Below are 72,089 nucleotides of genomic sequence, written 5' to 3'. Positions count from 1 at the left end.
TATGCTCTCAATGCATGGAAAGTGCTATTTTTGAAACTGGCAATCAACTGTCAGCGCACCTCTAAATTGCAGAGCTATGGAGCTCAAAAATGTAGAGTTGCAGAGCTCAAACTTATGGAGTTGTAGACTTGCATACCTGCGAAGCTCAAAAATGCAGAGCTATGGACCTACATACTTGCGAAGCTGTGCACCTCAATAGCTCAAATCACCGAAAAATCAAAGTTGTTAATTTTGAAAATGATTTCTGGGTTTTACTCAAATGGGGTTTTAGATCACTTTTTGTATACATTCTTTGCCTATTTTTGATGATTTATACCCTCTTTATAGCCAATCACTTTCATAAACTTGAACTTCCTCTACTTCTTCGATCTAAAATCCAAAGGCACCTATGTTGAATCTTGCCTTTAATAGCTACATAAGATGAGGAATCTGTTCCACTTCATGTGTCCAACCCTTGTATCTTCAACCTTTGTCTTCTCTCCAACTGCCCTATCCTTCTCGGCAAGAAACCAAGTGATCCAGGTGATCAAGTGTTTGAAACTTTTTCATATTTTTTTGCAAATTTTTCTAGGCATTTTTAAATGGCTTTTTCAGAGGTCTTCTGCTCAAAATTTCAAGTTGAAACTCTCATAGGTCCCTAAAATTGGGCAGCTAAAGGCTCCCTATTTTAGGGATTGAAATTAGATCTTCAATTCTTCTTTCCAACGGTGTAAACAGTTTTGAATTTTGAGCTCTAAGTCAAAAGTTATGACCCTGACAAGTTGAGGATACCTTTTTTACCTTTTATTTTATTTATTTGAGTGCTCGCACTAGGGGGCATGAATGACATCTTTCATGAGGGGTGCGACACACCTCCGCAAGGGGTGTGCACGATGCATGGTGCACCTCCATGAGGGGTGCGCACGACGTGTAGTGCACCTCCATGAGGGGCGTGCACGACGCATGAAACCTCCATGGAGCACGCAGCATGCCTCCATGAGGGGCGCGCACAGTGTGTGACACCTCCATGGAGGGCGTGCATGTGCCTCCATGTGTAGCAAAAATTTTATTATTATTATTATTATATATATATATATATATTTGACTCTAACTTCTAACCAAATTTTCTTCTCCCAACTCTCTAAATGTGAGTCCAGGAGTCGAAAAAAGTAGGGCGTCCTCATTCCTAGCGAAGAATGGGGCATGTGTTGTGGACACCACAATAGCTCCATTTGGCAACCATTGGTGATATAGGCCTAAAATATCTAGAGAACAAATATGTGGCACCTACTAGAACTTTAACTCTAGATTAGATTGTGGAAAAGAAGAACCATAACATAATGATGATTGACATTGCTTCCACTCTCAACAATGCTGAATTCAATGAAATCAAAGACTGTGCTACTAATGAAATGTGGAACAAGTTGAAAGATATCTATGGACATGATGACAATGTGAGGAGAGCTAAAGGTAGAAAGTCTCAGAGGCCAGTTTGATCAAATGAAGATTAAAGAAGATGAGAACATTGCATAGTATAGTAAAAGAATCAAAGCTAGTATGAGTGCAATTAGAGCCTTAGGAAGGAAAATTGATGATGTAACAATGGTCAGCAAGGTACTCAAAACTTTTTTTCCTATTTATGCAATTAGAGTGTTAGCTATTCAAGAAATGAGATGTGATCCTAATAATGATATAACTTTGGATGCACTAGTAGGAAGGTTGAAAAGCCTTTGAGTTAGATAACTTTGATAATTATATTCCTAACTCTAGTAACATAGAGTTTGGATTTCAAACCAAACTATTGTTAGAAATATAAGAGGAGTAACTAAAAGGGGAGGGGTGAATCAGTTACTAAAAAATAAATCTCAAATCCATTAGATGTTAATACAAATCAAAACTCTAATTAAACTGTATTATGTTGTAACTCGAAAAACACACATGCACTCGTTAAACACTTAAATAACTTGACAACTATTTAATGTGAAAATCTTAAGATATTATTTATGATTAATCTTACTTAATTTATTTGCAAACATATAAAGGAAGTAGCATGAAAACAAGTGACACCAAGATTTAATGTGAAAACCCAATTCAGAAAAAAACCAGCAATTGCAACTAGTTATTGATTTTCACTCTTTTGAAGGGAGCTCTATTAGGAGCCAACCCTATTAAAGGTTACAAAACACACTGTTAGGTACAAACCTATTAAAGGATTTGATACCCTATTGGGAGTGGCCTTGTTAGAGGTCTTTAGACACTTCAATCTAGAAATGCCACCCTATTAGAGGATTTACAAATAGTTATTAAGCCAACTCTATTAAGAGATTTAGATCACTTCTACAATAGTTAGAAAGTAACAATGAGATGATGATGATCTAATTTCTAATGCAATTGAATTTCTGATTACATATCTCAATTTTGGCTTGTATACTTGATCCTTCTTGATCAGATGTATCTTTACAACTCAACAAGGATATTCTACTTATCCTTTTAATTCGCTTCCTCCAAGCATCTTCAAATCTTTTGTTATGGTCCACACATTCAATCCTCAACTTGACCTTATATTTATATCTTACACATTGTCAAGTTAGCTTGAATATAACTTAGAATACTTAATATTCACCTCTTTAGTTGGCTAGAACCAACAACTAAATCAATTGAGCTTAATATGCCAAAACAAGAAAATCTTTTGTTAGCTAACCCTGCTTGGTAGACACTAACTCAGAAATGATTTTTCTATGTTAACCGAGTGAACTTGGTTAACACTACATATTCACAAAGTTCCTTTTGTAATTGAGTAAGCTTAGTTAACATTGGTTCAATCCAACATTTTCTTCATTAACTGAGTGAGCTCAATTAACACTCAACTTCTACAAACTTTCATTTGATACCAAAGTGAACTTGGTAGAAACTGACTTCTGAGCTTGAAAAACTCTAGAATGCTTAGCAGACACAAGAAATTGTCTTCAATGCGCAAGTGAGCTCAGTATACATTGACTAGCAATGATATGACATTATGTGTAACTTCAAAGATAATAAACAATTAATAAATTATTTTCAACAACTATCACTCAAAAAGAAAGCTACAAATTCTAAAAGCAAGAATTCTAATAGTAAAGATAAAGATGGTTATGATGAAAATCTTAAAATCAGTGAAGTATTGTTTGCAAGAAAATTTCCCAAAGGCAAAGGAAAGTACAAAGGTAAAATTCTTTTGATCTATTTTTCTTGTGAAGAAGTTGGTCACATTGCTACAAGGTGTCCAACCAAAGAAGACAAAGAAGAAAAGAAGCATGACAAGTACAAAGGCAAAAAAGATTTCAAAAGCTATAAAGACTACAAGGATAAAGGTAAAAAATCTTGTTACATGGCTAAAGATTCTGATAGTAGCGATGAAGATGAAATGGTTTACATTATTGTTAAGGATGAATCAGATGATGAGAATGATGAAATGGCCCTCATTTCTCATGTTAGTAAAAATGATACATAGATCATTGATAGTGGTTGTTCTCACACATGATTTGTGATTAATCTAAATTTGAGCACTTGGAACAGTATGATGGTGGAAGTGTTAGATTTAGAACTAATGAACCTTGTTATGTGAAAGGAAAAAAGGTTGTATTTCACTAACCAATGAACTCATATGTGAAAATGCTTATTAGGTTGAAGGAATAAAACATAATCTAATTAGTGTGGCACAATTGAATAAGATTGGATTCAAGGTAGAATTCATGAATAGGAAAGCCGAGCTACTGGATGGAAAAGGAAATATAGTTGGGATTGACAATAAAAAAAGAGGTAATCTTCATGTGAATTTTGATAACCTGGACAACATAAGAAAGAATAAAATGGTTAGAGGCATTCCAAGCCTAAAGAAACCTAATATGATCATGTGCAAAAATTTTCAAATTGGAAAGATGAGAAAGACAAGTTTCAAAAGAAAGAATTATCATTTTGAAGAAGTCCTAGAGCTAGTTAATACAAACCTTTATGGACCTATTGTCATATAAAGCTATAGTGGAGATAAGTACTTTATTTTGTTTTTTAATGATTATTCTAGGATGATGACAATTATGTATTTAAAGGATAAATTAGAAGCTTTTCAAAAGTTCAAATAGTATCTGACTAGCGGAGAGAAAGAAATAGGAAAGAAACTAAAAAGTTTAAGGTTAGATAGAGGAGGTGAATTCATCTCAAATGAATTCAATGAATTCTACAATGAAAGATGAACCAAAAGACAAGTATCTACACCTCATACATGTCAGCAAAATGGCATAGTAGAGAGAAGGAATAGAAAATTTATGGATTGTGCAAGGACACTAATGATAGAAAAGAATGTTGCTATCAAATATTGGAAGGAAACAATCAGTACTATAGTTTGTACCTTGAACTGAGTTCAGTTGAAGGACTTAGATCAAACACCTTATGGATAGTATGGCTATAAACCTAATGTTTGTTATTTCAAAGTATTTGGAAGCAAATGTTATATCTTGAAGGAGTAAATAAAAAGAAGATTTGATGTGAAAAATGATCAAGGCATATTCCTAAGGTACTCCAATAAGAGCGAAGCATACAAATGTTTGAATCTATCTACTAACAAAGTTATAGAAAGTGCATATGTGATTGATGAATTTGTAGAAGAGTATGAAGAAAAAAGCAAAAAAGAACCTAAAAACTCCATAAACTTTACCTGAAGTTCAAACAAATAGGTAGTAAAATCCCCAGTTCAACCCAAGTTATAGCCAATGCAACTTGAGTCATAGTCTAAAGGACTCGAGTCTCAATCAGAAGGACCCAAATTTCAGCCAGTGCAAATTGAGTTATCTAAAGGACCTAAGTCACAGATAGTGAGACTTGAGCATGATTCAAAAGATCATGGTGAACCAAGTGAAATTAGAAAGAAGAAGCCTAGACTTGTTGGATATGTCAGAAGGCATCATGCACCTGAGAAAATCATTGGAGATCAGTTAGCAGGCATAATGACAAGGAAAAAATTAAAAGGTACATGTTTTCTTATTGAGTTTGAACCTAGAACTATTAAAGATGCATTAGAAAATGAAAGTTGGATTGAGGAAATGAATGAAGAGATTGATCAAATTGAAATGAACAAAACTTGGACTCTTTCTCCTAGACTCAAGGACAAGAATGTAATTGACAAAAAATGGTTATTCAAAATAAAGTTGAATGAGAATGGAGAAGTTACAAGAAAAAAAGCAAGGTTAGTATGTAAGGGTTATGCTCAAGAAGAAGGTCTTGATTATGGAGAGACTTTGTCTCATGTTGCTAGACTAGAAGGTATCAAAACACTGCTTGCATATGTCACACACAAAGGATTCAAATTATATTAGATGGATGTGAAATCAATATTCTTGAATGGAATCTTAGAAGAGAAAGTCTACATTGAGCAACCAAAAAGTTTCATTGATCCTAGAAAAAGGGACATGGTTTGCAGACTACACAAAGCCTTGTATGGTCTCAAACAAGCTCCAAGAGCATGGTATGAAAGATTACATAATTATCTCATAAATATTGGTTTTCAAAGGACTAATGATAATAGAAGCCTATACATCAAAGAAAGACTAGATAAGAAGATAGTGTTGGTAGAAATATTTGTGGATGATATATTATTTATTGAAAATGATGACTTGTGTAAAATAATTTTGTGAAAATGAGTAAAGAATTTGAAATGTAAATGTTTGGAGAGATTAAATTTTTTTTGGCTTGCAAATTTAATAGATTAAGGATGGTATCTACATTACTCAATCAATATACATCAAGGAGATATTGAAGAAATTTGAAATCAAGGATTCTAGACTAGTTGGAACACCTATGTCTACTAGACATAAGCTTTTCAAAATTGATGATAACAAGGAGGTAAACCAAACTACATACAGATCAATGATTGGAAAACTTTAGTATGTAGTGCACACAAAACATGATATTGCATTCACAGTTGGTATGGTGTCCAAATTCTCTACTAATCCTAAAGAAAATCATATGATGGCAATAAAAAGAATCATGAAATGATGCATCAACCAAAAACTTTGAGATCAGACAAGTTGATGAAGTATTGATAGAGTAGATTGCATATGAATCAGTACATCAAGTACATGGAAAATACATTGATTGTTTTCTTTGGCATGAGATGTCAAAGAGGGAAATTTTTCATATAAGAGAAATTTTTGTATCAAGAGGGACAATTTGTCATATCAGAAATCAAAATTTTTGAGTCAAATGTTAAGAGGAGAGTTTGTTGTCAGAGATAGAAATTATAGTCATAGAAATCAAAGAAAATAGAGAGATTGATTTCAAAGGGAGTTCACATTGATAGAGGGAGTTCTCATGGATGAGAACTAGGATGAAACTAAGGATATTATCCTTAATTTTATTTTTCTCTAAAAAATTCTTTGTATAATGACAGGAGATTGTTGAAAACAATTATTCCTTTTCCCATTTGCCATTTATGTCTTTGATGTTAATCAAAATTCAAGTCTTTTACTGAGCAATCAGTATCAATCGAGCTCACTCGAGCATTGAAGGAAGTTTCTTGTGTATGTCGAGCATTCCAAAGAAGACAACACATAACCAGTGTTAATCAAGTTCACTTGATTACCAAAGGAATTTGGCATGGAAATTGTGTTAATCAAGGTCACTCGGTTACTAGAGGAATTATGAAAGAAAGTCATTTTAGAGTTAGTGTTGACCAAGTTGGGTCGGCTAACAAAGGGTTTTCCTACATCAATCAATATATTAGATCTGACAGTTTTGTTAGTTAGTTCTAGCCAACTCATGGGATGAATATTATTTGTTTGAAAGTGTATTTAAACAAGGTAAATCATATAAATATAAGGTCAAGTTGAGGATTGAATTGAAAAGAAGCATGGGAGTGAAAAGATAAATCAAGAATGTGAATTAGAAGGATATCAGAGTATCCAAGTTGATCGAGTTGCAAAGGACATTCTGATCAAGGAGGATCAAGTATTCAAGCTAGAATAGAGATCCAAAATTAGTAAAGATATTTACATCAAAAATCAGGTCAAGTCATTGTTACTCTCTAATAATTGTAGTAGTGAATCAAATCTCTTAATGCAATTAGCCTAATAGCTATTTGCTAAATCCTTTAACAAGGTGGCATTTCTAGATTGAAGTATCTAAAGAAACAAGGCCACTCCTGATAGGGTGAACTAAATCCTTTAATAGGGTCACAACTAAAAATGTGTTTTGTAACCTTTAATAGGGTTGGCTCCTAACAAGGCTCATTTCAAAAGAGTGAACAATAGTAACTAGTTGCAATTGCTAGGTTTCTCAAATTGGGTTTCCACATTAAATCTTGGCATCTCTTGTGTTCATGTTATTTGCTTTATGATTCCACAACTAGGTTAATTAAGGTTAAACACACTAAACATTTTAGAAAGTGATTATTTTAGTTTTTACCAAGTGAGAGTAATTCTTAGTGTAAAATGAGTGTTCTTGGGTTAACCGAGTCACAATAGTATTTCAGCTTCAGTATAATTTTGGTTTTGAATTATATTGACATCTTAGGGATCTTGGATTTGTTTTTGTGGTAACTAATTCATCCCTCCCCTCTTAGTTACTCCTCTTATATTTCCAACATGTATTAATTTAATACGTTACTAAGATAACAAATAATATAACTAGCGATCGCACCAAAGGTGCAATGGGTATGTCAAAGTGTACCAATTTTTTACAGAGTAAATATGGAAGCAATTGAAATTAACATTGATGATTCCCTATTGAATGGTTGGTCCTTCTATTATTCATAGATTAATGCTCTTCCATATACATGATGAGAAGAAAAACAAATGATTTACTCTATCAATTGATGGAAGAAAGTTTTCCTTATTTCTAAAATTGTGGATGTTGGAAAATGTCCAGAAAGCTAACCCATTCTTAGGAAGAACTCGCACAGGGTGCAGTTTTGTCAAGTTGTAAACAACATGCAACATCTTTAGAAGAATTTGATGTTTAATAGGTTTAAAAATAACAATTTGGAATATTTAAAAAAAAGAGTAATGCACAAGATGCAAGAAAATGGTTGCACAATCTCAAAAAATGGGAAGTGTGGGTTTAAATTCCAACCAACAACTGCAATAGATTTGTACGAGGGAAAGACATGCAATAAAATCATATAAAAATAAAACCATAGCCTCATTGTTTAAATAATTATTTTGGGTATATATATATATGGAAATGGGTCTTTTTAAGCATCCCACATAGTAGCATGAAGTGTTAAGAGAGGAAAAGAAAATTGTAATGTTCATTGTCCTTAAGAGAGTGACAAATAATGATAATAAATAATAGATTCATTGCCTCAAGAATAGTTGTTGAGAAATAAATAAATAATGCCAAAGGAAATGAAACAAAGAAAAAGATAGATTGTATAATTGAAGAACAAAGAAAAGGATATTTTTCTTAAACTGTATGAACACATGAGTATATCTTGAGAGATTTGATTGTCTTGACATTTGAATTGGAGTTAAGTAATGTCAAACTAAGAATTTTAATAACATGAAAAAAACATGATTCTATTGGCCAAATATGGATATTGAATAAGGGATGTGTTTGAATATTTCTGCTTATTTCCACAGATATCATTGTTTTTAGATTCATCTTTATTTAGAATGTTATAGGGTAGCAAGTTCACAAATTTTTTAATCTATTAAAAATCAAGGAAAGATTTGACTTGCACAAGTTTACTTATTAAATGGACATAAAATTATGATCTATAATTAAATCCATACAATGCGAAATATTTGAAAGAAAATGTTAATTGTCATTAATTTGAGCATATTCTATTTGATGGTAGTGCCTACTTGTTAATTTATGTAAATCACTTGGACTTACATATTGGAAAAGTTTATTTTAGGACATACAACTATTTGAACAGTATCGGTGTTGTCAAAGTTCATGTAGGAGATCTAGATAAATGTGAGCATATGATTCATTGGTTGTGGATAATTGAAGAAACATATCATTTCTTAAATCATAGGTAATGAACTTGAGATGAGCATACTATTCACTAGCTATGGACAACTGAAGCAACATATTTTTGCTCAAATCATAGGTAAAAAACTGAAAACAAGGCAACCAACACAATATTTCTCACATTATAATTTCCTTTAGCCATTCTAAAATGTGATGAAATCAATATTTTACTATCTCTAGGCAAGAACTAGTTGTCTTAGATTAGGGGCATGGCTAGCAGAATCTTCTGGTTGGCTTGTTTCAAGCTAAGGAGCTGAAATGTTTTTTGCTACCATGTGTGAATGGTAATTTAGATTGAGAATAAAATAATTAGAAAAGAAAGTTTAATATGGAAGTAAACGTTATGTAGGAATATACTAGAGATTATTTACAATAAAGACTGTATATGAAATGAATATGCAAGCACCAAGTGTAAAAGCATAAGACAAGATTTAATTGAAGCCAATTCAGGTGCCATGTTCAAGTAGATAAAGTATATTAATATATTCATACATGGTGTGATTGAAATTCTATAACACATGTTTCATCTCATGCATCCTAAGTGCTTTAATGTTGTGCTGCTGATGAAGAAAATTTATAACTACATTGCAACCTCCACTCCTTTTGCCACTTATTTATAAATCACAAGTTTCCTTGTTTTTTTGTATGATTTTCTCTTATATTGACCTATATCTATATGGTTGGTTATAAGAAAATACATAAGAGTTAGGGAAGTAAACAAGTCAATGGAACCCCAAAACTAAAAAAAATACAAATACCATTCAAGCAACATTAGAAGGCACATCCACATGATGCACTTGTTTTCTATGAATAGTCAGAAGATTTGCACAATTCAATGAACCTTGCATGAAAATATTCAACAACAAAATTTGCATTGAGCAATTGAAAATATGTAAAACCGTAGTCAGTTGATGCTAGAAAGAGCACATTCAAAACCAAAAACATGATAGGAGGATGGAAACAAATATGTCCAACAAGTTGACACATACCTATAAGTCCATTTTTTTAGCATTTCTTTTAAGTGAAAGAAGAATGGGACGTGGCTTAGCAAGTAAATTGACATACCAACAATAACTCAATTTGGAAAATATCCATGTGTTTTCTATTTTTTTCCTTCTTAACTAGTCTCATCCTATTTAATCCACATCTTAAGATCTCAATAAAGAATCCATGTAGAAACAAATACATTTTGTGTATTCTTGAGTGAACTAGACCTAAATTGTGTTGTAGCTTATTTTGAGAAAAAATAGTAAAAAAATGGAAAATGCACTTCACAATAATTTATTTCCATACGAGGATTATTGTAGGCAAAGACAAAGAAGGACCTCTTTTAGAGAGAGTACTAAGAGCCACCTCTATAGTTGCATGCTCAACCTACCTTGAAGTGTTGCAATCATTTGGCCTCTCAAAGACTTCTCCATTGAATTTGATAGTAGCTTTGAACTTAGTTTAATGGTTAGGTCCCTCTTTGATACAAGAATAGGATAATAGATTGAAGTAGTTCTTTTGAGAAAGCTCTTGAATATGATTTTTATACATTCCTTCCAAAAGATCATCAAAAGTAGAGCACATATGAATAATAAATTTAGGGGTAATTTAGATAGTGGATAAAAGCACTCCTAGTTATCCCCTTATACACCAGTAATCCCTAATCCACTAGGAATAACTTTTCCCTTATCCTATCCTACCTATTAAAGCTTGTTCATGAACTTGGAACTTCATTCTAGGCCTCCCTACTGAGTAAACTATTCTTGCAAGGGTTGGAGGCTCTTCATAAGGTGCAATAGACTTATTTGCAACCATTTACCACAATCAAAACATTTTTATTCTATACAATCCCCTCAAATTCACTCAAATCCTCTATTAGGCCAAGTAGCCCTTAATTAGCCCTCCTAATGGACTAAAATGGTATTTGTGCAAAATATTCCTTAAAGATTCTCCAAAAAAACTCTAGATGTTGATACCATTTTTCAAGGCCCTAAGGATTCTTGAGGTTTCATGTATTCAACTCCTACCTAATGTCCTAACCCTATTTTTAAGTGTTTGCTAGGGTTTAGTTGCCTTTTAGACTAGTCAACATTAAGAGCACTCTTACTCCTTTCCTAGAGATCTTGGAGACTTTCCCTTCCATATGTAGTGACTCTATTAAATTATTTACTAGGTCCTAACACCCATTCATCCCAAATAGCTTTTCCCTTGCAAGTATATCACTTTCCTTGGCTTAATTTCTAGTCAAGTACCTCAAGGTCTCACCTAGGGCTTCCAAGGAATTGGCTTGGCCCTTCATTTTTGACTCCATGATTTTTCCCAAATAACATATAGGATATATAATAGAATTCATTGAGGTTTCATGAGGTTTCAACCATGGGGAATGTAGGTAGACACCATTTTTCCCAAATTGCTCAGTACAAGCTAGCAAGCAATTTGGTTAGAAAATCATTTATTTGGAACCCAAAATGGATTGAAAAAAACTTATAGAAAAAATAAAAAGCTTAGTATAATTAAGATAGTAACTATACTACAACCAAAAACACTGATTCAAATCAAGTAACAATACTAAAACTTAAACTATCACTCCATCTTCCATTAAAATGTTGATCTCCTGTAAGGTGTCATACAATCACAAACTTCTAAACTATACAAAAATTCTTTAGAAGGCCTTAAATATGAATTCCAAATATAACTCAACCAAAATTCTCTCATTGGTAACCTTATGATAACTTCTAACCAATTTGGCATCTTTTGACAAGAAAACTTGCACTTTTGCAAAATTGACAATTTTTGCATTTTTACAACTTGCACTTAGTAGGACTCAAAAACATCTATGGGAGGTATTTAGGTAAAATATATACCATTCCCATATCTACCTACCCTTCTTCACATATTTAGCCCTCCAAAATAATATTTTGCACTTTCCTCTAAAAATGACAACAGATGCAACATTGCACTTAATTTGCTCTTCCCATGCATACATTAATGTTTCTTTTTTCAAAGTATTCATGTTGATAATTTTTAGCATAATACATGCACACCTTATAAGGTTAAACAATGTCTAGATCATTAGGATACATCTCTTTGTATTTCTCAATCCCCACACTCCTAATATGCACTTCTTATATAGTCAACAACCTACGGCTAACTGCATTTGAAACCCTATTTGCAATGCATTTTTTATGTTTTATGGTGAAGGTATATATGCTTGAATGTAATCCATTGAATTCATGTGTTTGTGGCTTAACTTTTATTGGGAATCAAGAAATCTTAAGGTGTAATTATCATAATACACCACAAATTCCTTAGGCAATAGATAATGCCTCCATTTCCTCAAGGCTTGGACCAAGGCATACAACTCAAGGTCATAAGAAGAATATTTCCTCTTGGCTTCATTCAAATTTTCACTATGAAAGGCAACTAGCTTACCCTCCTAGCTAAGTATTGCTCCAATGGCAAGGTTACTGGAATCACACTCAACAATGAATAACTTCTCTTAACTAGGTAGGACAAAAATGGGTTGGGTGATGACTATTTGATGTTTCAACTCCTCAAAGTTCCTAGTGGCTTCATCAGTCCATTTAAACTTGGCTCTAATCCCACCTTGTATAGTCTCTAGTAATGGTGCACAAATATGGCTAAAATGTTTAATTAACTTCCTATAAAACTATGCTAAGCCATGGAAGCTCCTTATCTCTAATGCAAACTTAGGTGTTGGCCAACTAAGTATAGCCTCCATGTTGCTATGATCCATCTTGAGTTTCCCCTATGAGATGAAAAAATCCAAGTAGATAACCTTTTCAAAACTAGACTTAAATGCCTTACATGTTCTTCCTTTGTACCACTAAAAAATAAGATATCATTAAGGTAAATTACAACAAACTTACCCTAGTAATTAGAAAACACTTCATTCATAAGCCTTATGAATGTGGAGGGGGCATTTGACAAACTAAAGGGCATCAATAGCCACTCATACAAACCTTCAATATTTTTAAAAGTTGTCTTTAACTCATCTCCCTTGTTAATCCTTATTTTATAATACCCACTCTTCAAGTCAATTTTGGTGAAGTACTTGGCATTCCCCAAATAGTTGAGCAAGTCTTCAATTAATGGGATTGAGAATCTATACCTAATGGTTATCTTGTTGATTTCTCTTGAATCTATACACATCCTCCAAGTACCCCTTTCTTTGGCACCAAGATGGTATTGCACATGGGCTTACACTTTTCCTTATCAGGCCATGGTCCAACAACTCCTACACTTTCTTGGCTATCTCCTCATGTTGACTAGGTGTCATTTTAAAAGATACCTTATTAAGAAATGCTTCTCCAAGGATGAATTCTATCTAATGGGTGATAAATCTCTTAGGTGGCAAGGTGTGCTTTCCATCACTTACAATGTCATCAAACTGATTCAATAGTTCTTGCACTTCCCTACCCTATGCCCTCACCTTCCTTCATGGTGTTAAGGAACTCCTTCTCCCCTACCATTAGTCCATTAAGTTCCATCATTGTGTTGCTCTCCCCTTCCAACAAAGATTGTATAGTGTAGGACTCTTCACCTTTTTAAAATTTGTATATATTCTTCCTTCCATCATATTGTGCCTCCTTGTCATATTTCCATGGTCTCCCTAAAAGGAGATGACATGCATCCATGGGAAATATATCATAGAGCACTATGTCATTATACCTTCCAATATTAAAAGTCTACACCATTTTACCTCTACATGCTGACCCTTATTTAGCCATGGAATTTTTTTAAGTTTCAACTTATCTACTACCTCTTCTACAAATATGTTATTAGTAGAAATAGATTCAATGATAACCTTACATACCTCATTTTGTACCTTGCATTTGATCCTAAATAGGGCTCTCCTTTGACTTTGCTCCTCCTTCATGGGCTCCTTGATGAGTGTCCTCCTAAACATTAGATTTTCTCCTTCTGAATCCAATGAGAGATCTACTACTTTCTTACCTCTACCATCCTCTTGAGAATAAACCACCTTCCTTTCTCCTAATGAAGCCTTCTTTGGAAACCTATAAGAGGGATGTCCCAATTGATTTCAGGTGTACCACTTCATGGTGGAAAAGTATGAAGGTCCCATACTTTGATTGTTACCTTTGCCCTTAAAATTATTACTATCTCTGCCTCTTTGGTTGAATCCTCCTCTTGGACTATTTGAATCACTTGCTTAATTTGGTTAACTATCCCCTTGGGGTCTAGTTGCTTGGCCTCTTCCACCACCAAAGTTCCCTCTTTAGTTACTTTGTTCTTTTCCTTTACCTCTACTCTTATTACTGAAGTCTTGCTTCTTCTTTTGCTTTTCCTCAACCTTAAGTGCTAACTAATAGCACTTTTGCACTATGTTAGGAGTCCATAATTGAATCTCCTCTTGAATATTCTACCTTAAGCCATTGACATACCTTTCCACCTTGATGCTTTCATCTCCTTGCACCTTGGATCTAAGGCATAACTTTTGGAATTCTTTAGTATAGCTTGCCACATCATTATCTCTTTGCCTAAGATTCTACCTCTTATTATGCATCTACACTTTAAAGTCTTCTATAAGGTAGGTTTGATGTATTTGGATCACCGTACTCTTCCAATTTGCATAGGGCTTCATACCCTATTTTACTCTTTCATCTTGAACAAACTTCCACCATGTGAGAGTTGCTCCTCTCATTCTTGCCTTTACACATTTACCTTTTGTGCTTCTATCAAATTCTCACTTTAAAATTAGTTCTCCATGCCTTCCAAACACTCCAATACATGGTATTTATCCAAATTTCCACAAAAACATTGTATTCCATCTAATGGATTTTGTTTCAATGCTTTGATGACCCTAAGAAAAGGTTCCTCTTCTATTTTAGGATTAGGTGTGAGTGTCTCCTCTTCATAACCTCTACATTAGACATTATTTCTTGTTCTTTCTATGTTCCTCCTACTTCAATCTTGAGAGCTTCTCTCTCAAGTGTATTCTCCAAGGTTGTTATCTTAGCCTTCAACTCTACATTCTCCTCATCCTGCTCTTGAACCTTCTTAGAAAACTATGTTATTGTCACCATGGTGGATCCTATAGGGGTTTCTCCAAAGCACTCCAAGTTATCCCCTTCTACACAAGTAATCCCTAATCCAATAGGAATGACTTTTACCTTATCCTATCCTACCTATTCAGGGTTTCTCATGAACTTGGTTGGAACTTCATTCTAGTTCTCCCTACTAAGTAACCTATTCTTGCAAGGGTTGAAGGCTCTTCCTAGGGTGTAATAGAATTATTTTCCACCTTTTCCCATAATCAAAATATTTGGCTTCTATACGATCCCCTTAAATTCACTCAAATTCAAATTTGGCCAAGTAGCCCTTAACTATCCCTCCTAATGGACTAAATTGGGATTTGTGCAAAATTTTCCTTAAAGAGACTCCAAAAAAACTCTAGAATGTCAATAGTAAGAACATTTTTACTCCTTTCCTAGGGATATTAGAGACTTTCCCTTCCACATGTACTAACTCCATTAAATTCTTTACTAAGTCATAACACCCATTCAACCCAAATAGCTCTACCCTTGCAAGTATATCACTTTCCTTTGCTCAATTTCTAGCTTAGTACCTCAAGGTCTCACCTAGGGCTTCCAAGGAATTGGCTTGGCCCTCCATTTTTTTCTCCATGATTTTTCCCACATAACATACATCATGTCTACTAGCATTCCTCAAGGTTTCATTAGGTTTCAACCATGGGGAATGCTATTAGACACCATTTTTCCCAGACTGCTCAGTACAAGCTAGCAAGTAGTCTATTTAGAAAATCATTTATTTGGAACCCAAAATAGATTGAAAAAAATTTCTAATCAAAATAAAAACTTAGTAGAAATAAGATAGTAACTATACTACAACCAAAAACACTGATTGAAATTGAGTAACAATACTAAAACTTAGATTGTCATTCCATCTGCCATTAAAATGTTGATCTCTTGTAAGGTGTCGTACAATCACAAAATTTTGAATCATAAAAAAATGCTTCAGAAGGCCTTACATGCCCATTTCAAAACTAAATCAACCAACCTTTTCTTGTTGGTAACCTCTTAGTAACTTCTAACCAATTTGGCAACTTTTGACAAGAAAAGTTGCACTTTTGTAAAATTGACAATTTTTGCATTTTTACAACTTGGATTTGGTAGGACTAGGTATTTAGGTCAAATCTAGACCATTCCCATATCTACCTACCCTTCTTCACCTATTTAGCCCTCTAAATTTTTTTTTTTCACTTTCCTCCTAAAATGACAACAAATGCAACATTGCACTTAATTTTCTCATCCCATGAATACGTTAATGTTTCTTGTTTCACATGCATGACTCATGACTCTTATTTCTATCTACTAGGTCCCTATGTCTTATCTAGACTACCAGACCCTTATTTACTTCTAAGTGACCTTACCCTATGTGCTTCTGCACCAATAACCCATATAGTTAAACCTAGAGAATTTGAACTCATATTGTTGTATGTGGAGAAAATTATAACTTTTTGACATAGAAAACACCAAAAACAAATGGTAACTATGTTTCTTACATATAAAAAATCTTAAATTAAAAATTTTAATACATATCTAAGCATATATTTTTCATCTCAACATATCATAAAATATCATAGACCCTATACAACCCTATCTTTGTTTGACATTTCATGGCCAAATTTATTTTCAGATTATAAAAGACACTTGTTCTTAAAAATTGAAGTTATTGCAATTTTTGAATTAATGACCTCTATAGGTATGGATTATTTTGAATTAAAAGCTTTAATAGGTATGGAATAGTGTTTTTGTACAATCAACATGAACTACACTTAATTCAATATCTTCAAATGCATATCTTAAAGGTAGAATTTCTAGTACATAATATTGTAGAAGAACATTAAGATAAATAATTGAGAACAAAACAATCATGAAAATGTTCCACCCAAACATATGTTTTATGTGCAACAAATAGAAACAAGTTACATTGTGAACAAACCCTAATATCAAAATAGGGTGGTCTAGTTCTCCCTAAAGATGCTATTTGGGTCCGCACTCCAAAGAAATCAAATAAATATTGGCATTAAATTCCCAACACAACAATTTGGTAACAATAATCTGCATATTGAAACAAAAACTTTTGGTTTTAACAAGAATAAACTTGTTGCTCAACATACAACACAAATAGTAGTTGACGAATAATTGTTTGTCAAACCCCACACACTGCTACTCTATGATAATGAATAATTTCACCTATTTAGAATCCTTCCTAAAGAGTTGGGCATTAATAATCAAATTGAGTTGAAGTTGAAAATTTAGCAATAGATGCAAGAAGACATGTTGACTTGAAGTTGAAAATTTAGAAATAGTCCCAAAGAAGATTTTGACACTTGTCAACTTTAGATGACATTTTTTTATAGCTCATAAAATAGTGTAATTCATCAAATACCATTGGTACTAACTTTTTTTAGAGAGAAGCAAGACACACACTATAAAGATTTTGTTGAGACATTCTTCAGCTAGTGATCTAACATTCAATAATTAAAAATTAGAAATTTCCCTAATAAATGAAGAAGAAATTGTGCATTCATTCATTTCTGGGGAAATAAACTTTAATTCATTATGCAACATATTCTTTTAATGTAAAACAATCAATTTCTTTCTTTTCTTTTCCTAAGAGGAGGCCATTAAAATTTTTAGTGTGCTAGTTGAATTCAACTCAACAAGATTTTTACCTAGTGATGTCTTCTATGTTATTAATGTTGGAGCAAATCTCTGCACAACAGAAGATGGCAAATAGTCACCAATAATGAGCACTATAAAAACATTTGGCAAAATTGCAATATTGCAGCAATTTACCAATATCAAAGTCTACCAAAAATGAATAGTGTTGCTAATGTCAAATAAATCAATGCAAACAACCTTCTATAGGAAGGCATTGAAGGTTTCAAAGTCATGAAAGTTCTAGAGTCCATAATTTTCTACCTAATCTTTATCGTACCCTACTCTCAAGACTTTATGCCTATGATTCTAAACAATTATTAGTCATTCATTCATGAATCCCATGAAATTAATTGCTAAAAATATTCATTTGTAACTTTGAAAAAAACTCTAAAACTCATGATCACTTGCCAAACAAGTTGTGTTAGCTAATTGGTTCTGTAAGAAATGATAAGATTGAGCAAAGAATGAAAAACAATCCAAGTAAGTTAAGTGTGAAACAATGTTACCATAAGATAAGCAAAATCCAAGAGCATACACCAAGATGGTTTAACAATGGAGACAAGGATTTATAAGGGGAAAGCAAAGAAAACCCCTTGTGAGTATTGTGAATGAAGGCAAATGCCTAGAGAAGAGAGAGATATAGTGTTGGAGCAAAATAGCTCAATACAATAACATCAAAGTGATAAGAGTGAAGAAGAAGGAAGGAGGAGCATCTCTTATATAGAGATGAGAAAAGGAGTTGCATTTGTAACTCCCATTTCTATGAATGCCACATTCATAATAGGTGTGTGCAAAGTGTCACAATCCTCTTAAGGAGGATAAACTAAATAAAGGAATAAAAAAGAGTAAAGGAATAAAAAAGAGTTGTCCTTACATGTGGAATAAAGGACAAACAATGACATGTCCTCCACATGTATAAAATAGGACAAACTACATTTAGGGATCCTTGGAATATCCCAATTAATACATCCAAGAAAAGATTAATCTTTCTAACACCCCCCCCTTAATCTTTACTTGGGGAGTTTACATCAACAGGTTGTAAACCCAAATTTTTACAATGGAGTTGAAATCTCTCTTTAGAAAGTGGTTTGGTTAAAATATCAGTCACTTGATCTTCTCCTTTACAATAAAGAAGAGTAATTTGCTTGTCTTCAACTTGTTCTCGAATGAAGTGATGTTGAAGTGAAATATGTTTGGTTCATGCATGATAAACTGGATTCTTTGCCAAGGCAATAGCACTTTGATTGTCACAATGTATAGGTGTAGGTGATTGTTGAGGTAGACCCAAATCATCAAGAAGTCTTCTAATCCATAAAGCTTCCTTAGCTGCATTGGTACAACCTTTGTATTCAGCTTCAGTTGAGCAAAGGGAAATAGAGTGTTCTTTTTTGCTTTTCCAAGAAATTGCACCTGAACCAACAAAGAAACAATAACCACAAGTGGATTTTCCATCATTGGGATCTCCACCTAGATCAGAATCAGTATAGCCATGTAAAATAAATTCAGAATTTGCATCATAAAATAATCCCATATTAATAGTTCCTTTAATGTACCTTAAGATTTGTTTAGCAACTTTAAAATGAGTTTGTTGAGGTTTAGACATAAATCAAGAAACTAAACCAACACTATAAGCAATATCAGGTCTAGTAAGAGTTAAATAATTTAAACTTCCTACCAACTATCTATACAAAGTTTCATCAACAAAAGGAGTATTCATATCAGCCAGTAATTTAGTTCCTAGTTCACATGGAATTGAAACATGGTTAGAGTCATTCATCCTAAATTTTTCTAAAAGATCATAAGCATACTTGCTTTGAGAAAGAAAGATACCCTTAGGATTTTGGCAAATTTGCATACCTAAGAAGTAATGTAAGATACCTAAATCAGTCATCTGAAATTTCTGTTTAAGTTGAAACTTGATATCAGAAATCAAGGCATCTGAAGTAGAAGTGAGAATTAGATCATCTACATAAACAATAACAATGATAATATTATCGTTAGTATATTTAATATACAAATTAGGATCATTCTTACTTCTAACAAAACCTTGAGAAATAAAGAAAGAATTAATTTTAGAATACCATTCTCTAGGTGATTGTTTAAGACCATAAATAGATTTGTTCAATTTGCAAACCAGATTTTCACTACCTTTCTTAACAAATCCAGGAGGTTGAGCCATATAGATTTCTTCGTGTAAATCACCATTTAAGAAGGCACTTTTAACATCCATTTGATGAATGGGCCAATTCATTTTAGATGCTAAAGCAAGAACTGATTTGATAGTAGGCATTTTAGCAATAGGAGCAAAAGTTTCATTATAGTCTAATCCTTCAATTTGTGAAAAACCTCTAGCAACTAGTCTAGCCTTAAATTTACTAATTTCATTATTAGTATTCAATTTTGTTTTGTATAACCATTTACATGAAACTATATTCTTGCCATGAGGTAACTTGACTAAGTCCCAAGTTTGATTAGCCATTAAAGAATCATATTCCTCTTGCATGGCTTTCTGCCAATGAGGTTGAGAGTTAGCGTGATCAAAAGAATTAGGATCGTTAGAATTCATAATAGTAGTCATCAAAGCATAATTACAATAATTAATCCTTCTATGTTTAATTCCACCAAATCTAGAAATGTAATCATCACCTTCATTGATTAAGTTTTGAGCCCATTTAGGTTTACGTTTAGTTGCAATAGAATTATCACTAGAGGAAGAATCATTAGCAATAAAAGCATCATTAGTAGCTACTTGAATATCATGAGTTGTAGGAGCAGAAATAATAGGTGGTACTTGAGTTGAAGGGTTAAGAGGAGGAGTAGGGTTAAGAGAAGGAGGTTGGTCCTCCACTAGCACAATTTTAGTGCCAATGAATTCTCCATCATGTGTAGTAGAACAATCATGGACTCCATTTTCTGCAATACAAACATCTCTAGCAACTTGAACTTTGTTAGTAGTGGAATCATAAACACAATAACCCTTACTATTTTCATCATAACCAACAAACATATAAGGAGATGACTTAGCATCTAATTTATGCCTTTTCTATTTAGGAGTATGAACATAAGCAATAGATCCAAAAATCTACAAATGATATAAATTAGGTTTCCTACCAGACCAAGCCTCTTCTGGAGTAATAACCTTGAGAGCTTTGGTAGGAGTCCTATTAAGAATATAAGTTGCACAAAACATGGCTTCAGCCCAAAATTTATAATGCAGATTCTTAGCATGCAACATGCTTCTAGCCATTTCAACAATGGTCCAATGCTTTCTTTCCCCCACACCATTTTTCTGTGGTGTATAAGGAATAGTAAGCTTGTGTTTAATTCCACATGATTTCAAATAAGAGTGAAAAGCATGATTCACATATTCCTTTCCATTATTAGTTCTGAGAATTTTAAGTTTAAAACCAGATTGTCTTTCAACATATAACTGAAATTCAATGAATATATTAAGAACTTGATCCTTGCTATGCAAAAAATAGATCCAAGTTCATCTAGAAAAATCATCAACAAAGGTAAGTGCATACCAAGAACCTTGGATGGAGTTATTCTCCATGGGGCCCAAAAGGTCACTATGGACAAGATGCAACTTATGAGTTGCCCACCATGGTTTTCCACTTGGAAAGGGCTCCCTATGCATCTTACCACTCATACAACCTATACAGGAAATCTTAGAAGGAATAATGTGAGGCAAGCCATCAACCATATTGTGCTTTTGCATGAAAGTAATATAATCTAAATTTAAATGGCCAAGTCTTTCATGCCATATATTGAAATCAATAGAAGTATGTAACGAATATCATGAACTAGCAAATTCATGGAATTTAAACAAATTGTCATTATCCATTTTAGCATGAGCAATCACTTTTTGAGTTTGAGGATCTATGACATAACATGTATCTTTATAGAATTCAACTTTATAGTCCTGACATAACTGTGAACCAGAAAGTAGATTAGTTTTCAAGTCAGGTACATATAATACATCATGCAATTTACCATTAGGAATATTAACATCACCTAATCCTTCAACTTTACAAGTCTGATTATTAGCTAACTGAATAGGAATGTTAGCAATATCAGGTTGTAAAGAATCAAAAATATCTTTATGAGAAGTTACATGTTGTGATGCACCACTGTCAACAATCCATTCTAAAGGTCTACAAAGATTAAAGCTACAAGTAAAAGCATGATGAGAATTAGAACCAGTAGAGTTACCTTTTTTATGATTTGATTTTTGATTATTGTTACTATTATTCATAGGTTTTTTATCATTTTTCTTTTTAAAATAGTTAGTGATAATATGACCATCTTTGCCATAGTAAGAACAATGAGGTTTGGAATTGGAATGATTCCTTTGATTATTAGTATTACGATTTTTATTAGGATGATTGTTATTATTGTTATATTTTGCATGAAATTTATTGTTGGAATTAGTTGAATTAGTATTATATTGTTTGTTGTTATTATTATTATTATTGGAACGAAAATTATTATTTGAATTTCTAGACACAAATGCATGTTTAGTTGATTTAAGGGTACCAAACTGAATTAGCTTAGCTTCTTGCTGTCTTAATAAAGTTTGAAAAATAACATAAGTTAACTGAGAAGTTAAAGTAGGAATAGCAAGCTGTGCATGAATATTAGTTATAAACTGTTGAAACTGTCTAGGAAGACACTTTTTAAGAATAAGATGAATTAAACGAATGTCCTCTAATTGAACACCTAAGGCAATAATTTGGCTTTTAAGAGAATCAAATTTTAACAGAAATTCATCCATACTCTTAAAATCTGCATACCTGAGATCTTCAAGTTGATCTTGCAACTGTATTTTGCAGTATTCATCTCCACTGTCATACTTGGTTTGCAAGATGGACCATGCATCATGAGCTTTAGAACAGTGAGCAATTAACACATATAAATCTGGAATAATGGAAATACCAATTAAACCTAAAGCTTCTTCATTTTTAGATTTCCAAGTATCTTTCTCATCTTGGGTAGCCGCTGAACCAGGTTCAATAGAGGGATCAGTGGCTACTTCGAAGATGTGTTTAAAACGAAAAATGAATGAGATATGAGTTTTCCAAGAATGATAATTAGAATAACTAAGTTTTATTTCTAGAATTAAGGTTGACATTGTTATGAATAAAAATGCCCCCCCTAATAGAAATATGACTTATACGTTTACTTGAAAATGTGGTAATGGAACTGAACAAACAATAATAATAATCCTGCAACAAAATGTTAGTACAAGGATAAACTTGGAAAAGAATCCTGTAGAAGCGTTATTAGGATGATAATAGCCTAAAAAAAACAACGAATCTAATTCTCTATATTTAGGATGCCTATATTAATGATATGCCAAATAAAAAACAATGATGGGATGCAACAAAATTGCATGCAAGAGGGAAATGAAATTCAAACGCTTCTAATGATAAAAATAGCACCTAAAACGTTTAAGATGCAACACTTGGAACAAAGTTAAAAAAGGAATCTTCAAAAAAAAAAATAATGAAAGTGACACGTATCAAAAAGCGTCACATGCATCAACTCAGGAATGCTAAAAATAAACAATATTCCTTAACAAAGCTAAGAAACTGAAACAACCTAAAAAAAACGTCTTACTTTGAAAAAAAATGTCTACTTTAGGCAAGACTTCTTCTCACCAGAGGATTTGAGAAAATACTAAGGATTTTTTGATTTGAACCAGCCTGAGGCACCTCCTAAGGAAGTTGATAATTCTCTTGGCTCAATCAGGATGGTAGCATGGCTCCATAGTGATCAGACAATATTGAGTTCATCTTCTGATTCTGTAGGAGTGAGGCTATGGGATCTGAGGATGAAAAAGGTTGTCCGTGTCTTGTAGACTAAATTGCCAATCCACAAGAGCGACTTTTGAAACACGATGCAAATGCTCCCGGGATCCCAGTCTCTGTCAACTAACATCAACCAGACCAGCGAACGAACCAGGCTTCGTCAAATCAGGCCCCCGCCTCTCTTTGGCCTCGCCCGGGACACGAACCCGGGACCTGCGATGCCCGCTAACGGAAACTCCTTCCCCTTAGTGAAGGTAGTGCTATAGTTTCTGCATTCAGAATCTGCATTCTCGTCCCCAACAGAAATACAAGAGATGCAATTAATTGGTTGGCAGCCTCATGTAATGAAGAACTTATATTTGGCTTAAATATGCGGAAGACAAAAAGAAAAATCTCATGCAAGTGATAACGAATTAGGGTTTCTAATTAGAATAACTTTGTTTTAAAACTTAAAGAATGAGATTTTTTAGAAACAATAATCAATCTATAGAAAAGATACTAAAAAAAACTTAATGAAGTGAGGGAAAGTATTGGAATATTTTTTTTTTTTTAAATCTCATAGATTTGCTTTCTAAAAGAGATAAATTTGAAGAATAAAGTTTTAAATTTTAAAGAAAATATATTGTATATTTCAAAAGCTAATGATTAAAATATAAGTTAAATTTAAAAAAAAAAACTATAAAGAGGTTGAATGAACCTTTTATATGAAGGATTAAAAAGTAACACTTAGGATATTTAAGAATACCCTACAATAATAATATTAGAGAAATAATTTTTAAAAAAAAGGAAATGCACAACTTTATAATAAATGAGTAATATGAAATAATATTTCTTGTTTTGGTGGCTTGCCTTCCAAAACAAGAAAAAAAATTGAAATTTTTATAGGAAAACCCTTTGGCGGCAAGCCTTCCAAAGAGGGTTAGTAAGCAATGATAAAAAAAAATGATACACTAAAAACCTGCACACAAAAGATGTTAGAATGAGCAGAAAATTGCAACACAAACTTCTTCTCTCAATGACGTCTCCAAATAAGGTGTGCTCCAATGAATGGCAACCTTCAACACAAAACTTAAAACAAGGATTAGATAGCCAAGCTCTGATACCATGTAAGAAATGATAAGATTGAGCAAGGAACGAAAACCAATCCAAGTAAGTTAAGTGTGAAACAATGTTACCATAAGATAAGCAAAATCCAAGAGCATACACCAAGATGGTTCAACAATGGAGACAAGGATTTATAAGGGGAAAGAAAAGAAAACCCCTTGTGAGTATTATGAATGAAGGCAAATGCCTAGAGAAGAGAGAGAGATAGTGTTGGAGCAAAATAGCTCAATACAATAACATCAAAGTGATAAGAGTGAAGAAGAAGGAAGGAGGAGCATCTCTTATATAGAGATGAGAAAAGGAGTTGCATTTGTAACTCCCATTTCTATGAATGCCACATTCATAAGAGGTGTGTGCAAAGTGTCACAATCCTCTTAAGGAGGATAAACTAAATAAAGGAATAAAAAAGAGTTGTCCTTACATGTGGAATAAAGGACAAAAAATGACATGTCCTCCACATGTATACAATAGGACAAACTACATTTAGGGATCCTTGGAATATCCCAATTAATACATCCAAGGAAAGAATAATCTTTCTAACAGGTTCTCCTCCAACACATTGTGTAATTTAGAAAAATACATGAAAACTATATTACCACATAGAAGCCACTAACACATGAGGATCCATTAAATAGTGCCATTTTACATTGAAGAAAGTTTCTAACATAAAATCCAATTTTTTTCAGCTAAACTCTCTATGATTTTTAATTACAGTTTCACCACATCAAGTGATTAATCACTATTTAAACTCACACCATTTAGTCACATATAGTGATTCAAAACTAATCATCTTAATAAAATCTATAATTTTCTAAAGTAAGTTGTAGACACAATATTTTAAGGGATTTCACCTATTGTACATTAAGCTCTTGATGGAAGAGGCAAATATAACACTTGGTAGTCTAATCAGTAGGAATTGAATTTTGATTGAAAGGTTATAACCATGCTAAGTTGGATGGTATGAAAGAAGGCATGGAGGGTACATAACACATTAGTGATACTATAAATAAAATAGTGAGAAGAATGCATTGGCTGCTTACAAAATTTAGAAGAATATTTATTTTTTAGGTGGTCTCATGATTTTTTATTGAAACCTTTTATTAATGTACTATTTCAGATTGATTAACATTATGTATGTTAATTATTGATGCAAAAGTTTCCTAAATTGCATACTCTCTCAAGAAAGAAAACTAATAAGAGAGTACATTAGAGAGAATAGTATCCAATGGCCTCCAACATAATAGTTGTCAATGTCAATAAAACACTAGGGCTTAACATGTTGGAAATATTTGTTGTCCACATAGACTATGTGGCCGGTGAGTTAAAAAGTCAAAAAATAGAAATGAGAATGTCATATGTTGAAATGTGAAAGAATGAAATCTTTATTTTGCTATCTTGTAAATCTGACCATGTAATTGGGGGATAATTGCACACAATAACAACAACTTCCTTGGTAATATTCAAAAGTTAAAATTCTATGCATTTTGCACTACTGAGATCATTAAACACCAAAAGAGCTCCACAACACTCTATTTATGTCAAGGAAAACATTAAAACTATCAAACCATTTTGAATTTGGCTTCCACATCAATGAAATTATTTCAAATCTAAACTCTTTTCCCTCATTTATAGTAGGAAATAATAAATACTAAGGGATAGGGGAACAAAAATGGTCTAACCAAATGTTGATTGAATTTCAAGAGTAAGCATGTGAATGAAAGAAACTAACTAAAGTTGTTAGTCCTAAAGAGGAAATCTAATAGATGACCATGAAAAACTCCAAGAAATGATGCACATGAGGTATAGAGGACATCACACAAGTTGACATGGAGAACATAAATGATGATAGCAATGGGAAATACAAGTAGAAGGAGATGAGAAACATAAAAAATGTTTTTCTTTAGATATTGTAAAGTATATTGCACTAAAAGATTTTTAATTCAAAAAAAAGAGTTCAATAAGTTACCAATGATACTGGATTGGTTCACTAACTGATATGGTGACCAAAAAGAGAACCACTTTCACATAGGGTATACTGGTAATTGCTCCAAGTTGCATGAATGAAAGGGTGCATAATGGCTCACAATCTCTTATAGAATGAATGAAATGTAGATGAAATTAAATGGATGTATCAAAGATACCCTTAATTAGTAAATTTAATCTAGCCATACCTGATAGTTCAAAAAAAGTAACAATATTCCAAGTAAATCCAAAGTCTAGGGTAGAAGCATGTGAGGGAAAAGTCTGAGAATGGGTGATTACTTGGCAAGCATAATAGCCATAGTTACCAAATTGATTTAGAAATTAGTAGGGGCAAGCAAGTGGGTGGAAAGAACCATTTTTACCTAGTAGAAGAATAGTAAAACCCTCCTACCATTACCAACAAAAAAACCCCTCTATTGGCCATCATGTTGCTTATTACCTTGTAAGGTGAAAAACAATGTTTGTAATGCATTTATAGAAACACCTCCATGTGACACCAACTGGGTAAATATTTGAGGTGAAAAAGAGATGGTCTACTAGAGGCATGAAAGCAAGTGCGAGTGGATGGAGATAATACTTCCCATTGTCTTGCACATCCACAGAGTTGCATAGGTCATGAATCAAAAAATGAGTTGGGATTGTTCAGAAAAGGTACACCTTTGGCATAATAATAGTAAAATCTACCATCTTAATAAAATAATGATGATAAATAATAAATACTAATTAGTTTCATAATACAATAACAAATCTTAACATTAGTAAACAATTAGAAATAATTGCATTATTGAAAATATTTTAATAATTATTTATTATATATATAAATGATATAATGATCTCCATATAAAATAATATTAATATTTATATCAATATAATTTACATTAATAAATTTTATAATACATACCAAATATTATATGTGAATAACATATGAAATCTAATAAACAAATCTGTTGGCATTAATACACAATGGAAGAGGTGTTTAGAAGAGACAACACCCTCCATGAAAATATAGAATGGAGGTCTTGATCGAGGGAGAGGCATAAGTTATCAGGTACTCAACACTAGTTCATATAGTCAATGGACAAGCAAAGCATAGTTCAGGCAAATTGGTAAACTAGGTTAGCTAAACCCAGACACTCAATAAAGATAAAAACATTAAGCCATATCTCATGCCAATTCATTAAATATATTCATATGAAGATAAAAATGTGGAGTAGAACCCATCAACACTTAATCATTAGACATTTTTTATACATTTCTATTTTGTTCTTTTTGGAGCCCTCTGCTTAGTACTACCTATAGAATCTAGAATAGCATGTAGTAGTTAGAGCTCCTACAATCAAAACATAGACTAAGGATATTTTGCTCACTCTTCACCATATCCTATCAATTAAGCACAGTAGATTTCATAGACTTAACTAGAAAATGGTATATGGAATCAAAGAAGCATATACCATTAACTGGTTGCATATGTGCAAGGAAATAAGGAAATAAGGAAGCTCAACTAATGAGTAATAAGCATCAGATAAGGAGAAGGTAGTTCATTAAACCAATAACAAATAGAGAAGCTTCAAATAACCAATAAGAAATGAATGAGCTCTAAATAATAAAGGACATGCATCAATTAGAAAAGACATTCTAATAATTAAATTAAAAAATTCTCACATAGACTATACTGATAGAAATAATGGCCATATTTCTTTTAGTACATACTCAGCTAGTATACACTTATTGTGAGCTTCAATAAGGAGATTATAGAGGTTTTAGTATTCATTACTCCAACTAGAGATGGAGACATTACATAAACCTCATCGTATTCTTTAATAATCTATCAGATGAAAAATTATTTTCAATTCATAGTCCATAGAAAAAATATAGATATGTAGATCATTTTCACATAAGTCAAGTTGATATGATAAACATGGTAGTTATCTAATTTTTGGGATAGCAATAATATCAAATCCATATTCACCATTACACCATTTACATTCATAAAACATAATCTAATAAGATAAATAAAGAAATTCAATATAATTTGGGATAAGAAGGTAATTGTTCCCTACTATCTCATATAGTCAAGGAATGAGACATTTAAGGGAAGATCTTGGAAGGAGAAGAACACCGTGTCCATCACACAATAGGCATAGCAATGCCCACAAAGAATTTTTAGTGGGAAAACCACCTAGTCCATCATACATTAGGTCCAACAATGCTTAGAGAGAATTTGGAGTAGGCAAAAACACCCAATCCATTATTCACTAGGCCTAGCATTGGAAAACCATCATCAAACAAGGTTTGTTTGTCACATCATTTACACTTATGAAAATTTGATTTATTAGAAAAAATGATGATCATTTAGGATTAAAATCATTTTAAGTAGAAATTTGGTAGAATCATAAAAAGAAAGCATTGCCTAAATTTGGTGATTGGGATTCAAATAACCCCAGTGCTGGGATTACATTAACATCAATATTTAATTAAGTAAGACATGGAAAAGAAAGAAGTAATATCTACTAATAATAATTTCTCACAAATAGATGGTGGTACTCCCAAAGATGAAGATTCATAGAAGCAACCAAGCAATTCACACAAGAAACATGCAGTATGTTTCACTTCTATCCTCAAATCATGTATTTTCTTTCATTACTAAGGTTTTCCATGTATCAAAACATGTTGTTACACTATTGCTTGCTCACTTTAGACATTTAACCTTTGAGACTATATAAATTTTTGTTTTGGTTGAGTTTTTAATATTTATAATTTAACATGTGTATTGTAGGTGAAATTGGTTTCAATTATTTCAAAAAAAATTATCTATAAAATGATTCATCAATGAACTAATGACTATTCATGTTTTTTTTTTTCTACATCAACTTCATTATGTTTTGTTAGTGCAGACTTTTGAGGTTGAACTAATGATACAGACTCTCCTGTAAATAGATCTATAATTTGTATAATATATGCATAAGAGCTTGCTTTGTTTTTTTTATAAAAAAATTGTAACTATCAAAACTTACTTTTTCTACTTGTATTCTATTTGGGAAGTTCATAACTTCATTGGTTGTTCAATGACATGGCTATATGATACCCATGTCAATATATGTCTTATCTTGAAATAAAATTTGATTGCACATTTGATGGCATATGTAGCAACCATTGATTATATTTAGTCAGAAGTTTAGACAAATATTCTATATGAACCCTTTTTGCTACATCCTATCCATCTATGATCAGATGAATGAATAAAAAATATATATCATTTCATTACCACTTTTGGTTATATTGAATTGACGCTTCTCTCCATGTCATCAATTTTGGCCTTCCTTACAATTTATGTTATTTTTTGTCTAGTTGGGTACTTAACCTACATAAGTGCATACACCAATTATTTCTTGATTTTCAATTTAGCTACTAAATGCCAAAAAAGTATAATTGATGCATTTTGATATCTAGATAGACAAAATGGTATCTGTTTGCCTCAAGCTTATCTATACCATTAGTTGTTATAAGCATGGATTTTGATTACTTTCTAATTTTGTTTCTTTTTTTTTTATAGTTGGCATGTTACTTAAATCTACCTGCTTTGGTCTTCTTCAAATATGAACAAGTAATTTGATGTTTATAACTGAATTTACATAGAAGAGTTTATTTGTAATCACATATTGTTAAAATCTATAAGAAGATGATGCATCTCACTAGAGTTTTTTCTTGTAATAAGGAAAAAATATTATTAGGGTTAGAGTAAATTTTCATCAAAAATTAGGAAAAAGAAACTTCAATTTTTTGGACCAAAAATTCCAATGATATTTATTTCAAAATTTTACAGAAAAAGGTAAAATATTGAGTTACTCTATGAAAATAAAATTGAGGCTTGAGGCTTTCTATATGAAAACATTGTGCCTAGGCCTAGCACCAACAAATTGTAGTTCTTCACAAATTTCAGCAACTATGGCCCACACTAATTTAAGTAGTTGAGAACTGGAAAAATCTCTATTAAACTTTTTTTGGGGGTTTATTCTTACTATTTGATTTTCCAAGTTATTTCTATTTTGAATCATGTGACTTAAGATCCATAGAAAACCTTACTTGGTCTTAAGTTAGATACATCGTGTGATATTGCTATCAAGATTTAATTGTGTAGCTTTTAAGTCAAGCTCATTGACCAATGTATCATGAGTAGTGATTCACACATGAATCCATATCTTATAAGGATAAATGGAACACTTAGCACTCATTAGATCTAGATGATGCTCATAGAGGTGAAGCACTGAGACTTCCCAGGAGACCACCCATCCCAGTCGTACTCCAACTTGAGCACACTTATCTATGGAGTTCTCTCAATGGTTAAAATAAATTTTCTTGCAACCCCATTTGCAAAACCTTCACCAAGTGTTGTGCCTCATGAACCATTCATTAGCAATCCCTTGAAGCTCATTAATTGATAAGTAGGAGGTATTTTCCATAGTAAGTCAAATTGTGATATTGCTATTAGGATTTAATTGTGTAGCTTTTGAATCAAACTCATTAACCCATGTATCATGAGTAGTGATTCACACATAAATCCATCTTGCATGGGAATAAATGGATCACTTAACACTCACTGGATCTAGGTGATGCTCAAATAGGTGAAGCATCAGGACTTCCTAGGAGGTCACCCATCCTAGTAGTACTTTAGCTTGAGTGCACTTAACTATGGAGTTTCTTCCATGGTTAAACCCACTATTCTCATAACCCCATTTGCAAAACCTTCACAAAGTTTTGATCCTCATGAACCATTTATTAGAAAGTCCCTTAAGCTCATCAATTGATAAGTAGAAGGTATTTTCCATAGCAAGTCAAATTGTACTAATGGGACATTTCCATAAATGGAAAAGATAGGCATGCAAGAGATTAACTAAAGTTATCTTGTGATCTATGGATTAAAAAAAAAAAAAATTTCTAAACTTTCTAAGATATAGTTATAAATCTCAATAATGTGAAAATTAGAACCAACATAAAATAATCATTCTAATTAGTAAGGATGTTTGATAAAATATTCACCTTGGCAACCATTGAGAAACTAAAACATTAAAAAAGATGTGGAAAATGTATATCTCACCTTGTAGTGTACCACAAGTAGTTAGTATGATCTCTTGTAGTGTTTATATGCTCCAACAAACCTACAGTCATTCTAAAATATTCATACTTAATAATGAAACTCTCAATTTTTTATTCCATCTTATAGTTAAATCTTAATGGGGGTTCATACACATCCCTACTATATATTATGTCAATGGGCTCTAATCAAGCTTTTTTGTTTATTGAAGGTTTGAATATACATTGGAGAAAAAAGGTCCTCAAGGTATATATCCTTCTCCAAACCTTGGATTGGTCTAAAGTAGTCAAAGTAGAACCCAAAACTTTATACTATAGTAGAAATTTTTTAATGTTATTGTTACAATAATTTACAAACTCACAAAGTACTTAGAAAATATTTTGAACTTGCAAGTCTTCTTGCAAGACAAGTTAGGTAAACTATACTTGTGAGGTGAGTCTTTTAATTATTTCATATATATAATTATTCTTAATATAGGATGAAATAGAATTTCCTTCTATAGCCTCAATTATTCACATTGCATACTTGGAACCTTCTAACAAGTATTCAATGACTCCAAATAGGGACTCACATGTATTGATAGTATGTTGTTCGCTCCTCACAGGGTCACATCCTTTCAGAAGGAATCTTTATATTAGTACATAATCTTGTGGGCATCATTCCCAAGGATTAAAAGTCTCCTAACTAGGACTCACATGTACTTTTATGCAATTAGCTCCTAATAGGGTCACATCATTTCACAAGGAATTTTTATATTAGTAGATCATCTTGTGGGCATCATTCTCACTAGGGTTTTCCATCTAATCAAGGGTTTTCCTAGCTAACAAATCTTTGTGTCACTTTGCATGTTTCTTATTCTGAGGATTTTTTAGAAACATGGTGTGGAATAAATTAAATGTATATACTACAAAGATGGGAGCCAACACAATGCCTAACAATATAATCTTTGAATTCTAATATTATACGCGCATGTAATTAAATAGAATTCAAAGCATATAATAGTTAAAAAATATAATAGAATAGGAAACCTTATACTTCTTTAGTGTTGAATGGTATTGTAGAACATATTAGTTTACTGAGAATTAACAAGAACTCATCATCAAGATATTTTATTCAACCAAATGCTCTCAAAAAAACCCTAACACAACCCCAATGGTTGATCTTCATTCTTGTGGTGACTTTATTGAGAACCATTAAATCCTTATTATTAAAAATTGCAATTTGGATCTTTGGTCAATTGTCTAGAAATGTTTTCTTCATACATGGAAATTATATATGGACATGGGATGAGTTTCCCATTGATAAAGTTCTTATACCACCCAAATTTATATTTGATAATTCATTCAATATACTTATGACCAAAGAGATAAAAATAATAGGCCAAATAGTTGATGGAACAATATATAAAGGAGCATACTATGGAGAATGATCAATACTCCTGCTACATGTGCAAAAATAAGGCCAACTACATATCTGGATAGTACATACTATATGTATTTATGGCCCTTCATACATCACACTTCTGTAACATTGTTGGATTCTTATAATGATCAAAATAGAGCACAAAAGTAAGGAGCATTCCTGAAATTGTCATGAAACTTTGAGGATCATAAATTCCACTGTAGTATTTCAAGGTGCCATTCCACCAAGCAAATTTCATGGGAAAACAAGTTTAACTAAAAGTTCCAACTTAATTGTTACTAACTATAAATTTTGCAGATTAAGAAACTTCACAACTATCTAAACTGGATTTGAAGCCTATTGTATGGCAACTAAAACCATAACATTAACTCCAAAAAAACTACTTCAATAAGAACACCCAAAAAATGCCATACGAATAAGTAGGCAAAGAGTAGATTTTTAAATTTGAAAATATAACATGACTAACAAAAGAAATGCAAATGGAAACACCCAAAAGGTTATTTAATATTGAGTGTCTAGATACAATCTAAAAGATCACTAGAGATGAGATAATCAGTGCCAAAATTCCCTACATCCTTGTGATTGTTCAACAACATGGGGTAATAAGGATCCACTAGCCCAAGCTGAAAATTTATATAAAGAACATATGGAGAGAGACACAATCTATGGGGGTGTTGAATCCACTACATTAAAGGTTGTGAGAAGATGTGACCTTGATGTAAAGAAATAAAACATCAATAGAAGACTGCACAATCTTGCAATATGAATCATAAGAGCCCAAAAATTGTCAAGTGTAATGGAAGAATAAAAAAAGTCACAATTCCATTCCATTTCCTTCTCATAATTGAGATCTATTTAGCATGAATCAAAGAGAACAAGAACTGCAATAAAAATGAGAGAAAGTGATGTAGTTTCAAGTAAATAAGAAAGCTTCCATAGTGGCTCAATGGTTAAATGCACTTTGTAATTATGATGAGAGATTTGGAACAACAATTACACACCCAAAGATATGCCAAATTATTTTTGACAATCCCTATTACAATAAAACAAATGCCATTTGTAAATGAAAATCAAAAGCAAATAAATGATCTCTTCTTTTCAATGAGAACTAACCAGTAAATAAATATGGTTTGAAGCAAGATAACATCTTTGGGCCTAAAATTTTAAGTCCAATTTATTTCATAATTCTCTTGCACAATTCCATTTTGCCAATTGATAAGGAATCATGTTCATAAAGAATTAGCCAAATTATAATGTGATAACTCCAAGCACAAGAATGCAAGCACCAAGATGAATAATTCTATACTATTCCAACTTCATTTAAACTGTATATAACTTTCCAAGGAAGTAACCATATTATGTTCAAGTATCTTGGTGGCTACTAAAAACAACAGAATAAAAAACCTAAGCTATTCATCTTCTATGATTGACAAACTATGAAGGCAAGCATTGTAGGAAGCATAAGCTAGTGGTTAATCCCCAAGTTGTAGCAAAAATAATTACAATTTCCCCCAACGTATTTGATCACCATATCTGACCTCTATACCCCAACTCCAAATTGATAAAATTATGCTAAAATATCTAGATTTCCTTTAAAAATACAAAATTGAGAATTTTCCTTTCAAGGGTTTGCAATTGAGGTATGAAAAGAGCTAATATGGGACCTTACCTCAACTTAACTCCCATTAAATCATTTTTAAGTGTAAAAAACCAAATTTTTTGAAAAACCCTCTCTCATTTGCATGTCCCTTATTATAGATTTATTTTTTCCTTCAAGAATTGAAAATTAATGCAATCATGACCAAAAAAACTATATCTGGCCATCCTATTTTCCAACTTATAAAATTCTCTTTAAATTTTAAATCTCTTGTTTCACACACTAGAATATTAAAAGTCATTTTTTTTTGAGAAAGACATACAATGGGACTTCATAAATCATGAATTCAAACTAAATTATGTTATCTTTCTATTGCATATAAATATTTTTATGAAAAGCATACCTATGAGGGCCAAATTTTCCTCGTCTGGGGTTTTTAATCCAACCTGTGCTCCTTGTTGATAATAAACAAAAGCATTTCTAAACTTCATTTCCAATCATTCCTTAATTGGCGGTTTATTGAAAATGTGTGTCCTTTTGTTTTGGCAATTATTCATTTTTAGTCATTCCATGATTTGGCAATTTATTGAAAATGTATGTGCTTTGGTTTTGGTGCTTATTGAGAATGTATGTCATTTTAATTATTGTTTTAATCCTTAAGTAAGATAATTAAAATAGTTTATTTGTTATTTAATATAATAAAATAATACTTAAATATTTGAATTTTAAGAAAATAAAATAAAATTAAATATATTAGAGAGTTTTTCTTTATTCTTATTACTAATGGATAATTACATTAAAATTCAATGAATATAATAGAATTTTTTTAAAGCATAATGTAATTGTTAATTTTTTTAAGCTAACTAATGTGGTAGTTCTATTAGAAATTACATTATATGTTTTTATTTGTTAATATTATGCATCTCATGAAACATTTAAAGTTATGATTGATTTGAATGAGAGTTTTATTTCATAGAGAAAATAACATAAAGATGCTAAGATAAAGTGGGAGAGAGGTGGAAAGATAAAGATAGATAAATCTCATATATGCAAAAAACTTTTTATTTTATTAGAAAATAGGAGAAGTACATATTTGTAGCTACAAACACACATCAAATACATAAAATTACTACCAAACTATCTAAAATAACCAAAATTACATAGTTGTACCCTACATAGTTATCCCCTATGCCCATAATATTTCCAGCGGAGGTGATCTAGGTAGTGGCTGACCAATATAATACCCTGGTCTTTCCACCCATTTATTTGAGGGCTTTAGCCCATGTATTAAAATTTTCCAAGCTATGTTGCCTCGGTTGCATTTAGGAAATATTTCACCAGATTGTGACCGATGGAGGAGCCATGAAGGTTGCCCGAGTTTTGGACCGCAATGCATACGTGAAGCTTCTCCCTGCCAGACTCCCTAAGATTATAAATTATGATCTCCTAAGATGGGCCCTAAATGAGAGATAAAGGAGGTGACACAAACAAGTATAACTATTATATTAATTATTTTAATTGTGAATATTATAATAAATAATTGAAAATCTAAATGAGTAACATAAATAAAAGGTAACTAAATTAATAAATAAATATTAATCTACCCATTTATTCATGTACCTTAGAGGAAAAATAAATAAAAAATAAATCACTTAATTGTAATATTGATCAAAGATTCCAAAATAATGAATAAAATATTCCTAGTCATTTAACAAATCATCTTGTATCTTGGAAGATGCAAAGTGAAACCATGATTAATATGAAAAAGATAAGGTGCAAGGGTCATGAATGAGTTATGAAAAATAAAATCGGTTCTAATCCATTAATAAATAAATCATAGAGAAAGTGGAGAAAGGAAGTACAAATGACTAATTATTAGTGACTAATTATCCAGTCATTTATTTGATAGTTTATTTAGTTGTTTGTCTTTAGGTGACTAATTTTTAGTTACTAATTATCCAATCACTTATTTATTCATTTGTATTTGGTTGATCTTGTGATTTTACTTGATGACCAAATTAATCACTAATTTAGTCACTTATAGTTACAAATTGCAAAGAAATAGTATAATGTGATCATTTTTAGTCACATGACTAAAAGTTTTAGTCACATAATCACATATTTGCCTAAATGTACCAATGTTATGAGGTTGTGATTGGTTAAGATTGAATAGTTGAGTGATTTGGAAATTTGTAAGATTAGAATGGCTTGATACAAAACTGTAGTTGATTTTGTGTGAAGGTTTGAATTATTTAGTGAACTTAGAATGACTTGTTATGAAATTGTGGTTAATTTTGATTGATTGGTTGATCATTTTGGTGATTTAAACTCCAGAATGGATTGTTATGGGTTTATAGCTAATTCTAACTAAAGGTTTGATTCATTTAGTGATCTATAAAACTAAGAATGGGTTATTATAAGATTATAGCATATTTTGATTAAATAGTTAAATGATTTAATGATCAGAAAGCTCAAAATGATTTATTATGATATTATAGTTGCTTTTGAGTAAAGGGTTGACTTATTTAGTGATCTATAACCTTAGAATGACTTTCTATGAGATTTTGATTGGCTCTGGTTGAATAGTTGATCAATTTAGTATTCTACAATGAATACCATAACTTTTAATTCCACCATTAGAATTTTCTAAGTTTTTGGTATGTTGTTGGGGGCCAAATTATGCCCAAAATCAATAGTTACATTTAAGAAACAAGTTTTGGTTCAAAATTTTTGAGTCTCAGTGTACAAGTCTATCTAAAATGGTAGAATTTAATACTATGTTTTCTTTCTAACCTTAGAAAGGCTTGTTAATTTAATCAAATATTTGTAATTTTAGAATGACTTGTTTGTTGGAATATTCAAATATGGAAAGAGTACTTATGAGAGGGGGGGTGAATCATAAGAATCACACTTTAGCCAATAAAAACTTTTTAACTGAAAGTAAATTGCATGCATGTAAATACATCAAGTAAACATGAAACTAAACACATGCATCAATAACTCATAACATTGGAATTTGGTAACCCAAAAACCCTCCAAGAATAAGAAGGTAAAACTGGGGTGGGGATGATACCCACAAAAATTACTGCAGCAGTATTGTTCAACCACTTCTGATGGTTTTCCCTGTTAAAGGCCTACCCTATTAGAGGCTTTACACTGTGTCAATAGTGACCTGGTCAGAGGCTTTACAAACACTTAACATGAAGTGTCACCCTGTTAAAGGATTTTAATCACCTAATTAAAGGATCTGCGAAGTAGCTATTAAGCTAACCTATCACCATAGGATTTTCATTCTAATACAATTGCTAGAAAGTATTAGGTATAATGAACCTGATAGATTACAATCCTTGATTGCTGAATGCAGGCACCTTTTTTGCTTTCTCTAATCTTGATCCTTTTTGATCTGATAACCTTCGCTTCTAAAAATAGATTTCCTTGTGCACCCTTGTATGTCCACTCATATATGTTACAATGAAATTTTGTCTTCCTTATAAAGACTTCAAAGACTTAGGGTTAGATATGGATCTATGATCCATATTGAATCTCAATTCCCTGCTCAATACTTGTCTTTTACTAATTGGTTGCATGCTTTTATCATTTTTCTTATTGGCTGCATGTCGATTGCATAGGAAAAATAAAAGATTTGATCTCATCATTAAATCCTTCATGATTTTCTTTATATCGGCTGTAAAAATTGTTTACATCATAGTTTGTGCAATTACAAACTCTTATGCTGATATACTGAGTTACTCGGCTCCTGAAGTATTGTTGATACTTGGCACATGTTGTTTCCTGGATAGCTCGGCACCTAAAAAAAACTGTATTGCTTGGCACCTTGTGTTTCTCAACACTTATTAATACTCGACATCTTGTGTTGCTCGGCACTTGTTAACACTCGACATCTTGTGTTGCTCAGCACTTGTTAACACTAAGCATCTTGTGTTCACTCAGTATCTAAAAACTACTCGGCACATGAAGATCACTCGGCATGCATGGTGTATTTGGCTCCAATGTGGAATGTGATTAAGTGTGTTGGCACTCAAGTGTCAAAAACCATTATGAGTTTAACAATCTCCCCCTTTGACATGAGTGATAAAAACACTTAACTGACCTTATAAGTACATTTACTAATCTGATTGGTATATACAGAGTTTAAAAAAAACTTGATCAAAATTTGTAACTCACAATCTTACAATATATACCTCAAAAATTTTGTAACTCCCCCTGAGTTGATTGTGTGATTATGCCTTATTTGTATATCATGCTCCTCCTTTGTATCTATATCTCCTTTGTCTGTTCTCTCCCCCATTAATTCATCTCTGTATCTCCCCCTAATATGTTTGTTTTCTCCCCCTTTTTGACACTTATGTCAAAGAATTTTTAAGGGTTAAGACCATATTTAGCCAAAAATGTGCTATTTACCTCCATAATCATCCTGAGAGCTGCATCCCAATTGTTCAAAGCAATTTCCAATGACTTATGCTGGATGGCAATCTTGGCAGCAAGATGAATAAGTCCATCTGATGTAGAAAGATTTGGGTCTTTCTTGAGAACAGTTTCAGCATATACTTGCTCTTTATGGAGTATCTCTAAATGTGGGGTAATGGAGGATTGGAGCTGTATTAATTTGGCCTTGATATTAGCCTCATCTACTATTAATATAGCTATTTCTTTGTGAGTGTGAAGCGATTTAGCAAAATGCTTCTCACTTTGAGCTGGATCATTTGGTAATTGCATGCTTGAAATGTTTAAATTTCTTTCCAAGCTCAGTATCTTTTGGCTTGTTTCTTGTGTGAAGTAAGAAAAATCACACAACTTTTTGTACAATGAGAATATATTTTCAAGTACCTTTTTCACTTTGTCAATAAGCTTTGCCAATTCAACTTGTGAAAGTGCAATTTTACTTGATATTTTCTCATTCACTTTCCCCTAAAATTTTCCTTCTGACCATTCCATAAGTTTTGCATTAGTTTCTAAGTATTCATTTGTCACCTGGTCAACAATATCTGTTAGTTGCTCTGTGATATGCTTTGACTCATCTGGTGATTGCAAACTATAGGCATCCATAAAGATGTCCTTAATCTCATATAGTGTTTGCTTTTGTTTATACTCCTTCTTGAGTATTTCTTGTCTTTTTCTCCTATTTAGTGCTTCTTGCACCTCATTGATTTTGAGTCATAGCTTAGTATGACTATCTCCTCATCTCATTCAGGGTCTCCATAGTGAAGTACCCTTGCAACTCTGGTAGCACTAGATGTTGGAACAGATATTTGCAATGGCTGGTGTGAAGGAGTTCTCGAGGTAGGCAAATTTATTAATGTTTGTATTGCCTCCTGTTCTTTAGGGGTTTTCACTGTTTCCTCCTCCTTCTATCTGCCATGATCAATTATTGTAAGCTTGGGAAGTGCACCTTGTGTTTGTGCTGTAGGATCAGATGTAATAGTCTGTCCTATTTGTTCTGTTCCTTTCTCTATAGCTGCACTTGGCTTCTGTCTTGCAGCATCAACTATGCTTGTTGGTATTTGAAATTGACTACTAGCAGTTGTAGAGATGATAGAAGGATTCACCTTATCTTTGACTGTACTTTCTACTAGTTTTTGCAATTCATCTATACTGACCAATACTGGATCTATACATAATATTGCTTGTTTTGTAGATTGGTCAAGAATTCTTTTTAGATCTTCTATAGTTAATGGATTGATATTCTGACCAAAAGTATCAAGAACATCAGTAATAGTTACAATATCTGCAGGTGAGATGGATGCTTGAGGAGGGCTAGGGGATGGCAATTGTGTGTCTTGTACACTCTAATTTGGTTGCTGCTCTTGCTCAGCTATTGCCATTATATCCTATTTTTGTGTCTGTTCCTCCCCTCCATCTTTCTTTTCTTCTTCCCTCTTCTCTTCTTCTCTTTTCTTTTCTTCATCTTCTTTCCTTTTTCTCCTCTCCTCTATTGGTACAACAACTTCTTCCTTGTATTCTTCTTCAAGAAAGTCTTCAATCCTTTTGTACAAGTTCTTCCATGATTTCATTGTTCTTTGAACAATCTCTTCCATCCTGTTTTGGAGTATGAAGAATGCCCTGTATTTAGGTGTAAACCTATTATTATGTCTTTTGACTGCATTCTTTACTTGTTCCCTAGTCAAATCCGGCAATACACTCGCTAGGGTTGATTCTCTCATCTCCTTCTCCATTTTCAAACAAAAATGCCATATGTCTTCTACAATTTTTGACAGTTCTTTTGGCAATTGTCCATCTAATTCAAGTGGAGTGTACTTGAATTGTGCCATCATTCCATAGATTGTTTCTTCTATTCTATTCTATTCCTCTTTATTAAATTTACTAAAATTAACTTTATTTAAATTACTTAAGTCACCATTTCCAATCTTTTTACATAAGATATCAACTGAGGAATGACTTACCTTTCAGATTGGTCTTCTTCATCAGTGTTAGGTTGAGCCACATATCTTCTTCTTTTCCTTGGCTCTTCCTATGTTTCCTTGATTTGTTTCTTCTTTATAACTTCTTCTTTAGCCTTTTGAGTGGAGGCCCTTGTTGTAGCTCATGTTGTTGGCTTTTGAGGTGATGGCGTGGCAACTTTCTTTGATCTAGGCTTAGCTGAAGGCTGTTCTATTGCCTTTCTCTTCTTTGGCTCAGTTTCAATTGGTGCTTCCTTGGCTTCTTCTTCCTCTGTGCCTTCCTCCTTGTCTTCTCCAAGACCTTGAGTTAATTCCATTGGCCCTTGATCTTGCTCATCTTCATCATCACTGTCATCTTCTTCTTCTTCTGCCTCAGCCTCAATTTCTTTGCCAAATTTCTTCTTAATCTTCTTTAATAATTTGTCTTTCTTCTTCAATGTGGACGTAGTTTTTAATTCCATGTTTATCTTTGATCTTACCACATTATAAGTGCCAAAATGTGGAGCACTTTTATCTGTTTCTTCTGCCAATAATGTAGTTATTGCTGCAGATGCCTCATCAATATTAATTTCATATCCAAATGGCCTTAGCCATCTTACCCTTGGTATCGCTGCTTGAATATAAGTAAAATCAATGTCAACTAAGAAACATATATCATTAGTATGTTTTTCTACTAAGGAAGCTGGTATCCTTGATCTTTGCTTCATGGATTTCTTGAAATTCTCAAAATAGCTTGTCATCAAAGCATCAAAATTTTCTCCCATTTGCTCTATATATTCATTGATTTGGGCAATGATGGTTCTGTCATTTCTCCATGCCACTTTGCCAAAAGAAGGAAACTCATTCTAAACTTAAAAGAATATGCAAACTAGGATTGCTCCAAATTTGCATTGAGTGCCCTTTGTTCTTCTTATGGCAGCTAAGTTTTCATTGATCTGTTGTAGTTGCAATTCAGCAAGATCATAAGTATGATCCTTTTTCACCAATTTGTAGCCTACATCTATTGCAATACATGGTACATTGTTGAGTTTACTAGATTGGTAGAATTTATGGGCAATGGCTCTAACAACAAACTCAACTAGTGGATCCTATATGGTATGAATTGTCATTCCTCTTTTGTTCCACTGGGCACTAGTGTTCTTTTCAATAACCTCCTTTGATTCACTTCTCAGGGTTTTGTACTAATCTAGGGTTGGATACCCTGTTACTCTATGTATGATTTCTTTAGCCAATTTGATGGGAATATCTTCTAACCACAAATTTCCACCATAAATTCTGCTCAGTACAAGTCTAATCCATTCTGTTTTGAATACGGTGGGAAAACTTAAAACTCGAGTCAAACCCTTTCTTTCAATGATTTTGAATTCTTCTTTCAAAACTCCATCTACACACAATTTCTCATAGGCTTGTCTTATTTCCATGTCTCCTAGAGCACGTATCTTACAGTTGTAACATTTTCTCACATCTTGGACCATTACAACTTTTGGGGGAATTTGAGAGAGAGCTCTGGCTAGATCATTTTTGTAGGCAACTTCAGGAATAGGATGGAAATTAGGTTGCTTGACCTCATTTGAAACTAACTAAACTTCAAAAGACTCTTTTTCCTCGGTTTTCTTCAAACTTGACACCATTTATGCAAACTAGGGTTTTCACAACAAAAAGATACAAAACTACGTGACTCGGCACAAATGAAAATACCTCAAGATCGATGAAAAATGTGTTGGATGAGGTTGCAATCTTCTTGAAATGCTAGATTCTTTCTATGAAGTCACTTAGCTCTCTTTCTTCTTCTTTGCTTCTTGATCACGATTAGTAAAATTGGTTGAAATCACGATAATATACCCTATTTCCATCGCATTAAATGCTCAACTGCCAACTTGGCTTCCACTATATTTCCACTTTACTCGATTTCCATTGGGGTTGTCCAACTCAGCATTAGTTATTAGCTTGGTTGCTATTAGGAGCTTGACATCCGTTAGAGTTTAACTCGGTATCTAAAGACAACCTAGCAATAACATTTAGTTTTTTTTTTTGTCTTGACATCTTGTTTCATGTAGGTTTATCTTTTTCTTATCTTCTTTGTCTTGGGACTGATGTACGATATAGCTTTGTATATCAGTCCTGTGTACTTCTTATGCTTAGTTTTATGAAGTGTGATCACTTGACCCATTGGGTGAAGTGATCCCTCCACTTGATGTGTTGCACTCATCTTTCTTTTTCCAAGTCTTGTTCATTTGCCCCCTTATCTTTTTGACATCAATTTTTCCTTTTCCCTTGTTTTCTTCAATCTTGGGTGCCTTTGATCTTGTAGGATAGTTTCTGCTGATATGACCAATTTTCAGACAACTGAAACATGTAGTTTGATTCAGCCATATTTTGTAGTTTCCTATGAAATGTGTTCTTATGTAGTTCTATGGTATATGTCCATATTTTTGACAATAATGATAGCTGTACTTGGTGTTGTAATCCCAATGATAATGACTTTCATTCCCTTCTATTTTTGCTGGTTGATTTGATGTCCACATAGGTTTTGATCTGCACTCAAATGCCCTATGTCCATACTTTTTGCAATTATAACAATGTCCATCAAATATCTAAGTCCTTGTGACATTGGATCTATAATTTTGTGTTATATGTCCTTGCATGTTGCACTTGTGACAGAAACTCTTATTTCTAGGTGTGTTTGATTGATTGAATCTTCTACTCCTGCACACATTAGCTGTATGCCCCTTCTTATTACAGTAATGACAAGTAGGTTTTGAATTCTTACCTTTATCACTTCTTTGTTCAGCACTCTTTGATGATTCTCCAACTTCAGTGCTATTGTATCCTAGTCCTAATGTATCATGGGCAGATTTTGGGGATTTCAGCAACTGTTCAAAATACTTGATGGCTTCACCTGACTTGTTGAGATTCTCTGCTACCTCTTTTTCTCTGTTCAATACATTCTACATTTGTGCATTCTGCATCTTTTAAGTAGAGATCTCAATATATTTTACATTGAGTTCATGATGAAGGTTCATCATTTGGGCAAGTGTATCCATCTGCATGTTTGAGATCCTTGTCAATTTAGTACATTTTTCTTCAAGTCTGTTTGCAAGATTTCTTTTGTCATTTTCCATCATCACTTTATCTTCAACTTCTCTTTTCTTGTGTTTAGTGATTTCACATATCATTATGGCTTGTGATTCATGTTCCATCTTGAGAGATCTTATCTCCTCTACTTGAATTTTGTTTTTCTCCATCAGTTCTGCTATTGTTGCATCAAACTCTTTTGTATCTCCATTGAAAAATATGTTGGTGGTATCAATCTCCTTGTAGTGTATATCATTTTCAGCTATGGCTATATCCCTCCTTTTTTTAAATGAGTTTTTCAACTTGTTTCTAAATTCCTCCAAGCTATGCAGAGCAAGTTGCACATCTCTCACTTGATTTTCAATGATCTTTCCAAGTTTGAAAGCTTCCATCTTTAGATCTTTTCCTCCAAGCTGTTAGGCTTTTCCTTGTGAGAACCTGGATAAGCTCTGATACCAATTGTTGGAATATTTAAATATGGAAAGAGTACTTATGAGAGGGGGGGTGAATCATAAGTATCACACTTTAGCCAATAAAAACTTTTTAACTGAAAGTAAATTGCATGCATGTAAATACATCAAGTAAACATGAAACTAAACACATGCATCAAAAACTCATAACACTAGAATTTGGTAACCCAGAAACCCTCCAAGAATAAGAAGGTAAAACTAGGGTGGGGATGATACCCACAAAAATTACTGTAGCAATATTGTTCAACCACTTCTGATGGTTTGCCCTGTTAAAGGCCTGCCCTGTTAAAGGCTTTACACTATGTCAATAGTGACCTGGTTAGAGGCTTTACAAACACTTAACATGAAGTGTCACCCTTTTAAAGGATTTTAATCACCTAATTAAAGGATCTGCGAAGTAGCTATTAGGCTAACCTATCACCATAGGATTTTCATTCTAATACAATTGCTAGAAAGTATTAGGTATAATGAACCTGATAGATTACAATCCTTTATTGCTAAATGCAAGCACCTTTTCCGCTTTCTCTGATCTTGATCCTTTGTGATCTGATAACCTTCGCTTCTAAAAATAGATTTCCTTGTGCACCCTTGTATGTCCACTCATATATGTTACAATGAAATTTCGTCTTCCTTATAAAGACTTCAAAGACTTAGGGTTAGATATGGATCTATGATCCATATTGAATCTCAATTTCTCGTTCAATACTTGTCTTTTACTAATTGGTTGCATGCCTTTATCATTTTTCTTATTGGCTACATGTAGATTGCATAGGAAAAATACAAGATTCGATCTCATCATTAAATCCTTCACGATTTTCTTTATGTCGGCTGTAAAAACTGTTTGCATCATAGTTTGTGCAATTACAAACTCTTATGCTGATATACTGAGTTACTCGGCTCCTAAAGTATTGTTGATACTCGGCACATGCTATTTCCTGGATAGCTCAGCACCTAAACAAAACTGTATCACTTGGCACCTTGTGTTGCTCGGCACTTGTTAACACTCGGCATCTTGTGTTGCTCAGCACTTGTTAACACTTGGCATCTTGTGTTGCTCGACACTTGTTAACACTTGGCATCTAAAAACTACTCAATATCTAAAAACTACTCGGTACATGAAGATCACTTGGCATGCATGGTGTATTCGACTCAATGTGGAATGTGATTAAGTGTGTTGGAACTCAAGTGTCAAAAACCATTATGAGGTTAACATTGTTATGAGATTTAAGTTAATTCTAAGTCAAGTGTTAACTTATTCATTGATCTATAAGCTAAGAATGGTCTATTATAAGATTGTAGCTAATTCTGATTTAGGGGTGAAATGATTTGATGATCTATAACCTTGAGTGACTTTTTATGAGATTGTAGTTGATTCAGAGTCAAGGTTTGACCAATTTGGCAACCTATAACCTTAGAATGGTTTATAATAACATTTTAGCCGACTCTAAGTGTAGAGTTGACCAATCTGATGATATGTAACCTCATAATGGCTTGTTTTAAGATTGTAGCTAAGTTTGAGTGAATGGTTGAGTGATTTGGTGATTTGTAGCCTTATAATGACTAGTTATGAGATATGGATGACTTTGATTGAATGATTAATTGATTCAACAATCTAGAACCTAAGAATACCTTATTATGAGATTATAGCTTATTCTAAGTAAAGGCTTGACCATTCAGTGATCTACAACCTTAAAATGACTTGTTATAAGATTTTAACTAATTTTAAGTGAAGGGTTGACTAATTTGACAATTTGCGCCCTCAAAAGGGCTCATTATGAGATTATGGTTGATTCTAATTAAATGGTGATTGATTTGGAAATTTATAAGCTTAGAATTAGATGATATCATATTTTATCTTATTTTACATAAGGGTTGAGTTATTCTCTAATTTACAACCTTTGAATGGTTTGTTATGAAATTGTTGCTAATTTTGAAAGAATGGTTGATCAATTTGGTGATTTGAAACCTTAGAATGGCTTTTTATGAGACTATAGCTATTATGAGTAAAGGTTTTAATAATTTGGTAATTTGTAACCTTACAATGGGCTATTATAATATTGTAACTTATTTTGATTGGACAGTTGAACAATTAAGTGATATGTAACCTCACAATTGCTTACTATGAGATTGTAGTTTATTTTGAGTGAAGGGTTGACTTATTTGGTGATCTATAAACTCAAAATGAATTGTTATGAAATTAGAGTTGAATCTAAGTGGAGAGTTGACCAATTCAATGATTTATAGCATCAAAATTCCTTGCTATAAGATTGCAGTTGATTTTGAGTGAAGGGTTGACCAATTTGGTGATCTGTAACCTCATAATAAATTTCTATGAGATTCTAGTTGACTCTAATTGAATAGATGATCAATTCAATGATCTATAATAGAATCATAGAAAAATGAGTCTTAGTGTAGAGACCATACCTTTTAGTTCCATCACTAGATATTCCTAATTTTTTGGTATGTTTTTGGTGTCGAATTACACCCAAAATCAATGGTTAGATTTAAGAAACAAGTTGTGGTTCAAATATTTTTAGTCTCTTTGCACAAGTCTATCTAGATAGGTAGAATTTAAGACTATGTTTTCTTTCTAACCTTAGAATGGCCTATTATGAGATTCTAGTTGGTTCCGAGTATAAGGTTAACTTATTCAATAATTTATAACTTTAGAATGACTTGTTATGAGATTTGAGCTAGTTTTGAAAGAAGGGTTGACTTATTTGATGTTATGTAACCTTAGAATGGCTTGTTATAATATTGTATCTGAGTCTAAGTGAATGGTTGACTAATTGGATGATTTGTAACCTTAGAATAATTTGTTATGAGATATAGAGAACATTGATTGAATGGTTGATGGATTTAGTGATCTACAACATTAGAATACCTCATTATGAGGTTATATCTTATTTTGAGTGAAGGGTTGACCAATTTAGTGTTCTACAACCTCAAAATGGCTTGTTATTTGATTTTAGCTAATTCTAAGTGAAGGGTTGACTAATTCAACAATATGTACCCTCAAAATGGCATGTTATGAGATTGTGGTTGATTATGATTGAATGTTTGACCAATTTGACAATTTGTAAGCTCATAATGGCTTGATATAAAATTATAGTTGATTTTGTGTGAAGGGTTGATTTATTCAGAGATCTACAACCTCTGAATGACTTGTTATGAAATTATGGCTAATTTTGATTGATTTGGTGATTTGGAACCTCATAATGGCTTTTTATAGAATTATAGATGATTATGAGTGAAGGTTTGATTGATTTAGTGATCTATAACCTCAAAATGGTCTATTATAAGATTCTAGCATATCCTAGTTGAATGGTTTCAAATGATTCAATGATCACTAACCTCAGAATGAGTTGTTATGAGATTAGCATTGATTCTGAGTGAAGGGTTCACTTATGCACCAATCTATAGCCTCAAAATGGCTTTTTATGAAATTATAGCTGATTTTGAATTAAGAGTTGGCCGATTTGATGATTTTGAGTGAAGAGTTGACTGATTTGATAATTGCAGCTAATTTAGAGTGAAGGATTGACTAATTTGCTAATTTGTAAACTCGGAATGGCTTGTTATAAGATTGAAGTTGTTTTCTATGAAGGGTTGACCAATTCGATGATATATAACCTCAAAATGACTCTGATTGAATAATAGATCAATTCAACAATCTACAGTAGAGTCACAAAAAAAGGTTCCTAGTGTAGAGACCATAATTTTAAATTCCACAGTTAGATTTTCGTAAGTATTCAGAATATTGTTGGGGGCCAAATGGAACCCAAAATCAATAATTAGATTTAAGAAACAAGTTTTGGCTCAAAATTTTTGAGTCTCTGTGCATAAGTATATCTAGAATGGTAGAATTTAAGACTATGTTTTCTTTCTAATCTTAGAATGTTTTGCTATGAGATTCTAGTTGGTTATGAGTGTAGGGTTAACTTATTCAATGATTTTTAACTTCTAGGATGATTTGTTATGAGATTTGAGCCAGTTCTAAATGAAGGGTTGACTTATTCAATGATTTATATATAACCTTAGATTAGTTTGGTATAAGATTGTAGCCAATTTTGATTAAATGTATGATGGATTCAATGATCTATAATGTTTGAATGGCTTGATATGAGATTATAGCTAATTAAGAGTTAAGGTTTGACCAATATGGCAACTTGTAACCTCAAAATGGCTTGACCAATTTGGTGATGTGTAACCTCAGATTGAATTTTTAAAAGATTATAGCCAAGTCTGAGTGAATGGTTGACTGATTTGTTGATATCTAACCTTAGAATGACTTGTTATTATATATGAATGACTTTGATTGAATAGTTGATTAAATTAACATTCTACAACTTAAAAATACCTTATTATGAAATTATAACTTATTCCAAGTGAAGGGTTTAACAATTTGGTGACCTACAACCTCAAGTGGCTTGTTATGAGATTTTAGCTAATTGTGAGTGAAGGGTTGACTTAAATGGTTGACTGATTCAATGATCTATAACCTCAGAATGACTTGTTTCAAGATTGTAACTAATAATTTGGCCACTATAACCTAAGAATGGCTTGTAAAAATATTTTAGTTGATTCTGAATGAAGGGTTGATCAATTTGATGATATGTAACCTCTAAATGGTTGGCTGACTCGGTGATCTATAACCTTAGAATGACTTTGATTGAATAGTTTATGGATTCAACAATCTATAACTTAAGAATATGTTATAATGACATTATAGATTATTTTAGGTGAAGGGTTGACCAATTCAGTGATCTATAACCTCATAATGACTTATTCTAAGATTTTAGTTGATTCTAAGTAAAGTGTTGATTGATTCGACAATCTACACCCTCAAAATGGCTCATTATGAGGTTGTGGTTGATTCTATTTGAATGGCTGATGGATTTGGCAATTTTTGCACTCAAAATGGCTAATTTTGATTTAATATTTGATAGATTTGGTGATTTGGAACCTTAGAATGGATTGCAATGAGATTGCAGTTGATTTCAAGTAAAAATTTAATTAATTCAATGATTTGTAACCTTAGAATGGATTGTTATAAGATTGTAGTTGGTTCTGATTGAATAGTTAAACAATTAAATGATATGTAATCTAAGAATGGATAGTTTATTTTGAGTTAAGGGTTGACTTATTCGACAATCTATAACCCTAAAATGGCTTGTTATAAAATTGTAGTGAATTTTGAGTGAAGAGTTGATCGATTCAATTATTTATAGTGCTAGAATGCCTTGTTATGAGATTGTAGCTAGCTCTAAGTGAAGCATGACAAATTCCATGATCTATAAACTTAGAATGACTTGTTATGACATTGCAACTTATTTTGAGTGAAGGGTTGACCAATTCTATGATCTATAAGCTCAGAATGAATTGATATGTGATTCTAGCCAACTCTAATTTAATGGTTGATCAATTTAGTGATCAATGATTAGATTTAAAAAATAAGTTTTCATTCAAAAGTTTTAAGTTGTTCAAAAGTTTTTAATCTCTATGTATAGGTCTATCTAGAGTAGCAAAATTTAAGACTATATTTTCTTTCTAAGCTTAGAATGACATGTTATGAGATTCTAGTTGGTACTGAGTGTAGGGTCAACTTATTTAGCAATTTGTAACTTTAGAATGAATTGTTATGATATTTGAGCCAATTCTGAGTGAAGCATTGACTTATTCATCTATCTAGAATAGCAAAATTTAAGACTATATTTTCTTTCTAAGCTTAAAATGACTTGTTATGATATTGCACCTCATTTAGAGTCAAAGGTTTGACCAATTTGGCAACTAGTAACCTCATAATGGCTTGTAATAATATTTCATTTGATTTTAAGTGAAGGGTTGATCAATTAGATGACTTGTAACCTATGAATGGCTTGTTATAAGATTGCAGCCGAGTCTATGTGAATGGTTGATTGATTCATGATATGTAACCTTAGAATGACTTGTTAAGAGATATGGATGACTTTGATTGAATGGTTGATTGATTTAGTGATTTACAACCTAATAATACTTTATTATGAGATTATAGTTTATTTTGAGTGAAGGCTTTACTAACTTGGTGATCTATAACCTCAAAATTGCTTGTTATGAGATTTTAGCTTATTCTAAGTGAAGGGTTGACTATTTTGGCAATATGCACACTCAAAATGGCTCATTATGATATTGTAATTGATTCTAGTTGAATGGTTGACCAATTTGGAAAATTGTAAGCTTTGAATAGCTTGATATAAGATTGTAGCTCATTTTCTATGAAGGGTTGACTAATTCAGAGATCTATAACCTGAGAATGGCTTGTTATTAAATTTTGGTTGAGTTTGATTGAATGGTTGATCGATTTGGTGATTTGGAACCTTAGAGTTTCTTGTTATGAGATTATCATTGATTTTGAGTGAAAGTTTGATTGATTTAGTGATCTATAACCTCAAAATGGACTGCTATTACATTGTATCTTATTCTGATCAAATTGTTGAATGATTCAATTAGCCGATTTGATAGTTTACAATGTCAAATTGCCTTGTTATGAGATTGTAGATAAGTTTGAGGAAAGGGTTGATCAACTTAGTGATCTATAAACTCAAATTGGCTTGTTATAATATTGTCGATGATTTTGAGTGAAGGGTGGACCAATTCAGTGATCTTTTGCCTTAGAAAAACTTTCTATGAGATTATGGATGACTCTGATTGAATAATTGATCAATTCAACAACCTACAATGAAGTCACAGAAAAATGGGTCTCAATGTAGAGACCATAACTTTTAATTCCACTATTAGATTTTTTTAAGTTTTTGGTATGTTGTTGGGGGTGAAATTGTACCCAAAATCAACAATTAGATTTAAGAAACAAGTTCTGGTTCAAAAAAATTGAATCTCTATGTACAAGTCTATATAGAAAAGTAGAATTTGAGACTGTGTTTCTATCTAACTTTATAATTTCCAGTTATGAGATTCTAGTTGGTTCTGAGTGCAGGGTTGCTTATTCAGTGATTTGTAACTTTAGAATGACTTGTTATGAGATTTGAACTAATTATGAGTGAAGGGTTGACTTATTCAGTGATCTATAACCCATAATGGTTTGTTATAAGATTTTAGCTAATTGTAATTGAATAGTTGACTAATTTGAAGATCTATAACTTCAAAATGACTTGTTATGTGATTCAGAGTTAAGATTTGACTAGTTTGAAAACTTGTAACCTTAGAATGGCTTTTCATTACATTTTAGCTAATTCTTTATGAAGGGTTGATCAACTCAATGATATGTAAACTCAGAATGGCTTATTATAAGATTGTAGATGAGTTTGAGTGAATGGTTGACTAATTCATTGATTTATAACTTTAGAATGACTATTTATGAGATATGGATGGCTTTGATTGAATGGTTGATTGATTCAAAAATTTGCAAGCTAAGAATGCCTTATTATGAGGTTATAGCTTATTGTAAGTGAAATCTTGACTAGTTCAGTGATCTACAACCTTAGAATGTCTTATTATGATTTTTTAGTTGATTATAAGTGAATGGTTGATTGATTCGGCAATTTGCACTCTCAAAATAGCTTATTATGAGATTGTGGTTGATGTTGATTGAATAGTTAATTGATTTTCTGATTTGGAAACCCAACATAGATTGTAATAAGATTATAGCTAATTCTAAGTGAAGGTTTAACTGATTTGGTTATCTATAACCTTAGAATGACTTGTTATAAAATTGTAGCTGATTTAGAGTCAAGGTTTGATTAATTTGGCAAGCTGTAACCTCAGAATGGCCTATAATAACATTTTAAGTTATTCTAAGTGAAGGATTGACTGATTTGATGATATGTAACCTCAAAATGGTTTGTTATAAGATTTTAGCTGAGTCATTATGAATGGTTGACTAACTTAGTGATTTATAACCTTAGAAAGACTTATTATGATATATGAAAGACATTGATTGAATGGTTGATCGATTTGGTGATCTGTAACCCAAGAATATCTTATTATGAGATTATAGCTTATTTTAAGTGAATGGTTGACCAATTTGGTGATCTACAACCTCATAATGGCTTATTCTTAGATTTTAGTTGATTTTAAGTGAAGGGTTGACTGATTCAACAATCTATACACTCAAAATGGATCATTATGAGATTGTGGTTGATCAATTTGGCAATTTCTAAGTCCAAAATGGAACAATATAAGATTATAGCTAATATTATGTGAAGGGTTGACTTATTCAGTGATCTACAACCTTAGATTGGCTTGTTATGAAATTGTGGTCGATCATGATTAGAATGATAAGTAGGAGATAATTTCCACAACAAGTCAAATTGTGATATTGCTATCAAGATTTAATTGTGTGATTTTGAGTCAAACTCATTGACCCACATTTCATGAGTAGTGATTCAACATGAATCCATCTCTCATGAGAATAAATGGAACACTTAGCACTCATTAGATCTAGGTGATGCTCATAGGGGTGAAGCACCGAGACTTCCCAGGAGGTCACCCATCCCAGTACTACTCTAGCTTGGACTTCCTAGGAGGTGACCCATCCCAGTACTATTCTAGCCTGATTTCTATAAGATTGTAGTTGATTCTAATTGAACAATTGACCAAATTGATGACCTATAACATCAAAATGGCTTGTTATGAGATTGTAGCTGATTCAAAGGCAATGTTTGACCAATTTGGCAACTTGTAACCTCATAGTGGCTTATAATAACATTTTAGCTAATTCTAAGTCAAGGGTTGACTAATTCAATGATATGTAACCTTAGAATGACTTGTAAAGAGATAAGGATGAATATGATTGAATGATTGATCAATTTGGAAATTTGGAACCTAAGAATACCTTATTATGAGATTATAGCTTATTCTAAGTGAAGGGTTGACTAATTTAGTGATCTACAACCTCACAATGGCTTGTTATGATAATTTGTTGATTCTAAGTGAAGGGTTGACTTATTGGAAAAATTTGCACCCTCAAAATGGCTCATTATGAGATTGTGGTTGATTCTAATTGAATGATTAACTAATTTGGAAATTTGTAAGCTTATAATAACTTGATATATAATATTGTACTTGATTTTACTTGGAGGGTTGACTTATTCAATTATCTAAACCATTATGATGTTGTAAATCACTTAGCAACACAACCCTTCACTCACAATCTACTCAAATCTCATCAAAATTCACTCAAATTTCATAACAATTCATTTTAGATTTACAAATTGTGGAGACTCATAACTTTTGAATCAAAATTTGGTTCTTAAATTTGACTATTGATTTTGAGCATATTTTGCCACCCAACAAAATATCTTTAAGTTAAGGAAAAATCCAATGGTGGAATCAAAAGTTAAAGATCACCGAATCGGTGAACCCTTTGCTTAGAATGAGTTATAATATAATAACAAGCCATTTTGAGGTTACATATCATCAAATCAGTCAACTTTTCACTCAGAGTCAACTAAAATGTCATTACAAGCCATTCTGAGGTTAGAAATATCCAAATTGGTCAATCATTGAATATGAATCAGCTATAATCTTATCACAAGTCATTTTTAAGCTACAAATCACTGAATTGATCAAGCATTCAATAAGAATTAGGTACAATCTCATAAAAAACCATTAAAAGGTTACATATCAACAAACAATTCAACCCTTCACTCACAATTCACACAAAACTCATAAGAAGTTATTCTAGAGTTACAAATACACAAATTAGTCATCTTTACACTAATAAAAAACTAGCATGTCATAACACATGATTCTAATGTTAGAAAGAAAACATGATCTTAAAAACTCTATCATTGTTGTATAGACTTGCACATGGAAATTCATAACTTTTGAATAGGAACTTGGTTCTTAATTTTGAACATTAATTTTGGGCACATTTCACCCTCCAACAATATACCAAACTGAAAAAAATCCAATGGTGGAATAAAAAATTATGGTCTCTAAACCGAGATCCATTTTGAGTAACTTCATTACATATCACTAAACTGATCAACCACTCAAATAGAGCTGGCCAAAATTACATAGCAAGTTATTTTGAGGTTGTATATCACTAAATCAGTCAATCCTTCACTCAAAATGAGCCACAATCTCATAACAAGCCATTCAAAAGTTACATATAATCGAATTGGTCATTCCTACATTTAAAATCAACTAAATTGTTATTACAAACCTTTCTGAAGCTACAAATCACCAAATCAGTCACCTCTACACTCATAACCAACTAAAATCTCATAATAGTTAAGTTAGAAAGAAAACTTGATTTTAAACTCTTTAATTTTTGTATAAACTTGTACATGGAGACTCATAACTTGGTTCCTAAATCTAGCTGTAAATGTTTGGCACATTTTACCACTGAACAACATATCCAAAACTAAAAGTCCAACCTTGGATTCAAAAGTTATGGTCTTTACATTAAGAAAAAAATTTGTGCGACTCTATTATAGATTGGTGAACTGATCAAGTGCACAATAAGAGCTGATAAAAATTTCATAACAAGTCATTTTAAGGTTATAGATCACCGAATCAGTCAACCCTTCAATCAAAATGAGCTACAATATCATCAAAAGTCTTTCTCAGGTTACATATCATTGAATTGGTTAATCCTTCACTCAGAATCAATTAAAATGTTATTACAAGCCATTTTGAGGTTATTGTATCCAAAATAGTCAAACTTTGACTATTAATTGGCTACAATCTCATCACAATTTATTTTTAACCTACAACATGGAACTGGTTAAGTGTTCAATCTGATTTAAGTACAATCTCATAACAAACCATTATGAGGTTATATAGATCACTAAACAACTCAACCCTTCACTCACAATCAGCTCAAATCTAATAACAAGTCATTCTAGAGTTACAAATCATGGAATGTTATCTCTACACTGATAACCAAAAAAAATCTCATAATAGGCCATTCTAAGGTTAACAAGAAAACATGATCTTTAACTCTTCCATTTTTGTATACATTTGTACATGGAGACTCATAACTTTTGAATCAAAACTTGGTTCTCAAATCTAATCGTCAATTTTTGGCATAGTTTTCCCCCAACAACATGTTGAAAACTTAGGAGAATCCAACAGTGGAATCAAAATTTATGGTCTCTGAACTGAGACCCATTTTTTCATGACTCCATTATAAATAACCAAATTGATCAATTGCTCAATCAAAGCTGGCCAAAATTTCATAGCAAGTCATTCTAAGCTTACACATGACCTGAATAGGTCAGTCTTTTATTTAGAATAAGCTACAATCTTATAACAAGCCATTTTGAGGTTACATATGATTGAATCAGTTGACCCTTAAATCTGAATCAACTTAAATGTTACTACAAAACATTGTAGACATTGTGAGGTTAGAAGTATCCAAATTGGTCAAACTCTTACTATGAATTGGCTAGAATCTCATCAAAAATTATTTTTAAGCTATAGATAATGGAACTGTTCAATACTTCAATCTGAATTAAGAATGATCTCATAACAAACCTTTTTTCTATTACAAATTATCGAACTACTCAACCCTTCACTCATAATTAGCTCAAATGTGAGTCATCCTAGAGTTACAAATCATTGAATCTATTAACTCTACACTCAAACAACTAGAATTTCATAATAGGTAATTCTAAGGTTAGAAAGAAACTGCAATATTTTATAAACTCTACCATTTTTGTATTGACTTGTACATGGGGACTCATAAATTTTGAATCGAAACTTGGTTCTTAAATCTGGCCATCAATTTTAGGCATATTTCGCTCTCCAACAATATATCAAAAATTTAGGAAAATCCAACAGTGGAATCAAAAGTTACTATCTCTACACTGAGACCCATTTTTTTGTGACTATTATTTCATAGCAAGTTATTCTGAGGTTAGATCATCAAATCTATCAACCCTTCACTCAGAATCAAATAAATTGTTATTACAAGCCATTTTGAAGTTAGAAGTATTCAAATTTGTCAAACTTTGTACTATGATTCGGCTAAAATCTCATCACAAGTAATTTTAAAGCTATAGATCATCAAACTAGTCAAACACTTGATCAAAATTAGGTACAATCTCATAACAAAGCATTCTGAGGTTAAAGAACCGAATCGGTCAACCTATTGCTCACTTCTCATAACAAGCCATCCTGAGATTACATATCATCAAATCGGTCAACCTTTTACTTAAAATTAACTAAAATGTTACTACAAACCATTATGAGGTTAGAAGTATCCAAATTAGTAAAACTTTGACTATAAATCAGCTACAATCTCATCACAAGTCATTTTTTGCTTATAAATCACCGAATCGGTCAAACGTTCAATCAAAATAAGGTATGATCTCATAACAAAAGATTACAAGGTTACAAATCATTGAACAACTCAACTCTTCACTTACAATTCACTCAAATCTCATAACAAGTCATTCTAGAGTTATAAATCACCAAATCAATAAACTCCACTAATAACCAACTAGAATCTCATAACAAGTCATTCTAAGGTTAGAAAGAAAACACAATCTTAAAATCTACCATTTTTTTACAATCTTGTACATGGAGACTCATAACATTTGAATGAAAAGTTGGTTTTTAAATTTGACATTCAATTTTGTTCACATTTTGCCCCCCAACAACATATTGGAAACTTATGGAAATCCAATGGTGGAATTAAAAGTTATAGTCTCTACACCGAGACCCATTTTTCCATGACTACATTATAAATCACTGAACTAATAAATCTCTCAATCAAAATTGTCCAAAATTTCACAGCAAGTCATTCTAAGTTTATAGAACACCTGAATTGGTCAACCCTTCATTCAGAATGAGATACAATCTCATAACAAGTCATTTTGAGGTTACATATCATTTAATTGGTCAACCCTTCATTCTGAATTAACTAAAATGTTATTATAAGCCATTATGAAGTTAGAAGTATCCAAATCAGTTAAACTTTGACTATGAATTGGTTACAATCTTATCACAATTTATTTCTAAGTTACAGATCACGAAACTGGTCAAGCGTTCAATATGAATTAGGTCTAATCTCATAACAAAAAATTCTAAGGTTAAAGATCATCAAACAACTCAACCCTTTACTCACAATTCGCTCAAATCTCATAACAAGTCATTCTTAAATTACAAATCATGAAATAGGTGGTGAACTCTACACTCATAACCAACTAGAATCTCATAACAAAACATTCTAAGGTTATAAAGTAAACACATCCTTATACCATATGTCATTTTTGTATAAACTTATACATGGAGATTCATAACTTTTGAATTAGAATTTGGTTCTTAAATATTATCATTGATTTTGAGAAAATTTTTCCCTGTAATAACATATCTAAATTTTAAGAAAATCAAATGGTGGAATCAAAAGTTATCATCTCTATACCGAAACCTATTTTTCTGTGACTCCATTATGGATGAACGAACAACTCAACCCTTCACTCATAATTTGCTTAAATCCCATAAAAATTCATTATAGAGTTACAAATCACCGAATCACTCACTTCTACTCATAACCAACAAAAATCTCATAATAGGGCATTCTAAAGTTAAAAAGAAAACATGATCTTAACTTTGCAATTTTTATATAGACTTGTACATGGCAACTCATAACTTTTGAATCAAAACTTTGTTCTTTAATATTACCATCAATTTTTTTAAAATGTTGTCCCCCAATAACATATCTAAAACTTAGGAACATCTAACAATGGAATCAAAAGTTATGGTCCTACGTCGAGACCCATTTTTTTATGACTTCATTATAGATCACTAAACTAATGAACCACTCAATTAGAGCCAGCTTAAATTTCATAACAAGTCATTCTGAGGTTACAGATCACCAAATCAGTCAACCCTTCACTCAAAATGAGCTACAATCTCATAATAAGCCATTTTAAGGTTACATATCATTGAATCAGTCAACCCTTTACTCAAAATCAACTAGAATGTTATTACAAGCCATTCTAAGCTTAAAAGTATACAAAGTAGTCAAACTTTACTATGAATTGGCCACAATCTTATCACAACTCATTTTAAATATGGATCACCATACCAATCAAGCATTTAATCAAATTTAGGTACAATGTCATTATAAACCATTTCGCAATTACAGATCACTAAACAACTCAACCCTTGACTCACAATTCCCTGAAATCTCATAACAAGTCATTCAAGAGTTACAAATCCTTGAATCGATCATCTCTACTCTCATAACCAACAATAATCTTAAACTTGCTCATTTTTTTATAGACTAGTACACAAATATTGATAAATTTTGAATTAGATGTTGGTTCTTAAATTTGACCATTGATTTTAGGCACATCTCACCTCCAAACAACATAACCAAGACCTAGAAAAATCCAACAATGGAAAAAAAAATTATGGTTTCTACACCTAGACCCATTTTTCTTTGAGTCCGTTATAGATTGCTAAATTGGTCAGCCTCTCAATCATATCCAACCAAAATTTCATAGCTTGAGGTTATAAATCACCTAACTAGTCAACCTTTCGCTCAAAATGAGCTACATTCTGAGATTACATTTTATTGAATCAGTCAACCCTTCACTTGGAATCAACAAAAAATGTTATTACAAGCCAATTTGAAGTTAAAATTTTTCAAATTCCTCAAATCACTGAACCAGTGAAGCATTCAATTAGAATTAGGTACAATCTCATAACAAACCATTTTGAGGTTACAAATCACTAAGCAACTCAACCCTTTACTCAAAATTTGCTTAAATTTCAAAACAAGTCATTCTAGAGTTACATATTACCGAATTAGTCACCTCTACACTCATAACTAACTAGAATATCATAACAAGCCATTATAAGGTTATTAGAATGAAAACACAATCTTAAACTCTACCATTTTTGTTTTGACTTGTACATGGAGACTCATAACTTTTGAATTAGAACTTGATTCTTAAATATGAGCCACAGAATTGATAGGGCTCCATTGGCAAATGATAGTACCACTTCTATCACCCACTTGAGTACAAGAATTCCCTCCTCCCTTAGTGCTGCCACTTCACACAAGTTTGTCGAGGAGAGCAGTTAGCCTGTAGTCATCTCTTTTGACCTGCATCTTTGCATTCCACTAAATGAGCTCCCTATGAGGTACTGTATAGCTTCATTATTTAATGGATGATTGACCTCACCTTGTCTCTCATCAGTGTTCTATTCTTTGTTCCCTCACATTTTCCATTGATTGGTATCTAGAATAACACCATGTAGAATGTCATCAATACATAACATTCATCATGGGCAGGATTGAACAATTGATTCGTCACTTTGAATTAGACATCTTTGAACAACCTTTATATGTTCCCTTGTTCTTCAAAACCATACTATTCTAAGGCCTGTCAAATAGGGATGATGTTGGGGTGAGTACCTACATCTCTATTATTGATTCACTACCCTCTCTTGCATCTGCCCCATGTTACGTATAGAGATATCTGGCCCATGGTTAATGTCATCATTCAATGGGTCACCCAACCTCATTTCTATTCATCATGGTCAATTATTGTTGCTTGGGTCTCTTAATTGAAGGGTCCTTTGCAAGGGGAAGGGGGTTAGCAAGATGGATTGTTTGAAGATTGTGCCTCTGGTTCAGAAGTAAGTGGAGTATTGAAGTTCAAGCTATGTCCACTGCATGCAATGCAATCTGAGTCTGCTTTTAACTATCTCCCTCATTTAATATTCCACAAAATGAGTCAATGAGTTTTTTGAAAGTAAACATATACTATGGCTATAATTACTAGGGTTTTTTTAATCATCTAATTGATACAAATGAAGCCAACAATTTCTAAAACTCTATCAAATTGTTGGTGATAATAGTAGTTACAATGTAAAACAATTTTATACCAGAGATTACATAATTGGAATTGAAAAACTCAACATACTTTGATGTGGGCATGTAGGGGAGCATAAATATGTTCCCCTTATAATAAATAGTAGGTTTTTACCAGCTCCAAAAAGTACCAACTTGGTTTTCAAAGAAGGCCTCTTGAGAATAGAAGCCAATATCATGGCAGAGAGAGAGAGAGTGGGCTACAAACAAACAATGCTCCACATTGAGCTCATCCAAAATGGTTGGTTATAAGGTCTTTTGCATATGCATTCATAGAGGTATCTCTATCAAAAAAATATATTAAGGATTCATACTGCCAACCCATATTAAATCAAACAAAACAATATGAAAATCTCTAAGGCAAAATTATTTTCCACATAAACTAATCAGTCCCAAATCCATGAGATGGAAGAAGAATTCTCCTCTCAAATCCTACAACTATCACATTATGTGCATTCAACAACCCTAATCTTGATACCATGCCCATATTTCTATTCTATTTTGTCCCCCAACAAATCTCTATTTGGCCTTCATAGTCGTATTTTAGGTAATGTGTCCACCTCTCCATATATAAAAAGTAACATGAAGTTTCCTACCCCTTTCCTATTGGATATTTTTGAGTCCACACAAGAAGTTTAAATCTTCTCAAGATAAACCAAGTTGACAATGGCTAACAGTAGTCCACTAATGTTGGACCTAACCAACTATCCCAAAAAAAATGACAAGGATAGAGGGCGATTAATAATAAAGAAAATCCTTATTCCAAATAAAAAAGGATCATAATGTGGGCCAAGCTTGTGCTGATATGCATTAGTATAAGTGAATAACATTTTTCCTTAGTCATCAATCCATTTGAGCATAAAGTTATTATTAGATCCCTACTATTCTAAAGGGCCTTACTATTCTAGCTTGGCTAGCTAGGTAGAGAAAGATTTCTCACACACAATAATAGAATAATAAGGGCTTCTAGAGCTCGTCATTAGTGCAAAAACATTTCCTTTACGTATAGAATCTAGCCAACAACTATAGATCCCAATTTTGAATTTATTCGATTAGCTACTTAGAAGGAGTTTCTATGCTCCGTTCCTTGGGGATGTGAAATCTGAAGCTAAAAAATTTGAAAAATGAATATAGAATCTTTAAAATGACCTCCCATAATTATCTGTCCACCCACACCATCTATATCAGGGGCACCACCATCAATAGACCCCACATCCACCAATGTAGAGAGATATTGCAGAGACCAAGATACAAATCCTATAGATCGAGATTGAAGTCCTACAATGAGAAAGGATGGTGAGGGAGGGATAGGATATTGTGGGAAAGAAGCATCCTTTAAGAAACAAAAGAGAGCGAGTATCCTTTAAGTGAGCAACAAAAGAGAGCAACCTTTAAGTAAGTGAGAAAGAGAAGAGAGCATCCTTTCTTTTAAGCAACTGAGAAATAGAAGAGAGCATCACAAGCCATTGTGAGGTTAAATTTTAACAAATTAGTCAACCCTTTACTCAGAATCAACTAAAATGTTATTACAAGCCATTCTAATGTTAGAATTATCCAATTTGGTCAAACTTTGACTATGAATTGGCTACAATCTCATCACAAGTTATTAGTAAGCTACAAATCATTGAACAATTCAACCCTTCACTCACAATTTAGTCAAATCTCATAACAAGTCATTCTAGAGTTACAATCATCATATCAGTCACCTCTACACTCATAACTAGCTAGAATCTCATAACAGACCATTTTAAAGTTCGAAAAAAACTTTGATCTTAAACTCTACCATTTTTGTATAGACTTGTACACAGAGACTCATTACATTTGAAAGAAACATGGTTTTGAAATTTGACCATTGATTTTGGGCACATTTTGCCCTCCAACAACATATTCAAGACTTAAGAAAATCCAATGGTGGACTAAAAATTTATGGTCTCTACACCGAAACTCATTTTTATGTCACTCCATTATAGATTGCTGAACTGATCAACAACTCAATTAGAGCCAATCAAAATTTCATAACTATAGATCACCAAATTAGTCAACCCAAGCTTAGAATCAACTAAAACCTTATAACAACAATCTGAGGTTAAATATCATTGAATCAATCAACACTTCACTCAAAATCAACTAAAATATTACTAGAAGCCATTATGAGCTTATAAGTATCCAAATTAGTCAAACTTTGACTATCAAAAGGCTACAATCTCATCACAAGTCATTTTTAAGATAGATATTACTGAACTGGTGAAGTGTTCAATCAAAATTAGGTACGATCTCAAAGCAAACCATTTTGAGGTCACAGATCATTGAACAAGTCATTCTAAAGTTACCAATCACTAAATCAATCAACTCTACACTCATAACCAACTAGAATCTCATAACAAGCCATTATTCTAAGGTTAGAAAGAAAACATGATCTTAAACTATGCCATTTTTGTGTAGACTTGTACACAGTGACTCATAAATTTTGAATTAGAACTTGGTTCTTAAATCTAGCCAATAGTTTTGGGCACATTTTTCTTCACAGCAACATATCCAAAACATAGGAAAATCCAACAGTGGAATAAAGGGTTATGGTATCTACTTTGAGACCCATTTTACCATTACTCCATTATAGATCACTGAAATAATCAACTACTCAATTAGAGCCAACCAAAATTTCATAGCACATCTTTATGAGGTTGTGGATCACCAAATCGGTCAACCCTTCACTCAAAATGAGCTACAATATCATAACAAGGCATTTTGAGGTTACATATCATCAAATCAGTCAACCTTTCACTTGGAAACAAATAAAATGTTATTAAAAGCCATTATGAGGTTACAAGTATCAAAATCAGTCAAAATTTGACTATGAATTGGTTAAAAACTCATCACAAGTCATTTTAAAGCTACAAATCACCAAATTGGTCAACCTTTCAATCAAAATAAAGTATGATCTCATAAAAAACCATTATGATGGTACAAATAGATGAACAACACACCCTTTCGCTAATAATTCACTCAAATTCTATAAAAAGTAATTCTAGAGTTAAAAATCAACAAATTAGTCAACTCTACACTTATAACCAACTAGAATCTTATAACATGCCATTTTAAGATTAGAAAGAAAACACAATCTTAAACTCTATCATTTTTGTATAGACTTGTACATGGAGACTAATAAATTTTGAATCAAAACTTAGTTCTTAAATCTGACTACCAATTTTTGGGACATGTTCCCCTTAACAACATATTTAAAACTTATGAAAATCCAATGGTTGAATCAAAAGTTATGGTCTCTACACTGAGAACCATTTTTTTGTAACTCCATTACAAATCATTGAACTGATCAACTGCTCAATCAAAGCTGGCTAAAATTTCATAACAAGTCATTCTAAGGTTATCAATCATTGAATTGGTGAACCCTTCTCTAAAAATGAGCCACAAACTCATAACAAGCCATTTTGAGTTTACATATCACCAAATTGGTCAACCTTATTCACAGTATCAACTAAAATGTTATTATAAGTCATTTTGAGGTTAGAAGTATCCAAATCAATAAAACTCTGACTATGAATCAACTACAATTTCATCACAATTCATTTTTAAGCTATAGATTACTAAACTGATCAAGATTTCAATCAAAATTAGGTACAACCTCATAACAAACCATTCTAAGGTTACAAAGAACCAAGCAACTCAATTCTTTACTCATAAATTGCTCAAATCTCATAATGAGCCATTCTAGAGATACTAATACAAGAATCAATAAATACACTCATAACTAACTAGAGTCTCATAATAGACCATTCTAAGGTTAGAAAGAAAACATGATCTTAAAGTTTGCCATTTTTGTATAGACTTATATACATGGAGACTCATATCTCTTGAATTATAACTTGCTTCTCAAATTTGACTGTGAATATTTTTCACATTTTATCCCCCAACAATATATTAAAAAATGAAGGAAATCCAATGGTGGAATCAAAAGTTATGGTCTCTACACCGAGATCAATTTTTCTGTGACTCCATTATAGATCATTGAACTTATCAACCACTCCATTAGAGCTAACAAAAATTTAAAAATAAGTTATTATGCATTTTTAGAACATCAAATTGGTCAACCATTCACTTAGAATCAACTAAAATGTTATTATAGATCATTCTGAGGTTAGAAGTATCCAAATCAGTTAAACTTTGACTATGAATTGGTTACAATCTCAGCACAATTTATTTTTAAGCTACACATCATATCACAATTTATTTTTAAGCTACACATCATGGAACTAGTCAAGCATTCAATTTAAATTAAGTACAATCTCATATCAAAATATTATGAGGTTATAGATCACTGAACAACTCAACCCTTCACTCATAATTCACATAAATCTCATAACAAGTCATTCTAGAGTTAAGAATAACTGAATCAGTTAACTCTGCACTCATAACCAACTTGAATCTCATAATAGGCTATTTTAAATTTGGAAAGAAAACATGATTTTAAACTCTACCATTTTTGTTTAGACTTGTACATGAAGACACATAACCTTTGAATCAGAACTTGATTCTTAAATCTAACTATCAATTTTTGGCACAGTTTGCCCCCCAACAACATATTGGAAACTTAGGAAAATTTAGCTATGGAATTGAAAGTTATGATCTCTACACCAAGACTCATTTTGCCATGACTCCATTATAGATCACTAAACTAATAAACCACTCAATGAGAGATGGCAAAATTTTTATAGCAAGTCATTTTGAGCTTACAAATCACCTAAATTAGTTAACCCTTTGTTCAAAATGAGATACAATCTCATAACAAGCTATTTTGAGGTTACATATCATTGAATTGATCAACCATTCACTTTGAATCAACTAAAATGTTATTACAAGCTATTCTTAGGTTAGAAGTATCCAAATTGGTCAAACTTTGACTATGAATCAACTACAATCTCATCACAATTTATTTTTAAACTACAGATCATTAAACTAGTCAAGCGTTCAATTTGAATTAAATACAATCTAATAACAAAACCCTTATGAGGTTACAGATCACCAAACAACTCAACAATTAGCTCAAATCTCATAACAAATCATTCTAGAGTTACAAATCACCAAATCAGTTAACTTTGCACTCATAACCAACTAAAATCACATAATAGGCCATTCTAAGGTTAGAAAGAAACCACAATATTAAACTCTTCCATTTTTGTATAAACTTGTACAGATAGACTTATAACATTTGAATGAGAATTTGGTTCTTAAATCTGATATTTAATTTAGGGTACACTTTTCCCCACAACAACATATTGAAAACTTAGGAAAATCCAACAATGGAATACAAAGTTATGGTCTCTACACCAAGATGCATTTTTCCATGACTCCATTATAAGCCACTAAACTGATCAATCGCTCAAGCAGAGTGATCAAAATTTTGGAGTAGTGAGTCATTCATAGCTTATAGATCACTTGAATCAATCAACCCTTCGCTCATAGAATGAGTTACAATCTCATAACAACCATTTTGAGGTTACATATCATTGAATTAGTCAACTTTCACTCAAAATCAACTAAATGTTACTACAAGCCATTATGAAATTAGAAGTATCCAAATTGCTCAAACTTTGATTATAAATTTGGCTACAATATTATCATGATTCAATTCTAACTTACATCAAGCGTTCAATGAGAATTAGGTCTGATCTCATAACAACAATTTTGAGGTTAGTTATGTTCTTTGCACCAAGACCCAATTCTCTTTGACTCCATTATAAATTGTTAAATTGATCAACTGCTTAATCTGAGCTACCAAAAATTTCATATAGATCACAAAACTAGTCAAGCATTTAAAAATCATTGAATCAGTCTCCTCTACATTCATAACCAACTAGAATCTCATAATAGACCATTCTAAGGTTAGACAGAAAACACGATCTTAAACTCTATCATTTTTTCATAAAATTGTACATGGAGACTCATAAGTTTTGAATTAAAATTTGGTTCTTAAATCAAACTATCAATTTTGGGAACATTTTCCCCCCAACAACATACCCAAAAGTTAAGAAAATTCAATGATGGAATCAAAAGTTATGGTTGCTACACTAAGACTCATTTTTTTGGAACTCCATTATAGATGACTAAATTGATCAACCACTCAATCAAAGCTGGCCAAAATTTTATAGCGATTCACTCTATGGTTACAAATCACTAAATTGGTCAACCATTTGATCAAAATGAGCTACAATCTTATAACTACCTATTCTTAGGTTACATATCATAAAATCGGTCAACCCTTCACTCAAAATCAAGTAAAATGTTATTACAAGTCATTTTGACGTTAAAATTATACAAATTCATCATACTTTGACTATGAATCAGCTACAATCTCATAAAAACTCATTTTTAAGCTACAAATAAAAGAATTGATCAAGCGTTTAATCAGAATTGGGTACGATCCCTTCACTCACAATTTTCTCTAATCTCATAGCAAGTTATTCTAGAAATACAATTCACCCAATCAGTCAACTCTATGCTCATAACCAATAAGAATCTCATAACAAGCCATTCTTAGGTAAGAAAGAAAACACAATCTTAAACTCTATCATTTTTGTATAGACTTGTACATGGAGACTCATAACTTTTGACTAAGAACTTAGTTCTTAAAATTGATGTTGATTTTGGGCACAATTTTCTCCCAACAACATATTGAAAACTTTATAAAATTGAATGGTGGAATCAAATGTTATGGTCTATACACCAAGACTCATTTTTTTGTGATTTTATTATAAATTATTGAATTAATCAATCGCTCAATCAGAGTCAGCCAAAATTTCATAATAGGTCATTCTGAAGTTACAGATAAGTGAAACGGTCAACCCTCCACTTAGATTGAGCTACAATCTCATAACAAGCCATTCTAAGCTTACATCTCATCAAAATGATCAAACATTCAATTAGAATTACATACAATCTTATAAAAAACCATTTTGAGGTTACAAATCAGTGAACAACTCAACCTTTCACTCAAAATATGCTCAAATCACTGAATCAATCAACTCTACACTCATAATCAACAAGAATTTCATAACAAGACATTCTAAAGTTAGAAATAAAACATGATCTTAAACTCAAATTTTTTTGTTTCAACTTGTACATAGAGACTCATAACTTTTGAGTCATAACTTAATTCTTAAATCTAACTATCAATTTTGGGCACATTTTGCCCTCCAAAAACATATCCAATACTTAGAAAAATCCAATGATGGAATCAGAAGTTACGGTCTCTACATCAAGAACCATTTTTTATATGTTTCCATTATAGATTGCTAAATTGATCAACCACTCAATCAAAGCTAGCCAAAATTTCATAGCAAGTCATTTCGAGGTTACAAATCATCGAATTGGTCAACTCTTCACTTAAAATAAGCTACAATTTCATAATAAGTCATTTTGAGGTTACATATCATCAAATTAGTTAAGCCTTCTCTTAGAATCAACTAAAATATTATTACAAGCCATTCTAAGATTTAGGAAGTATCTAATTTGGTCAAACTTTACCTATGAATTAACTACAATCTTCATAAGTCATTTTTAACCTCAGAATGGTTTGTTATGAGATTCTACCTAATTCTAATTGAATGCTTGATTAGTTCAGTGAAAAGGTTTGTAATGAGATTGTAGCAGAATCATAGTACAAAGTTTGAAAAATTTGGATACATCTAATCTCAAAATGGTTTGCAATAACATTTTAGTTGATTCTAAGTGAAGGGATGACCAATTCGATGACATGCAACTTGAAAATGGCTTGTTATGAGATTTTAGCTCATTTTGAGTGAATGGTTGATCGATTTGGTGGTACGTAACCTTAGAATGACTTGCTATGAAATTTTGGCCAACTCCAATTGAGCAATTGATCAGTTCAGTGATCTATAATGGAGTCCAAGAAAAATGGGTCTCAATCTTGCAACCATAACTTTTGATTCCACCATTGGATATTCCTAAGTTTAGGATATGTTTTTGGGGGATGAAATATGCCCAAAATTGAGAGTCAGATTTAAGAACCAATTTTTTATTCAAAGGTCATGAGTCTATGTGTACAAGTTTATACAAAAATGGCAGAGTTTAATACCATAGTTTCTTTCTAACCTTAGAATAGTTTGTTATGATATATTCTTGTTGGTTATGAGTGTAGAGGTGAGTAATTCATTAATTTTTAACTCGAGAATGACCTGTTATAAGATTTGAGTGAATTGTGGGTGAAAGGTTGAGTTGGTCAATGATCTATAACCTCTTAATGGGTTGTTATGAGATCGTACCAAATTCTAATTGAATGTTTAACTAGTTCAGTGATGTATAGCTTTAAAATGACTTTTGATGAGATTTTAGGTAAATTATAGTACAAATTTTGATAGATTTGAATAGTTCTAACCTTATAATTTATTACAGTAACATTTTAATTGTTTTGAGTGAAGGGTTGACCAATTTGATGGTATGAAAACTTAAGATGGCTTGTTATAGGATTGTAGCTCATTTTGAGCAAAGGATTGAGCAACTCAGTGACCTAGAATGACTTGCTATGAAATTTTGGCCTACTCTGATTGAGTGGTTGATCAAGTTAGTGATCTAATAGAGTCACAAAAAAATGGGTCTCAATGTAGAGACCATAACATTTGATTCCATCTTTGGATTTTCCTATGTTTCAAATATGTTGTAGAAGGGCAAAATAAGCCCAAAATCAATGGTTAGATTTAAGAACCAAATTTTGATTACAAAGTTATGAGTCTCTTTGTATAAGTCTATAAAAAAATGGTAGAGTTTAAGATTGTATTTTCTTTCAAACTTTAGAATGGCCTATTATGAGATTATTTTTGGTTATGAGGTTAGAGTTGACTAATTTAGTGATATGTAACTATAGAATAACTTTTGATGAGATTTAAGCCAATTATGAGTGAAAGGTGAGTTGTTTGTCCATCTATAACATCATAATAGTTTTGTTATGAGATTAGGTACAATCTCATCACAAGTCATTTTTAGCCTATAGATCACCAAACTGGTCAAGTGTTCAATTGAAACTAGGTACGGTGTCATATCAAACCATTATGAGGTTATAGATCACTGAACAATTCAACCCTCCACTCACAATTTTCTCAAATCTCATAATAATTCATTCTAGACTTGCAAATCACTAGATATGTCAACTCTACACTCATAACCAACTAGAATCTAAAAACAGACCATCCTATGGTTAGAAAGAAAACGTGATCTTAAATAGCCATTTTTATATAGACTTGTACATGGAGACTCATAGCTTTTGAATCAGAACATGGTTCTTAAATCTCATCATCAATTTTGGGCACATTTTGCCCCCCAACAACATATCTAAAACTAAGGAATATCCAATGATAGAATTAAAACTTACAGTCTCTTCACTGAGACCAATTTTTCTATAACTCCATTATAGATCACCAAACAAGTCAACCCTTCACTCATAATTCACTCAAATATCATAACAAGTCATTCTAGAGTTAGAAATATTTAAATCAATCACCTCTACACTCATAACTAACTATGATCTCATAACAGACTATTCTAAGATTAGAAAGAAAATAAGATATTAAACTCTGTCATTTTTGTAAAGACTTGTATATGAGAGTCATAACTTTTGAATCAAAACTTGTTTCTTAAATCTGACAGTCAATTTTGAGCATATTTTCCCCCCCAACAATATATCCATAATATAGGAAAATCCAATCTTGGAATCAAAAGTTATGGTCTCTACATTGAGACCCATTTTTTCACGACTATATTTTAAATCACTAAACTAATCAACCACTCAATTAGAGCCAAATAAAATTTCATAGCAAATCATTTTGAGGTTATAGATCTTTGAATCAGTCAAATGTTTACTCAAAATGAGCTACAATCTATTAACAAGCCATTTTGAGGATCAAATCGGTGAATCCTTCACTCAAAATCAATTAAAATATTTTAAAAAGCCATTATGAGGTTAGAAGTATCAAAATTAGTGAAATTTTGACTATGAATCAACTACAGATCAAAAAAATTGTGAGGTTATAATGGACAACTCAACCCTTTTCTCACAATTCACTTAAATCCCATATAAAGTCATTCTAGAGTCACAAATCACCGAATCAGTCAACTCTAGACCCTTATAACCAACTAGAATCTCATAAAAGAAAATTCTAAGTTTAGAAAGAAAAAACAATCTTAGACTCTTGCATTTTTTTATTAGACTTGTACAAAGAGACTAATAAGTTTTGAATCAAAGAAATTCTTAAATCTGACTATCAATTTTGGGCACATTTTTCCCCCCTACAATATATCTAAAACATAGAAAAATCCAATGGTGGAATCAAATGTTATGGTCGCTAAATTGAGACCCATTTTTTTGGGACTCCATTATCATTGAACTGATCAACTACTCAATCAAAGCTGGATAAAATTTCATAGTACGTCATTCTGAGCTTATAGATCACTGACTTAGTTAGCGCTTGACTCTTCACTTGAAATCAAGTAAAATGTTATCACATTTCATTTTGAGGTTAAAATTATCCAAATTTGATCAGCTATAATATCATCACCAAAAGTAATTTTTGTGCTACTAAACATAAAACTAGTCAAGCATTCAATCAGAATTAGGTACGATCACATAAAAAAGCATTATAAGGTTACATATATCACTGAACAATTCAACTCTTCACTCACAATTTGCTCAAATCTCATAACAAGTCACTCTAGAAATACAAATCATCGAATCATTCAACTCTATGCTTATAATAAAAAAGAATCTCATAATAGGTCATTTTAATAAGCTTAAGAAAGAAAACAAGATCATAGACTCTGCCATTTTTATATAGACTTGTACATGGAGATTCACAACTAGTGAAACAAAACTTAGTTGTTAAATCAGACCGTTGATTTTGGGAAACTTTTTCCCCCTAACAACATATCTAAAACTTAGAAAAGTCTCTAAAAATCCAATAGTCGAATGAAAAGTTAAGGTCTCTACAATGAGACCCATTTTTCGGTGACTCCATTATATAATGTTGAATTAATCAACCGCTTAATTAGAGCCAACCAAAATTTCATAGCAAGACATTCTAAGGTAATAGATCATTTAATTGATCAACCCTTTGCTTACAATGAGCTACCATCTCTAACAAGCCATTATGAAGTTACATATCATCAAATCATTTCAACCCTTCACTCAGAATCAATAAACAAGCCATTCTAAGGTTAAAAGTATCCAAATTCCTCAAAATTTGACTTTGAATCATCTACAATCTAATCAAACGTCATTTTTATCATTTTTATAGATCACTAAACTAATCAAGCATTCATTTAGAATTGGGTTCGACTTCATAACAAACATTCTGAGGTTACAGATCACCGATCATAACAAACCATTTTGAGGTTACATATTATTGAATCGATCAACCTCAAAATAAACTAAAATGTTATTGCAAGCCATTCTAAGGTTAGAAGTATCCAAATTAGTCAAATTTTGAATAAAATCAGGTTAAATCTTATCATAAGTCATTTTTAAGCTAAAGATCACCAAACCGGTCAAGC

The 72,089-nt window shown here is 32.1% G+C and overlaps 1 pseudogene; it reads right to left on the bottom strand.

Annotated features, from left to right (window-relative positions):
- Positions 1-23,637: 23,637 nt before the first annotated feature.
- On the bottom strand, positions 23,638-35,207 carry LOC149530275 (signal peptide peptidase-like 1 pseudogene; annotated as a pseudogene).
- Between the last annotated feature and the right edge of the window lie 36,882 nt (positions 35,208-72,089).

Source organism: Cupressus sempervirens, chromosome 11 (genome assembly GCF_028749045.1).
Source record: "Cupressus sempervirens isolate cs-2001-9-10 chromosome 11, ASM2874904v1, whole genome shotgun sequence".
Lineage (NCBI taxonomy): Eukaryota > Viridiplantae > Streptophyta > Pinopsida > Cupressales > Cupressaceae > Cupressus > Cupressus sempervirens.
This window is presented reverse-complemented; position numbering and strand designations above follow the sequence as displayed.